Below are 72,089 nucleotides of genomic sequence, written 5' to 3'. Positions count from 1 at the left end.
TAGGTTTTGTAATGACCCAACCACTCCCAGTCTTTATTCAGGCCTAATCTGATGGTGTCCAGTTTGCAAATTAATTCCAGTTCTGCAGCTTCACGTTGGAGTCTGTTTTTGAAGTTTTTTTTGTTGAAGAATTGCCACTTTTAGGTCTGTTATTGAGTGACTAGAGAGATTGAAGTGTTCTACTGGTTTTTGAATGTTATGAATTCCTGATGTCAGAGTTGTGTCCATTTATTCTTTTGCATAGAGACTGTCCAGTTTGGCCAATGTACATGGCAGAGGGGCATTGCTGGCACATGATGGTATAGATCACATTGGTAGATGTGCAGGTGAACGAGCCCCGGATGGTGTGGCTGATGTGGTTAGGTCCCTATGATGGTGTCCCGTGAGTAGATATGTGGACAGAGTTGGCAGCGGGGTTTGCAGCAGGGTTTGGTTCCTGGGTTAGTGTTTTTGTTGTGTGGTGTGTGGTTGCTGGTGAGTATTTGGTTCAGGTTGGGGGGCTGTCTGTAGGCGAGGACTGGTAGATTTTGCAGTCTCTTGTCAATTTTGTAATCTAGATTAGTTGCATACTGAGCCACAAGCTAGACTCCTGCTGTGAAGGGACCGTACACAATACAGACAAGGACCAGACGGGGAGATAAGTGTCTGTAACCCCTTCCCGAAAGGAACCTGTCTGAGATATGTCCCCTCCTGATTACCTGCCACAGCTCCCGAGGCTTTAAGAACATAATTTTAAGTATAGAGACATAATTCCTTAAATATTATCCATGCATACATTTCAAAATTATTGTGATGACCAGCGGGCTACTGGCTGTTGCTGGAGACTGTCTTCTGGAGTACTAACGTGCATAGAACTGACCCAGGAGAGCCCTGTAAAACCCCCTGCACCTGCTGTGCCAGTTGGCAGCAAGAGGTCACTGGGTCACAGCAGCCCCACAGCACTTACTAATGTGCTCCCACATTTCCCCACATCAGCTCTGTGCCTCCCCATCAGTCTTGTGCTCCTCTAGCTGCCCAATCTTCCCCAGCTCCCCCCTCACTGCTGAGCCCATCCCCCAGCCCCACATTTGCCCCTCTGCTCCTTATGCAGAGGTTCTTCATCCCCCCTCCTCAAGCTTCCCCTGCCCCAAGCGCCGCCCCCGCAGCTCCCATTGGCCGGGAACCACAGCCAATGGGAGCTGCGGGGGCGGTGCCTGCAGACAGGGCAGCATGCAGAGCCACTTGGTTGTGCCTCCGCATAGGAGTCGGAGGGGGGCATGCCACAGCTTCTGGGAGCTGCTTAAGGTAAGTGCCGCCTGGAGCCTGCACCCCTGACCCACTCCCCGGCCCCAACCCCCTGCTCCAGCCCTGATCCTCCTCCTGCCCTCAAAACCCCTCAGTGCCAGCACGGAGCATCCTCCTAACCCCCAAACCCCTCATTCCCAGCCCCACCCCAGAGCCCTCACCCCCCCCTGCACCCCAACCCCCTTCCCCAGCCCAGAGCCCCCTTCCACACCCTGAACCTCTCATTTCTGGCCCCATCCTGGAACTTGCACCCCCAGCTGGAGCCCTCACCCCCTCCCACACCCCAGCCTCCTGCCCCAGCCTGGTGAAAATGAGTGAGTGAGTGAGGGTGGGGAGAGCAAGCAACAGAGGGAGGGGGGATGGAGTGAGCAGGGGCGAAGCCTTGGAGGGGGTGGGGCAGGAGGTGGGGCAAGGTTGTTTGGTTTTGTGCGAGTAGAAAGTTGGCAACCCTAGGGTGGGCGGGAGATGGGGAGAAGCGGAGGCAGGAACCCATCCCCGTTCACAGGAGAGGATAGGGGGAGCCTTCCCCAAGGGGTGGGGCAGTAGGGAAGGCAGCCAATCGGAGGCTGATTTCCCTTTAGACTGATGGGCTGTGCCCCAGATCTGTAAGAGGCTCTGAAACTCTGGGAGTGTTGGCAGGTCTGATGGCAACCGCACCCCATGTTATTGGAGCCCTGGGTGTTCCCCCCAGCTCTGCCAGTGCCCCCAGCCCCCATGGCTAGTCCATCCCTGGGCCTCTCCTGTGTAAATATGGCCGGTGCCGTGGCATTGTACCAGCTGACGAAGTGGTTACCGTTAATTGGTGCGTATGCAGGGACTGCACCTCAGCTCTGTGCTTCTCCTTAATGCCCACCCACAGACCCTTTGAGATCATTATCCTGATGACCATCTTTGCCAACTGCGTGGCGTTGGCCGTCTACCTGCCCATGCCGAACGATGATACCAATGCTTCCAACTCCAGCCTGGTAAGAGACAGCCTCGTCCTCGTGTTGTACAAACCCACCCGGCGCCGCCTCGCTCACGGCAAAGCCCCCGAGGCAAACCTTTTTCTTTCACTTGTGCTCCAAACTAACCTTTTAAAAATAGCCGGGGCATCAAGTCGAGGCAGCATGAAGGGGCTGAGCTCCTCGCCCACGAATGTTAGCGCCTGCCTGGCACTGAAATTTCACCCTCCAAGCCACCAGCACGTGAGCTGCATGATCTCCAGTTATGTAGTCGTGAAATTTGCACCTGAGCCTCTGAGTCCATAAGCAGGAAGGGAAGCTGGGACCCACAACACCAAGATACAGGCCTCTGCTCCCTGTTGCGTTGGGATGGGAGTGGCTGGCCCCACAAGTAAGAAGCTGTTTAGGGGGCTGAAATAATTAGGGGGCTGGGGCACATGACTTACGAGGAGAGGCTGAGGGAACTGGGCTTATTTAGTCTGCAGAAGAGAAGAGTGAGGGGGGATTTGATAGCAGCCTTCAACTACCTGAAGGGGGGTTCCAAAGAGGTGGGAGCTCGGCTGTTCTTGGTGGTGGCAGATGACAAAACAAGGTACAATGGTCTCACGTTGCAGTGGGGGAGGTCTAGGTTGGATATTAGGAAACACTGTTTCACTAGGAGGGTGGTGAAGCACTGGAATGGGTTACTTAGGGAGGTGGTGGAATCTCCATCCTTGGAGATTTTTAAGGCCAGGCTTGACAAAGCCCTGGCGGGGATGATTTAGTTGGGATTGGTCCTGCTTTGAGCAGGGGGTTGGACTAGATGACCTCCTGAGGTCTCTTCCAACCCAAATCTTCTATGATTCTATGTTAATAAAACATCTCTGTTGACTGTTAACAGCACTAAACCACTCCCTTATCCCCTTTGATCCGAGCAGCTACTCAAATTCTGGGGCCCTGCGGGTTGTCCAGTTGAGAGCATAAATTGACGATGGAATCTGAGATTATCTTCAATCTATGCAGTCTTGTGTGTTTGTCCCTTCCTTGTAAAGTCCTGCGTCCCTGAACACAGGAGGCACCAAAGTGGCCTCACTCATAGCACCCATTCAGCCAGCGCCCCACAAGCCCTCTCTAGGCTTTTTCCAGGGGGTTGGGGTGCAGGGGGTGGTGAGGGCTCTGGGGTGGGGCTGGGAATGAGGGGTTTGGGGTTTGCCGGCTCTTTGCTCAGCATCCCTCTCTTTCTTGTCTCTCATTCTGCTCCTCTCTGTCTCTCCCCCCCCCCCCCCGCGACAAACAGCCCCCAGTACAACCCTCTGCCCCTGTGGTGCTAATTTATGGGAGGGGGGGCCTACCCCTTAGGTGGGGGCTTGTGAGTAATTCATTTTAAATGAAGGCTGGTGGTGAAGCTTGTAACCAGTCTGTGTGGGCCAGAGGCTCATGTCAAGTTCCTGGTCACGACTCCTATTCTAGCAACCATCCTGTAAGGCTTTCATTTGAACCATTTCCCATATTCGCTTTAGCTCTAGAGCCTTTTATAGGGGAAAACCCTGCTTGACGGTCTTTTAGATCAGTGGTTCCACAACTTTTTCCATCCTGCCCCCCCTTACCCATAGTGGAACCTGTCCACATCCCGCCCCTGAGAACTGGAGCTGAGGCCGGGGCTGGAGCTGGGGCTGCAGCCGGGAGCAGAGCCATGGCTGGGGTCAGGAGCGGGGCCATGGCTAGGGCCCGACCTTCAGCTAGGGCTGGGATTGGAGCCAAAGTGGAGCTGGGGGCAGAGCAGGGTGGGGTGGCATTCCCCCCCCCCCGTGCTCTGTGCTGTGCCCCCCCAAATGTTCCTCTGTGCCCCCCTCAGTTTGGCCACTTAAGAATTGCATAGTTGTCCCTCTGTTTCACACCGTGAGCGCTTAGAATTTCATAGTGACGGTGGGCTCCTAATTCAGATCATCTTGCTCCAGAAAGCCCAGGCCCCTACTTTCAGAGCAAAACGAAAATCTCCATTAGCTGTAAGCAGAGTAGGGGCTTGGGCACACAGTTGAGCAGTTGTGATTGCATCTAGTAGAGGGCAGTGGTCTCTCTCTCTCACACGCACACGCACGCACACACGTGCACACGCTACACCTGTTGTGTGGATACAGAAGAGCGAAATCCCCGGAGATCTCAATCCAGCTGCTAGAGTCCCATGAACCTTGAAACAAGAAAAGGAATCCACACGCTCCTCTGCCTGCTCAGACCTCCCCGGAGATGATAGAGTGTCAGAGCCAGGGGCATGTGCAGGGGCTGCTATTGTTGCTTTTAAAGTGAATAAATAACTGGTAGCTGACAGTCCTGCAGCCTACCTCGGGGATCTGAGCGGGCAGCTAAGTTATGGCTGGGGGTCCCGTGTAGGTCCCAGAGTTAAGGCCCCGCTGACAGGGTTACAGAGGCCAGCCCTGACGGAGAAAAGCGGCAAGGTTTATGACTGGGAGCTAAGGAGTCCATAAAGGGAAAGGCTCCTTATCGGAAGTGGCACCTCCACTCGCTCAGCTCCCAGGGAGAGTTATTGCTGCTTTGCAGCCTGTCTCAGGAGCCCTGGGATTCATCAAGCAAGGCCCCGTCACTTGTTTATGGGAGGAGAGGAGCAGTGGATGAGGGGGCCGGAGCTCTGGGGAAAGCTGAGTGTACAAGCCAGGAACTGGTCCTCAGCTCTTTCCTATGTGTTCCCCTGTACGCATTCCTCGCCGAGATCCCCCGTGATCTGCGTAGGGAGCCGTTCGAACAGGCAGCTTTCCAGCCGGGGTCTCCTAGCATCGAGAGGCTGTCTGGGTTGGAAATACTCCCCCTGGGTTCCTGCCTCCTGGGCACCGTTGGAAAAACGTCCGCCACGTGCTCTGGACCTAATGCCTGGTGCGTCCGTTCCTGCACTGGGAGCAGGGGATCAAAACCCGCTGTGTTCTCAGGCGCCACCCCGGCCCACAGTGGAACTTAGAGCAATCTCAGGGCTCTGTGGACTTGCATTCTGCTCCTAATGCCTCCCTATGGGCCCAGGGAAGCAGAGAATAGCTGTAGTGCAGTGCTTTTGGGTCATTCCCCGACATGCTCCACATCCCCCCCATGCCGGGCCCTGGGGAGCTGGGAGCAGAGCCTGTATAGTGAGCCAGCTCTGCCCTGGCTGGCGAGGGAGTCCCCGTTCCCATCACCCACGGCCCCTTGGCAATGCCAGACCAGGAGCTGCAGTCCGTGCCCCGGAGAGCTGACAGTTTAAGCTGTTAGGTTTGTTCGCAGGCATCCTGGCAAAAGAGAGTGTTGCGGAGGGACATGAAGGAGAAGAGGGAGCTTTGCGGGTGTTTACAGGGAGCTCCGCCCCAGCGGGAGAGGAAAGCACAAAGGGGCTTGTTAGAAAACGTAACAGGAGGGCGATGGAGGCTGCCGTCATGTAGGGTGACCAGATGTCCTGATTTTATAGGGACAGTCCTGATTTTTGGGGTCTTTTTCTTATATATGTAAGCGGGGGAATGGTCCCGCTATTGTGGGGAACTTTCCTGGCTTCTGCACTACCCCGGTGAAGTGGGCTAGCGAAAGGATCTGAGTCCTCGTTCCCACTTCCTTTACCCAGAGGCCTCCCTGCCCTTGAGGACTCCCCTTCCACTCTCCTGTCTGGCAGAGTCCTCGTAAACCCTGACAAGGCTGGGCCCAGGATTCCTGGGGGGCTCGATCCCCAACCCTGCTGTGGTCACCCAGGCCAGGGTGTCCCCACTCCGGGGTACTCTCTCTGCACTGGGCACCTCCCTGACCCACTGATCATTTCATACAATTTAAAGCAAATACAAGTTGTTTAATTAACAATTAATTTTAAAAAAGAATAAGGAAAAATGGAAAAGGTTAAAGGAAAACACATCACCCTGCTCTGTGGCAGGGAACATCACAAACAGTGTCTCTCGAACATCAGGGCAGGTCACAGTCTGTTCCTTGTAGGTCCCAGGTCTCCTTCTCAGGCCCGGGCTGTGCTGCAGGGTCGGACACTTGCTCTGGCGGTGGCCACACGCTCTCAGGCTCTAGGTGGCAGGACCCTTTTTCCCAGCGTTGCCCCCGCCCTGTCAGGGTTACGATCCCCCTTCAAGTCTGGCCTGCAGAGCCTCTTGGCTGAGGTGTCTCCCTGCGCTGGGCCTGCTGCCCAGGGTCCCCCTCACTCTCCCCAGCTGCTCACCGCACCCAGCTCCGGACTGCTCCAGCCCCAGCTCCAGCTCCACACTGCCTCAGCACGGCTGCTGCTGCTTCTCTGCCTCCAGCTCCCTGGGCTGCTTCTCTGGCCTCTCTGGCTCTGGTTGCTACAGCTCTGCCCCCAGGACAGGTCTGTTCTGCAGGCTGCTTCTGTGACTCTGCTCCCAGCTCTGACCTGCTTCCTGGCTGCTTGTCTGGCCCTTCTGGCTTTTGGGCTGCAGCTCTGCTTCCAGCAGCTTAGCTTGGGCCCTTGCTCTCTCCTTAGCTTGGCCCCACTCTGTCTGACCCAGGCAATTCCAGCTCACACGGAGGACGGGACCCCCCTTGGCCTCCTGACTCTCTGATTAGCCTGCCCGCCCTGTCAATCAGGCTGATCTGGAGCATTGGCCTCTCCCCATTGTTCCTGGGGACTGTCAGTCTCAGGCTCCTGATTTGCCATCGACCCTTCCCCTTTTAGTGCTGGGAGCTAGCCAACCAAAACACCCCCACTGAATGTTAGTAAGGGGGCAACAGTCCCCTTATATATAGGCTCCTATTACCCCCCACCCCGTCCCGATTTTTCACATTTGCTGTCTGCTCACCCTACCGTCATGGTCCAGTCGGAGGCAGGAGTCGCCGTCTGGAATCTCGGGAGTGGGTGAGAGGGAGGGTGGGGAGAGGCCCTGGGGCCGTTGCCAATGAAGACAGCTTACCTACGATGCAGTAGAGACGAGGGAGGCAAAGAGAGGGGCAAGATGGCCCAAATGACGAGCTAGGACAGGGGTGGGCAAACTTTTTGGCCCGAGGTCCACATCGGGGTTGCGAAACTTTATGGAGGGCCGGGTAGGGAAGGCTGTGCCTCCCCAAACAGCCTGGCCCCTGCCCCCTCCCACTTCCTGCCCCCTGACTGCCATCCTCAGAACCCCTGACCCATCCAAACCCCCCCTGCTCCTTGTCCCCTGACTGCCCCCTCCCAGGACCCCCCATCCTGACTGCCATCCTCAGAACCCCCGACCCATCCAAACCCCCCCTGCTCCTTGTCCCCTGACTGCCCCCTCCCAGGACCCCCCGTCCTAACCACGCCCCCGGTACCCCACCCCCTATCCAATCCCCCTGCTCCCTGTCCCCTGACTGCCCCGACTGCTATCCAACTTCCCCCTCCCCCCAGCCCCCTTACCACGCCGCTCAGAGCGGCAGGAGCTTGCAGCTATGCCACCGTGCTGCCCGGCTGGAGCGGCGGGCCAGAGCGCTGGCAGCGCAGCACGCTGAGGCTGCGGGAGAGGGGGGACAGCGGGGGAGGGGCCGGAGGCTAGCCTCCCGGGCCAGGAGCTTGGGGCCGGGCAGGACGGTCCCGCAGGCCGATGTGGCCTATGGGCTGTAGTTTGCCCACCTCTGGGCTAGGAGGTGATCTCTGCAGCAGCACTCTGCGTGGACGTGAGCAGGGCTGGAGGGCATAGCTGGGAAACGCAGTGGCCCATCTTCTCAACCACTCTGTCCGCTGTGGGCCACTGGCCCCCTACAGCTGGGCTGAGGGGCCCTCTCTTTATCCTGATTCTGTAAAGTCCCTGCAGGTCTCCCTCCAGGGCCTGCCTTAGCTTTGCATGTGAGACCCCTCCCAGCTCTGGGTGCTGAGGCTCCAGGAAAAGATGCCAGGGCCTGGTTCTCCTCTCGCTCCCCATTCACACCGGCATAATCCGATTGGTGTCACACCTGATTGACAGTGGGCTGAGTAAGGAGCACAGGACCATGCTGTCCACAGACGCTCCTATCCTATCCCAGCTCTGCCACTGCGCTGCTGGATGCCCTTGGGCAACCTGGGGGTTGCAATGCCATTCACTGACATGGCCTGCCGCCCCCCTGTACTGACAGATGGCCTTGTGACCTGGCACACAGGGCGTCTGTTGCTGTGCCATGGAACACAGGGGAGTCCACCAACAACTTGACCCCTTGCAGCACTGGCTCATACACTGTGTGGGTCAGAAAGTGGGGAGACTTCCCGGCTGAGGGAGACCCAGGGTCCCTGCAGGAGGAGGGGGTGGGATGAGCGGGGACCGGAATTTACACCCCTCCCCAATATCTGAACTGCCGTCACTGCTAGAGGGGCATTTTGAGCTGAGGTGCCTGGCACAGACTGGCAGGTTGGTGTGACTCTCACACCCAGGGGGTGTGTTGGCCTGGCAGGAGGGATGCTTACATGTGTACTTGACACGTAGGACGAATGAGGGTCTATCCTATCCATAAAAACAACAAGGAGTCTGGTGGCACCTTCAAGACTAACAGATTTATTTGGGCATAAGCTTTCGTGGGTAAAAACCTCACTTCTTCGGATGCATAGAGTGAAAGTTACAGATGCAGGCATTATATACTGACACATGGAGAGCAGGGAGTTACTTCGCAAGTGGAGAACCAGTGTTGACAGGGCCAATTCAATCAGGGTGGATGTAGTCCACTCCCAATAATAGATGAGGAGGTGTCAATTCCAGGAGAGGAAAAACTGCTTCTGTAATGAGCCAGCCACTCCCAGTCCCTATTCAAACCCAGATTAATGGTGTTAAATTTGCAAATGAATTTTAGTTCTGCTGTTTCTCTTTGAAGTCTGTTTCTGAAGTTTTTTTTGTTCAATGATAGTGACTTAAATCTGTAATAGAATGACCAGGGAGATTGATGTATGTTACCATTCCTGATGTCCGACTTACCTGGCAGATTCACAGAGGCAACATGCTCCTTCAAGCATGTTTTTCTTTTTCATCCTTCCATAATGTGTTTAAAGTTCACAGTGTCTGGGAACAACGTTAGGAAGAAGAAACACCACAGTAAGCACAGTTTGTGTGAAATTCTGGTGCATTTATTGGTTGGCACTAGATTACAACCTACACTCCCATCAAAACTTGCGTTCACCAGTTTTTAAAAGACAGTGGTGCCCTCCCACTCACACACCACTCAAATTGAGAGACATCTTTTAAAAAGAGAAAGGAACGGCACTCTCAGATGCAAGGGGCCAGATCATCAACTGATGTAAGAATCTACTTCCGTGGACTTCAGTGAAGCGGTGCTGCTTTACATCAGTTCAGGATCTGGCTCAACCCGTACATGGATTTCTTTCAAAAGTGAATTTAGTAATGGTACCACAGATGAACCTAGAGCAAACTCCTCCGTGCCTTGTCTCTGGAAACAGTGAAGGATGAAAGTTCAAAATTATCCAGCTATCTACTAAACCTGCCCAGCCTGGAGCGAACAAGAACAAAAAGGTGCGTCTCTGAATTATTCACTGGCTTAAACTAAGATCTGGCCCTCGAAGAAAAACATGTTTTCCATTCAACAAACTATACCTTGAACAAAACAAGAAAAGTCACAAATGAGAGAATCCAAACCAAGGGATGAATAAAACAGGGACCTCTGCTGAAATACTAGATTTCGGAAGTGTCCTCACAATCCTCTTATTTTTAAGAACCATTTTGATTTCAGAGAAGATTACAGAAAGAAGTGTCAAGTTTACCCAAAGATCAAAGAAACACACAAAGTAATGGGTTAGGAGCACATCGTGTGGGGGGGGAAAAGCTTAAGGGAGTTAGATGCCCAAATCCCATTGAAATTCACTGAACTGGGTACTTAACTCCCTTCAGCTCCTTTGAAAATACCAGCCTTAGTTTCAGTTCTGACAATCTGGCTTGCTTGGAGGAGGGAAAACTGATTAAACTAATCTGACAATTCCATTTGAAAACTGAATTACTCGTCAGCAGTAACAACAGCCAACATCGATTTTTCCAGTCAAGAACATCCATTTCTAGCATTAGCAGGAAAACTTGGGGGCTTACAGCGTGGGTATTGGGCATTACCAATCACACAAACCATTACTGTTCTTGTATGCTGTCCTCCCAGTACATTCCAAGTGACTTAATGTGTCTACTACGTGCAGCTCCCAGAAAGAAAGCTTCTCTTGGCAGTTTCAGATTGTTTTGCCAATTGCAGAAGTACCCAGCAGAAGAGGTAAAGTGTCAGTCAGAACCTGGACTGACCTCACAAAGTCCTGTCCTTGGTCATAAGGATAAGTTCAAATGTCCCATCTCAGGTAGGGCGCCACAGAAACACAAGTGAATAAATGTAACTAATGTTTGTAGAGTTATAGTGACCCAGTTTGGTCTTGAGGTATCGGGATTAGGTAAGGAATGATAGCAAGTTGTGCTCATCAGACTTACTGAAGTCAAATTTTGCTGTTTTACTATAAAGGATCCCTCGTTGCTGTTTTTTTATATCTATTCAGAGAGAATTTTGATCAGATCTGGGATTCTGTACTCCATGCTGGGGTACAGATTTTAAGATTTTGCTGACGTGTTTTCATGACAAGACCAGGCAGAGAATGCAAGGTGGAGCGCCTGTAGATTTTTGGCTTTTTACAAAAGCTAATACAGTATATATTATGACACACAGGAAGCTTAGTAAATGCACATGGAATCTGGATAGCAGAGGAAATACCATCATGTCCAAAGTACAGCTCCAAAGCTCTCGTTTCTGCTAAAGTCACAAAAAGGTCTTTTCACACAAGTGAAAAAACATGCTAACAAATGCACTTCATCTAGTTAAAGTGTTCCCTCCCAGCCCATCTACTCCTCTTCCTTGATCAGGTAAAGGTATAATGACACTATAGCTACAACATCAGCGTACCTTTATATACCACCTTCCATCAGAGGATCTGAAAGCTCTCTACAAAGGTGGATGAGTTTTTAAACCCATTTTACAGGGGGCAAATGGGGGCACAGGGAGGTGAAATGAGTTGTGTCAAGTCAAAGGGAGTCCTTGGCAAACAGAGTAGAAGCTAGGTCTCCTGAATCCCAAATCCTCTGTTGTAACCACTAGATGATGCTGTCTAGTTAGCAGGAGGGGCCAGCTGAGTTGTGAGGGGAAAATAACTCATGATCTGCAAGAGCATTGCAGAAAGTTGTTAATGTAAATAGCTTTATGCAGAAGTGTTTTTTAAACACAGCCTGCCCCAAAGTTTACTGCAGTGTGAAAGTCCTTCTAAAGGCGTCTCTGCACTGCAACAACAGCCCCGTGGCACCAAGTCTCAGAGCCCGGGTCGATTGACTCGGGCTGCGGGGCTAAAAACCGCAAAATTCCAGCTCGGGCTCTGACGCGCAGTGAGCGGGAAGGATCTCACAGCCCAGGCTCGACCCCAACCTAGCACATGGACATTGCTATTTTTAGCCCCACAGCCCAAGCCAACGGACACGTGCTCAGACTCTGTGCTGTGGGGTTTTCTTTGTAGAGCAGACATCAGATGACAGAAGACAGTACACATGAACTAAAGGACTAGATTGTCCTTTCTTTGTCATGCTGTTGCCACTCATCTGTTCCAACTTCCTCTCTTTAATTGACACAAGTTGTGTGCAAGGGGCTGCAACTTGCTCAGCACTTTAGTTCTAAAATAGCTCTCCAGCTCCTGAAATGCAACATTTACTTCCTCTTCTAATCCAAACAAAGGAGCTCTGCAGAAAAGAGCATTTCCATCTCTTTCGAAGTACGTGCTGGATATGAACATTTGCTTTAGGATTTTAAAGTTACTGATGACAGCAATCACAGGCTCACATCCCCCGTATGGAGAGTAAACCTAAAGAGATCCATCTCATGAAAATAACGACTTCCTTAAGCCCTATTTGTATTAGGATTTGGGGATCTCACTAAATCTGTGCTGGAAATATTTACCTGCTATTGTGCTTTTCAGCACAGTTACAGACAGTCTGACTGAGATTAGGGGAAAGAGAGGCCAATCAGGCTTTCTGTAATGACAATGGAAACAGTTTAACCTTGTATACGGTAGCCTACCTATGCTGTTTTCAGCACCAGTTCAGGACCACCAGCTGCTATCAGTTTTCAGCAATAGGTCAGTTTCATGGTGTAGATGGGGCCAGAGAGACCAAAAGATCCCAAGCAATCATCTCTCCTCTGTCACCTGCCACAGTATTGTTTTTTAAACACCAGTCATGACTTCCACTCAAGGAAAAGTGAAACAAACATAGCACTTGCAAAACAACAGATCATCCACTTCCTTCTCAGCAAGAGATGGTCGTTGCAGACATAACAATGCATTTAGAATTGCTGCTTTAAAAGAAGGAACTAATGAGACGTGTATGTTAGTGCAAGAGATGAGATACGATCATGTTCTTTAATAATTAAGGACACTAAAAGCTCTTCTGTTAAGCTCTGTCCAGCATGTATCAAAACATACCTGACTTCGCACTTCTATAGCAATCTCAAAGCACTTCACAAAAGGTGAGCAAATATCCTTGTATTTTTTGCAAAAGGGGAAACTTAGGCAGAGAGCGGTTGAGTGACTTGCCCAAAGTTATCTTAGGGTATGTCTACACTACGAGAGTAGTTCGATTTTACTTAAATCGAATATGTGGAATCGATATTGCAAAGTCGAACGTGTGTGTCCACACTAAGGACAGTAATTCGACTTTGTGAGTCCACACTAACGGGGAAAGCGTTGACATTGGAAGCGGTGCACGGTGGGCAGCTATCCCACAGTTCCCGCAGTCCCCGCTGCCCATTGGAATTCTGGGTCGAGCCGCCAATGCCTTCTGGGTAAAAAAATGTGTCGAGGGTGCTTTTGGGTAACTGTCGTCATCCGTCCGTCACTACCGCCCTCCCTCCCTGAAAGCGCCGGTGGGAAATCAGTTCGCGCACTTTTCTGGGCAGTGACAGCGCGGACGCCACAGCACTGCGAGCATGGAGCCTGCTGCGACCATCGCTGCAGTTGTGGCCGTTGTCAACACCTCGCAGCTTATCATCCACCTTTCTCAGAGGCAGATGCAGAGAAATCAGGCGAGGAAGCTACGGCACCGCGGTGAGGACCTGAAATCTGAGAGTAACACAGACCTGTCAGAAAGCACGGGACCCAGCACCGAGGACATCACGGTGGCAATGGGTCATGTTGATGTTGTGGAACGGCGATTCTGGGCCTGGGAAACGAGCACGGACTGGTGGGACCGCATAGTGCTGCAGGTCTGGGATGAATCACAGTGGCTGCGAAACTTTCGCATGCGGAAAGGGACTTTCATGGAACTTTGTGAGTTGCTGTCCCCTGCCCTGAAGCGCAACGACACCCGGATGCGAGCAGCCCTGACTGTCCAGAAGCGAGTAGCCATAGCCCTCTGGAAGCTTGCAACGCCAGACAGCTACCGGTCAGTCGCGAACCACTTTGGCGTGGGCAAATCTACCGTGGGGGTTGTTGTGATGCAAGTAGCCAACGCAATCGTTGAGGTACTGCTGTCAAAGGTAGTGACCCTGGGAAACGCGCAGGTCATCATAGATGGCTTCGCCGAGATGGGATTCCCAAACTGCGGTGGGGCTATAGATGGAACTCACATCCCTATCCGGGGACCGGACCACCAGGCCAGCCAGTACATCAACCGAAAGGGCTACTTTTCAATGGTGCTGCAAGCACTGGTGGACCATAGGGGACGTTTTACAAACATCAACGTCGGATGGCCGGGCAAGGTTCATGACGCTCGTGTTTTCAGGAACTCAGGTCTGTTTAGACGGCTGCAGGAAGGTATTTACTTCCCGGACCACAAAATAACTCTTGGGGATGTGGAGATGCCTATAGTCATCCTCGGGGACCCAGCCTACCCGCTAATGCCCTGGCTCATGAAGCCCTATACTGGCGCCCTGGACACTGAAAAAGAACTCTTCAACTACCGGCTGAGCAAGTGCAGAATGGTGGTGGAGTGTGCTTTTGGCCATCTCAAGGGGAGATGGAGAAGCTTACTGACTCGCTGTGATCTCAGCGAAACCAATATCCCCATTGTTATTGCAGCTTGCTGTGTGCTCCACAATCTCTGTGAGAGCAAGGGGGAGACCTTTATGGCGGGGTGGGAGGTTGAGGCAAATAGCCTGGCTGCTGATTACGCCCAGCCAGACAGCCGGGCGATTAGAAGAGCACAGCGGGACGCGCTGTGCATCCGGGAGGCTTTGAAAGCTAGGTTCCTGAGTGAGCAGGGTAACCTGTGACTTTTAAGTTTGTGTACAGAGAAGCTGAACCTGCCCCCGTTTCTTTACCCACTAAATGTTCAGTATCCTCTCCAGTTACATACCCCGTTCCCCCCCTTCCAACACACGTTTAAAAATAAAATCACTTGAATTTTGTTAATGAACACCATTTTCTTTATTACTGTTTTCGTGGGAAAGTGTTGAAACTGGGACGCAGACTGTGGTGGGGAGCGGGTGTAGTGTAGTGATGCAAATGACGCTTCTAAACTCCAGGAATGACAGGCTCCGCGGTGGTGGACTGGTGGTTTCAACGGAGCCTGCCACCCCTCCTGTTCGGGACTCTGTGTGTGGGGGGGGGGGGGGGGGGCTATGTGACTTTGTGGCAGGGGGAGGACGGTTACAGATCCCCTGCTGCGTGGCTCTGTGATCCAGGATAAGGACCGCTGCATAAGATCAGTAACTGCCCTCCCCCGCCACAAAGTCACAGAGCACCCCCCACCCACCACAGAACACTAAAACCACCTCCCAGACTGACCAGGGTAACTAGTGACTGCAATGTGTGTGTGCCCTGCTGCTGAACCTGCCGCCGCCTCTGTACCCTGGTAAAGGTGACTGTTCTGTCCAATTACCAACCCCCTTGCCCCCCTTCAGACAGACTCTCCTCAAAAAGAACATGATGGAAACAGTAATTAACAGAAACGTATTTTTTATTAGCAACTACACATGAAACTGGGGGGTGAAACTTGGACGGGGGCTTGGGTGAGGCGGGAAGGAAAGGACTTGTCAAATTTTGGGGAATGAGAGCCTTCTAGTAGTAGAGCAGTCTGCAGGGGTGGAGTGAGAGTTTTCACGGACTCTGCCGCCCCTCCTTCTTTGGACTTTGGGTGAGGGGGGTATGGGACTTGGTGGCGGGGGAGGGCGGTTACAGATAGACTGCAGCGGGGCTCTGTCCTCCTGCCTCCGGTCCTGCAGAACATCCACAAGGCGCCGGAGCGTGTCCGTTTGCTCCCTCATTAGTCCAAGCAGCGTTTGAGTCACCTGCTGGTCTTCCTGCCACCACCTCTCCTCCCGTTCCATGTGTGATCGGTGCATTTGGGACAAGTTCTCCCTCCACTGGATCTGCTGGGCTGCCTGGGCTCGGGAGCAGCCCATAAGTTCCGAGAACATGTCCTCCCGTGTCCTCTTCTTCCTACGCCTAATCTGCGCTAGCCTCTGGGAGTGTGATGCCAGGCTAGGTTGGGAGACAGTCGCAGCTGTGGGAATGGGAAAAAGGGAGTGAATTCCTCCAAAAGATAAATTTCGTTGTGAACAAAGAACATAGTCTTTCTCTGTGAACAAGACCATGCACAGCACCTATCACATGCGCACTCAGGACAAGGTCGAATTTTCGGCCTTCGCATTCAGTGCCTGGGGTCTTGCAGTGCAGATCAGAGAAGTGGGGCAGGACACCGGAATTTGTGTAGCAGGCCGACATGGTAAGCCGTAGACTTGTGGCTGCTTAAAATTTTAATAGTAGCACTGGCCTCCTTTCACATTGAAAGCAATGCCAGTCCCTGCTGCCAGCAATCCGGCAAGCATAAACTCTGCCCCTGTCCCACCCCCTCGCGGCTGTCCCAGGGAAAGATCCCTGTATGCTGCCCCTCTCTCGCCTCCACCGCGTGGCTGTAAACCGCCGGTTACAGTTCTGTAAAGGAACAGGCAAGCAGTCCCAATACTAACATTCCCCTACCTAATTCAAAGCAGGTCACCATGAGCGACATCACTCTGATGAGGATTTCAGAGACGGAAAAAGAAAGGATGCTTCGGGAAAGCCTGCAAAGACCAGGGCCGTATGCCGCCACGCTCTGAAGGGCAATGATCCCGGAGTACTTGCTTGTCTCCTGGCGCGGAAATGTTTGCTACTACGGAGGACCCAATAAGGCCGATCTCCCCAGGAACCTGATGCAAAGGCTTTCCAATTACCTCCAGGAGAGCTTCGTGGAGATGTCCATGGAGGATTTCTGCTCTATCCCCGGACATATAGACAGGATTTTACTGTAGCTGCACTGGCAGGGACTAAACAGTAGAGCGGCTTGGGCAGAACAATCATGCTAAACCGGACATTGTTAGATTTTTTTTTAGTAGTTGCACTGCCAGGGACTGAACCGTTAAGCGCCTAGGGCAAAGTAATCATGCAAAACCCATTGTTAATATTGTTAATATTCCTGTTCTGTTAAAAATAAATGTTTAGATGTTTTAAACACTTACTGACTGATCCTTCCCCTGATTCCGTGTCCCGGGTTAACGGCTGGGGACGGTTGGTAGGGGATCTCTGTAAGGGTGATGAAGAGATCTTGGCTGTCGGGGAAATCAGCGTTGTAAGCGCTGTCGACTGCCTCGTCCTCCTCATCTTCTTCCTCATCTTCCCCGTCCGCTAACATGTCCGAGGAAGCGGCCATCGACAATATCCCATCCTCAGAGTCCACGGTCAGTGGTGGCGGCCGCACCTAGGATGGAATGCAGTGCCTCGTAGAAACGGGATGTCTGGGGCTGGGATCCGGAGCGTCCGTTTGCCTCTTTGGTCTTCTGGTAGCCTTGTCTCAGCTCCTTGATTTTCACGCGGCACTGCGTTGCATCCCGGCTGTATCCTCTCTCTGCCATGGCTTTAGAGATCTTCTCATAGATCTTTGCGTTCCGTCTTTTGGAGCGCAGCTCGGAAAGCACGGACTCATCGCCCCACACAGCGATCAGATCCAACACTTCCCAATCAGTCCATGCTGGGGCCCTCTTTCTATTCTGAGATTGCACGGCCATCTCTGCTGGAGAGCTCTGCATTGTTGCCAGTGCTGCTGAGCTCGCCACGATGTCCAAATAGGAAATGAGATTCAAACTGCCCAGACAGGAAAAGAAATTCAAATTTTCCCGGGGCTTTTCCTGTATGGCTGGTCAGAGCATCCGAGCTCGGACTGCTGTCCAGAGCATCAACAGAGTGGTGCACTGTGGGATAGCTCCCGGAGCTATTAGCGTCGATTTCCATCCACACCTAGCCTAATTCGACATGGCCATGTCGAATTTAGCGCTACTCCCCTCGTTGGGGAGGAGTACAGAAGTTGAATTTAAGAGACCTCTATGTCAAACTAAATAGCTTCGTGGTGTGGACGGGTGCAGAGTTAATTCGATGTAACGGCGCTAAATTCGACATAAACTCCTAGTGTAGACCAGGCCTTAGAGAGTCAGTGGCGCAGTTGGGAATAGAACCCAGACTGCTTGGCAATCCGGAACCAAGCTTTAATGACTAAACACCACCCCATACCTTGTATGATTTAAAAGATGACATTGTGATAAACGGGAATTCCAAGAGCTTTGGCGCGATCTCTCTCAGGTGAAGTTTGGTTTACAGTTTGTTCAAGTGTTTGCCTGATCAGGAGAGAAACTAGTAAGGTAATGTAACATTCCTCCATACAGCAACTGATGCTGACAAGCTCTCACTATATTTTAGTTGAGTTCTCGCTCTTCCCCTAGTCCAAGGATACCATCTCTTACCTCCCGTGGCAACAGTCCTCCTCACTGAGGACTGGTCACAATCCTCTCTAGGCAGGACATTTTGGAGCAGATTCCCACACTAGTCTCTGCTGATCTAGAAGGGAAAGATCTTGAACTTCAATCCCCACCATAGCAGCACATTGTGCTTCTCCAGCATTGGCCTCAGCATAGCTGTTTCATCTTGCAGCACAGCTGTTGCAGAGGGTATACCCAAACTCAGTATCTGCCTTTCCAGCACCCGTGTTACAATTAGTCATAACCCACTTAAGACAGAGGAACCAATTCCTCCTCCTAAAAAGGAAAGCAAATCCCAAAGTGCCCATTTTGACAGAAGCAAAAGAGAGCAGTGGGTGTAAACAAAAGCTTCCATCTGGCTATAAAATATACCACCTTCAAGCTGCAAAGAGAATTACATGGACCTCATTCAGGACTTTCCTCAAATAAAAACCACAGATCCATATATCCAATAGTTTCACATAATGTAAGTGCATACACAGACCAACCTCTCTAGGCAAGAAGTGGCATATTAGCAATGTTTTCAATCAAGAACTTATGCATGGTCTCCCAATGTTTTATTTCTCAGACCTGCATCTAATATAGTTAGAGATGCAAAAAAACAGCATCAACTCCCATGATTGAGGTTTTACTTTTTCATCCGCTCCAAACAGTAGTGTTAAAAGAGCTTATTTAGTAACCAATATTCCTTCGCTAGATTCAACATTTTTATCCCCGCTCATTAGGTTTAAACTAATTGGTCAACACAATTCATCACTAATATTAACCCATTACTTCAACACTGTCTAGCAGGATAGATCTTCAACAGCTCCAGATATACCTTCCTTTCACAGGAGATGATCACAGATTTATGCTAACCATGTCATCTAATTTCAAGAGAAACATCTTCTATAGCTTCACCTTTGGATTTTACAGTTGTGAAGTTGTGCTGAGGTGGAGTATTTTAGCTAAATTAAGACTCCAATCTTAATTATGAGAGCGTAGGTCCCATCATTGCAACTCATGAATAAAGACTTTGCGGGGGGGGGGGGGGGGGGAAGAGATCAGGCCCTCAGCATTCACATCTTTCAGGATCCCAATCCCTATCCACACATGAATTGTCACACTATCAGCCCCATTCACTCTTATTAATTGAATCCAATTAAGGTGTTTTGAATTCTTTAAAGTTTTACACTCCAGTTTTTACTTTACAAAGTAGATTTTAATCAAGTCAAGGTTTTGTCACACAATACACTTAGAGATACACACACCAAACACCCATATTTCCTAAGATCTTCCAACACGGAAGAAAGCAGCAAGGGTACTGTGGTCTCAGAGGCAGTATTTTGGGCTTCAGTTGCTAGATGGTATGTAATGTGACAAGAATAGGAATAAAAGTTTTTCCAGTGATGATAGGAAGTAGTTCCTCTATACAAAGCTACCATAAAGCAAGATGAAAAAAGCATGAACTCCCCCCTCATCCCCCTGCTGTGTAAAATACTGGATTTTGCACATCTCCAGTAAGCCATGGGTCTCAAACAAAAAACAAACAAACAAAAAAATCCATCTTTGTGGGGAGATCAGAAGATACTTAGCTTTATTCTTGGCAACACCACCTGCCAGTTTGCAGGATCATCAGCCCCCCAAAAAATCCATTAATTCTCCTCTTCCTGTTTCCAAGGAAAACGTACCACTTGCTGGGGCTTGAGAATGCAAAGATCTTCAGTTTCATCATAACATGTGTCTTCCAAAGGTACTTATAAGTATGTACAATAATTTACGTAGGACACTTCTAATCCAAATGCAGATAATGTGAACAAGGGAACAAAAGGGAAGAGAAAACCATTAAATCTACACCAGAGGCTCCAATGAGAACACTTTTTAATCTGGCAGGTAGATTCCCCTTCCCCTCCATGTTTTAATCTTTAGAAGAACTAATGTGTTGGGTAACTGATTTTCCAGCAGCTCAACCATTTTTATTCTATTATCCTGATGCACAAATACCTGCTGGTTTCAAGTAAACCATCACTGCAGCCAAATCAAACTAAAGCTTGCACCTGGGAAAATACTGCCTGAAGGAAAGCATCGGTATTCTGGCATTGCTAGGGGTAAACTGTTCTAATGTCGGAGTTCCAAGTCTAATTATTCACAAGAATATCATCCCTCAAAGACACTTTCCCCGCCCCACACTGTCACAAAGGAGACCCAAATGTGAACATGCTTGCTCCTCAAGCTAGCAACAGCCCAGTGCCCCAAACTATGAAGCTCGCACAGTCGAACTGAAACCTCTCACGGGCATGGGCAAGACATCCTAATAAAGTCTGCCATGAGGAGAGAAGGGAAACCACACAGAAGATACTTTATTACAGAAAGGCCTGAGCACAGAGTATTACCCCTCCAGTGGAAAGCTGGTATATAGCTCACCACGTTTTCCCTCATGACTGAAGAACAGTGTGGCTTGGGGACATTTATGTTTGACAGATGGCCAAAACCAAGCGAGGAGGGAGAGCATGGCTGCATTTTTCTTTTTAAAATCAGTTACCTCCCAGTAAAACATTTAGTGTTTTTACCATCAGCAGTAACTCCATAGTCATTGCAACCCATGATTTCCTTGAATTTTGACTAGTGTAGGTGCGCTAACTTCCCGTGTGCTTCAGTGGTTGATTTTCAGAAGGCTTTTAAAACAGGCTCAGTGGCAGATGTAGGAAAACCATTTACACTTTTACCCTGATTACAAAATACCAAAAAAAATCCTAAACACATAGGTAACTGTTTTCTCTAGGGATCACATTCTAAATCTGCCCTGTGTCAGATTTGAAATAACCAGAACGCTACTGAGATGACATATTGCTGTGGCACTCACCATTGTGGTTGGCAAATTTATTTCAGAAGTAAAAATGGCCAAGGACAATACCTTTTTGGGAATGGAGATGGGGGGAGGGGGGGGAGGGGAAGAGATAAGATGAGAAATTGCTAGCCATACTGGCATATAGATTAATAGGGAAAAAATAAAATTATGGCTAAGTGTGCAAGAAACTTAGATATATAGAAATAATGAGAGGCTGCCCTGTATTTAAAACAAAAAACATGGGGGGGGGGAACTCAAGCTAATCACTTTATACAAGGATGATGCAATTTTGTTTACTGCGAAGATGGACTTTTTTCTTTTTAAAAAGCCCTAATATGAGTTAATTAACTAAAGGTTAAAGCCAAAAAAGATTTACAATAACTAATTCCAAAGACTCCAAGATACCGTATTTATTTTACTCACACAGACTTTCTAAATGGTGATACTAAAGCACAAAAATAATGCCACAGCAGTCATTGTTCCACTGTAACAAAACAGGGTTTGAGAAATAATTCCAAGAGCCTGAAGCACACTTCCTCCTTCTAAGAGAAGGGCTATTCTCTGTTCAAGCCTCTTCTACACTGGTGCTAACACTACTTCAGCTCCGCCAGGGTTAGTTACGTTTGGCACCATAATGCAGAGGACCCTCTGGCTGCCACTAGCATTTTAAGCCCGGTGTCAGTTAAAACTGCTCTGAGCAAGGTTAAGCAACATGGAGCCAGTTTTTCAATAGATTCTGAGGTGCCTGAAGATGGAGATAGGCTCCCAGGGGGATTTTTGACAATCTGGTCCACGTGCTTAAAATGCAGGTGGGCAGCTTGCAGCCCATCTAGACTAGGGCTCCCAACTTTGCTAACTTTGGTGGAGCTGAATCAGCCTGCGTGACAGTGGGAAATGTTTGCCAAATTTCTCTAATGTAGACAAGCCCTATGTCTCCATGCCCATGCATCACGGTCACCCTCCAACCCTGAGCCCTACTGTAGGATGCAAAAGGAAAACCATTATTTCAAGATCTCAATATCCAGCAACTTCTCCTCCCTCCTCCCCTGTAAGCAGTCTTGCCTCCCAGTACCTCCTCTTTATATATGTACGGAATAAAGGTGCAGCTGGCAAAACATTGGGAAAAATGATCAGGTGAGTGAATTTACTATACTGCACTGAATTCCAGGCCTCCAATTCTCATTAGAATCCTGGGTTCAGGGGTGCTGAAGAAAACCTAATACTTACACACAATAATGAACCCCTGGCGTCTGTGAGAGGTGGAAAATTCTGACCCAAAGCAAACACATCGAAACCTTCCTAGTGGTGGCTGGAGCTTTGTAGCTCCAGACTTCCCAGACTAAGTGAAGATCTGAGACACATCCTAGCTCTAGATTTAGGGTCAATACACAACACTGTTTTGGGAGGTAACAATTTCCACCCTTGCTAGCACATTCAGAAGCACCGGTCTTAGCAATGCTGGAAGTCCTAGTCTAGTTCGGAAGCCATTTTGTGCACTGGGTCAGTCAGACTTGCTCTGGAGAGGTTTAACTGACATGATGCTGCCAACAGCTGCTAGAGCCCCCATCTTAAAATCCTGATGTGTTTGCAAATGAAAGGTAGCTCAGTTAGGAGTCCCAAATCAATTTAGTGTCATTTTGGACAAGATTACTTACACTAATATACCACATGGCTATACGAATTGTTACAGAAGAACCTCAGACATTGGGAAGATGCGAACTCTAGTTGGTGGTAAGGGGGAAAGATTTATGTAAGTCAGGAACAAGGCTTGTTTTAAGTACACAGCTTTTGAATAAAGACTACTTCCACCCCAGGAGCTCAATCTTCTATTTCCAGTTAATAAGGCATAACACCAGCCATTCAATGTAATTGCATTAACAGCATCAATTCATGCCACATTAAAATACTTTCTTGGCACAATTTATTTTTCTGACCCAAACAAAGAAGCCACTAGCAAGTTATTAACAATATTCTACCCTAAAGTGTCAGTTTAACAGCCCTATAAAAACATTTTTAGATTTAAGGAAACAAAAATGTGCATGCTATTGATATTAAAACTGCAGTTACTCTTTCAGGAGTACCAGCTGCTTTTTTGCAAAGCATTTGTAATGCATTAATCTATACAGTGAAGGACAAAAACTCAACTGAAGGCAGTAGATGGCTGTGTTGTTAGGCGCTGCTAACGGCTCAGAAAGAGAGGATTCTTTTACTTTCTTGTCCATTTCTGGATATATTATTCAAGCCCTTTTTTGAGTTATGTTCAGGCTGATCAACAAAGACTAAAAAGGGACTGTACATTTGTTTCTAAGTTGAAGTGAACAGAACTGGTGTAATTTAGGCTGAATTCCAGATGCTCAGTTTCAAACTACTTCTTGAATAATGCCCCTCAGCCTTTTCTTGTGTGCCTTTTCATGTTGGTGATCACTGGCACTGCTTTTGGCCTTGCTATCCCATACCGATGAAAGTAGGGAGAACAAGTAAAGGAACAGAATGGGATCTCAAATTGAACAGCCTCTTGCCAAAGTAGTGAAAATACCAATTCCCATTACCCCAGCTCCATTGATAGGTCTATCAGAATTTTATATTGTAAGTGCTTAATGGGAAGAAAGAATGAGTATTTATTAGAATAATTTCTGTTAAATATAAGGAAGAGTACTGCAGATTTAATTTCACATCTTGGCTATGCTCTGACAAAGGAGAAGTTACCAAATGCAGCAACTAGCTCCTGTCCCAAGCCAGGGATTAACTAATGCCCCTCCCAAACCTTTCCCTACCCTCCCACCCCAACCCTTTCCATTTTATTTCCCAACTAGACAACACTGTTGGCAAATCAAGACAGCATGAAACTTACATCAGTAAAAAACAAACAAACAAAAAAAACATGAACTGTGCCAATGCATCAGGGCAACTATCCTATTAAATGATGTACTTCTCCACACTAGCATTTCTGCTTGGGAGCCAGCTGTACCTTTGTCACAGAGGATGATAGTTTTAACATTCTGAGTATGCTCTGTGGTGCAATTGTAAGTGCTGCAATGCCACATACAAGAGAGATTCAACACCTGATTTTTTCCCCCCAAGACTTCTTTTCAGGGACACGACAGGGACATCCCCCACGGGTTTGTGCAATGACACTCAATAAGTACAATCCGATGCTTTAGCACAAATTACAATACCCAGTTGAGCACAGTGTAAGGCATGTGGACAAGAAGAGACATCAGCGATATCCAGCAAGTGGGAAAGAATTCCAAAACAGCAGGGCAGCATTGGTGCTTGAAGCTCCAGTTGGTTAGATTTTAACCCCACTTTGAATCCCTGATTCCTACCATTGAGGCCAAAATTCAGTTTCTATCATAGTGTTTCTGAAGCTGTTTGCTTTTGGCTGGGCGGTAAAGACCAATTCTTTGCGTTTCATTCTAATATAAAAGCAGAAATGTTGGCTGAATCTGTAGGAGAAGGAACTGAGCACCAGGGATGTCTGAAGGTGATCAAAACTTTGCTCTGACCTTAAAATGTCACTGCACTAAGTTTCAGGGGCTTATGGGGGAGTAAACTGGCCCAGCCACTAGCATGGTCACAAAAAGTTTTGTATTTAAAAAAACAAGGCAAGTGGATTAATTATGAAACCCTCTTTTCACAAGTAGCCCAGGTTTTAAAAATTCCCGCAAAATTAAAAAGTTAGATTCCTCCATCTAAAAAAATAGTTTATACATATGCGCTGAAAGTGACCACCACAGGTCTGAACAGCACCTTACAGTACAGACTAAGACTTAAAGAATTGATCTCACATTTGCAGTCTTTAATTAAAAAAAAAAGAAAAATGTCTGGCTATGGCTGGGATGACACATATGGGAACACTTCAGAACACAAGGCAGAGGCGAAACGAGCAGCGTCGCTCTCCAGGCCAGGGTAGCGGTGTAAAGGGGCACTTCATGCACAAAATGTATTTTACAAAATACATATCCAAAAAAGCAAAAAACCCCACCTTGCACTAAACTGCAACACTCTTAACACTTGCTTTGCCACAGGCTGCTGCCCATGCCTTGTTCGACAGAGGAGGCATGTGAAAGGGGGTGGGAGAGGGAGGAGGGGGGAAATCCATGTTTCAGTCTATTTTCCAAAACTCTCTTTTATAGGGACATCTTCAGTCATCTGATGTCAGAGACAGAGCTCTCATTAGAGTCAGTGTATGAAGCGGTCATGACAGGAGTGCCGTTGTTTGCCAAACGGCCTTGTCTCAAGGTTTCAAAGTATGAGGCCTGCACTGGTTTGTGGGACTTCAGAACTTCTTTAGCATCTTCTATCTTAAACCATTCCCTTTTCCTTCCTGTGGGTAGAGAAATAAATTAGTAAACGCAGTAAGAGGACTAAAGATAGACATTTATCCCTCTGTGAAGTTTTTGCTGTTGACTAGCATTCTGTCCATGTCAACTGTGATTAAAGTGGAACAATGAAGTGGGCTTGCAGCCCAATGCCAATTCAAAAATCCCAAGAGACTTCTCTCATTAGTCTTTTGATCTCATAGCGACTGAAGGGTCCCCCCTAGCCAAGTGTAACACAGATGCCTCCAACCTTCCACAAAAGATGTTAATTAGGGTAGTAAGTCCACCATCCAATTGACGGTGGTTTTGGATCCTGAGATTTATTTTTTTAAATGTTATTTCCATGATTTCTGAGTGGGATATAAAAATATAAAAACACCACCAATTTTAAGGGAATTCATAACAAATTTTGAACTTCATCTATCATTTAACAATTTTCTCTTTTTAAATTACATGCTCCTGAAAAGGAGGAAAAGATGGCACTCTCTGAAACCTGGCTTGGCATGAGGAAGTGCTTTTTCCCCAAGGCATCTCAATCCTCTTGTACAGCATTTGTCTCTTTGTATTGAGACCTCTCCTGAGGAGAGCCCGCAAGCTGAGCCCAATTATACGTGGGTTTTTAAGAGTGTTAGCAAGCATCCTGCAGGAATTATACTGACAAACTCATTTTCGTTTGGGGATCTGATAAGGATTTAAACGCACCGCTTTCAGGAGTGAGTGGTCAAACAGAAGTGCAAGAATTAGACAAAACACGAGTCTCTATATAAACCCACTGAGACGACTCTTAAAGGACCAGGGAAGGAAGAAGGAATCAACAACATGATCATATTTTTGCTTTCAAAAGGACAAGTCAATAGAATTCAACTATTCTAACAATCACAGTAAAGGGCGGGAAGTTGGCATGCTTCTGTATGAGAGGGAAGACGTACACCAGTAATGCTAACAAGCATGAAGGTCTTACCAATATTGACAGAGTCCTCCCAGTCTTCCAACACGTCTGTGACAATAAGTACATAAACATATGTTCTGTGTTTCCTGTCCCGATTCTGAAAGGCAAAATGGACAAGATTATGGCAGAGCAGCCAAGAAGACAACACCTAAATAAAATCCTAAACCCTTTTTTTTTGGGGGGGGGGGGAGACGACGGGGGACGGACAACTTAAAGCAGCCTCGAGAAGGTGGGATAGTGCAAGCCTTCCTTTAAGTAGTGACCTTATTTAGTCTACAAAACTACAATCAATGGTCTCCCATTTCAAGATCAAGAAAGTTGTTCAGAAAGGGTTAGTGTGTATAAAATCAAGGGACTACAATAAGTGGCATTAGGATGAAGTAGCATACAATAGTCCACACACAATAAATAGGCCCAACACTATTACATGAAGTCTTGCTCTGTATTGCCGGTGAATGGCGTTATTTAATAAGAGATCTGATTTTGATTGCTGCTGATCACCAGCTATCCCAACTGAAGTGGAAACTGAGCACTCAGCACATCTGGAAAAAAAAAAATCAAGACAGACAGACAGACACACACACACAAAAAAGGTGCCTTCCCTCCAAACCTGGTTGTCTAGTTTGGCCAACATGCATACTGCTGCAAGCTTAGAAAGAAGTTTCACTAAAATGACATTTTTGCAGCAAGACTTTACAACCTGAACAGATATTTCAATAAACTTACCTCAAAAATTCCTACTAATCTTCCTAACGTCCCTTTCACTCCAGCCTATAGAAAGTACAAACAGAAGGAGGTTTAATGTTTTTAACTACAGCTCAGCTCATTTCCTTATTTCCAGTGTGACAGCAAGGTTTGTAAAAACAGGAAACAAATGTTGAAAGCAGTCAATTCACATGAAAACAGTGTAATCACCAGAGGGATGATGTAACTGTAGCACGAGCCCCAAAAGCCTGGGATCCATCTTAGAGAGAAAAATCAGTTTGACACCTGCATATCGAGATACCCTCGATGATCCAACAGCTCTTATATGGCAAATTGAACAGAACAACATGCTCAGCACAGTTTGAGCCCAGATAAAACTTGCTTAAAATAAAGGGGAAAAGGCTGAAGATCTCTAAGATCTGCAGGCTTGGGTTTCAAAGCTGAAAATAAGTTTGTGTCAGATGCAAAAAGCAGTCTGCAGCAACACCACCTGTTCTACAGAAAGCTTTTATTTCCTTGCAACCGAGCTGAAGAAAATGTGGGTTGGAATTTCAGTTGTTTTACTTTGGTCTACTTGGGTTCAAAGGCTGAGTCCACACTAGAAAACTTTAGAGTGAGAAACCTCAGGTAAAATCAACTGAATCCTATCTACAATACAGCTTCCATCAGAAATACTGGTGGTGAATTACAAGATATGAAATTTGCTATTTTAGATAACGGCCAAATATATCCTTAAGGGCTTGTTGGGCAAAATGTTTGTTTTACCCTTTCCTTTACCCACATTGTTGGGTATGCAAGTCTGTGGACTTAATTCTCTGCTATCTTATAACTACCATAGCAGTGTGAATGATCAAATTTATAGATTAAAAAGAAAATCGGACATGTATTTAAATTGGATTGGTTATTTAAATTAAGTAAAATTTTAAATACATATATTTAAATTAAATTTAAAATATCAACGTATTATATGGCCTAACCTTACAATATCTATTACAATAATTTTAATTAAATTAGAACAATTAAAAATAATCACGAGATTAAAATAATAGTTGCGATTAATCAGTTTTATTCATACTGTTAAACAATAATAGAATGCCCATTCAAATTATGTAAAAAGCAACAAAGAGTCCTGTGGCACCTTATAGACTAACAAATGTATTGGAGCATAAGCTTTCGTGGGTGAATACCCACTTTGTCATGCGTCTGACGAAGTGGGTATTCACCCACGAAAGCTTATGCTCCAATATGTCTGTTAGTCTATAAGGTGCCACAGGACTCTTTGTCGCTTTTTACAGATCCAGACTAACACGGCTACCTCTCTGATACTTGACATTCAAATTATAAATATTTTGGATGTTTTTCTACATTTTCAAATATATAAAATGTACTGTAGTGCCATCCCTAGCATGAAAGTGCAACTTACAAATGTAGAATTATTATTTTTGTTTTGTTTGAGTGCAGTTATGTTAAAAAAAAGGGGGTAAAACTTTAGAGCCCACAAATCAAAGCATGAAGGGGCATATGAATGTTGATATGCCAGATGTGCTAAATACCTTGTAACCCCAGCTTTAAAGTACACAGGATTAGTTAGGGTAGTTTAAAATTTAGGGTTCCCCATTACTGTTTCTAACCTTCCTACCCTACCCTTCATTAGCAATTAATTTTGCTAGCAATGAAGGCTACAGCAGATGAAAAGTACATTTTAAGTTACCATTGATGTTTGCCACCTGCAGGTTCAAATCAGTTCTTATAAACACATGGGATCCTTACAGCTTCGGTTCAACAGCCTGGGAAATCTTTGTAGTCACATCCAATATTTAAAGTCTGAGTACTTGTATTTTTGTATATCCAGCGAATAAGGCATTTACATACCACGATGACTGTGATAAGCTAATTATAATTCAAGGTTAATTGTACTACAATGGAACTGGAGACATGTGAAATTCAAATGCATCTGTGCAGACAGCAGATTATTTTCTAATTCTTCATATGCTCTATTCTTACATGTAAAACCAGTGTTGGAATTCACATCAAATATTTAATTAGCTGATGCAAGATAAAACAACCTCTCAAACTGATGAATTCAAATAGTGAGAGAAAAAAGTGAAAATGGCTGCACAAGACTATTATATTTAAATGTAGAACTGTGTAGAAACCAGAGTTGCTTTCCTGTAGGAAATTTCACATTTCATTCTGGATCTGAACAAAAAGTCAGAAATGCATTTTCCTATGGAATGGAAACAATTGAAAAAGTTCATTTCAGGAGACCTGAAATGGAATTTTTTCAACATTTCCAGCCAGTTCCCTTGCACCCTAGGGTGCCCGCCATCAGGTTGGCAGCCCAGAGAGCTGGGTAGCCAGCCACCTGGGAAGACTCACTACCAGGTGGGAAGCCCAGGGAACTAGGTGGGGAGATAGCCAGCCGAGGTCCTGAAATCCTGGGGAACCTGTCAGGTGGGCTGCCAAAGTTCCTGCAGGCCCAGGGAGCCAGGAATCCACAGCAGCCCATGAGGCGGGCTGCAAAGGAGCCAGCTGGATCTACCTGCTCAGCCAATCTACCACCTCCCTATATGTAGGAGGTGGATGCAGTTGTCCCAAGAATGTCTGGGGATCAATTCTCATCAGAAAGGAGCTCCTACTAGTGCCCCCATAACACAACAATCCAATTACTGCCCTTCAAAAACTTCTGAAATCAAGCAATGGGATGAATTATTTTAAGGCTTACATAATAGTCCTGAGTTCCAGGCAAAACTGATACTCTGATAAGCCATCGCTTTGGACCACTGCCTCTGCCAAATTAGCGTTCCAAACTGGGCACCTCAGCTTCCCAAATCCAGTAACAGATTATGCCCATCATATGACAGGCCCCCAGGCTAGCATTTTAGCACGTACAAAGTAGTTCTGTGATCATAAGACTGAGATTTCATATTTTCTGTAATTCTGTGCAAGTATTATACATTGCACAATTATAACTGGCATATTGGAAGATAGCTAAGTAGCATTTAATGATTGCATTCACTGGATTAAGAAGTTATAATCAGCTGCTGCAGTGATCATATAGTCCTCTACCAGGTAACTACATGCAATAGATCACTCTTCTGAAGTTCATTCGAGAGGAGTCTTCATCATGTCAGCATTTGACAGATTGAGGGCAGAGGTGGAATCTGAAATCACTAGAAATACGATTGGGTGCTGCAGTGGTCAGCTCTTCCTGTAACCCTGCTCCTTTTGGCACTTTTGATGTTTATTGTTTGTTGAGCAGCATTCAAGCAGGCAGGTACTTCACTCAAAGCAACTCAACCCTGCTAGGCTGCCACAGTTTGAATTACAGTCTCATTCGGCAGCAATACATGTGAGCAAGCAAACACCAGCTGAGAAAGAGGGGATTATCTCAGCCAGCCCAAACCAGTTTCTTCACTGCAAATGGAGTCCATGCCAAGGCTTCCTTTCAACCACTGAGCTGTCATGGAAAGAGCAGCTTCTCCAAGGCTCTCAGCTGCCAGAGAAAGGGAGGGTCAATGCAGATTTATTTTAGGATTTGAAAGGTGAAGCCATGGATCTGCTCAATGAACCTTTGACTTCAATATCAAATAGCTTAATTATTAATAGCGATTTGGTCATAAAGCAGGGCTGTGTCCCCAAGTAGAACATGTTTCACTAGCCTGGTTAAACTCTATCATTTGTCTTTTGCCAGCATCATATTTTGCTATAGTCTTGATTATTAGTAGCTCAAGTTCAGTGTGCCATGTTACAGCTTGGCAACAAGAAAACTGAGTAGTTTCTCCTCTATTTCAAAGATATGAGCAGATGGAAAATGCTATCTTCATAGAAAAACACAAACAAAAAACCACCCCAACAAAAATAGACCTCAGAAGAACTAGTGGGCTTTGGGAAGAGAGGTTCTTTTTAAAACATAACAATTTTATTCTTTCCATGGTATGCAAGCAAATAATTGCTATGAGAGACAGCTGGGTGCTGCCAAGGATTTTCACAAGCACAATTAACCCCACCTGCATTTGAAACCAAATGCCATGGGCCTAGTTATACAATGGAGGTGAACAAAGTACAAAGTTCAATACCCTGCCCCACAATCCTCCTCACTACACAACTGGGGGAGGAAGACAATCTCAGCTCTAACCTTATCTGACTTTCAGCACAAAGCATAATATGAGGGGAAGCAGGAGTGGAAATTTTTGAAAAAACCCTCAAGCGTTCTTCAAATACTTGCAATATTTTAGTTGAGTTTTAAATACTTCAGAGGTACATGAACCCGCTTCTTTTACAGGAATAAAGTAGGGTGCCAATGTGCGGTTAGTTAATTTAAAAAATGGCAGTTATTTCCTAATACAGATTTTTATGGAAGAGTTAAAAAGGAAAGACATTTTGATATTAAGAGGCTTAGAGTGTATACAGCGGGTGGTATACATAAGGATTTTTAATTCTGATATGTAGATTTTGAGGACCTCTGAATAGATACACAGAAACTGCTGTATTAGACCAGACCAGGGGACCACTTAGTCCAGCATCTTGTCTGACAGCAGACATTTCCAGATGCTTCAGAGGACAATGCAAGAAATTCCATAGTTGACAAATATGAAATAATTTGCCTATGGGGGAAGTTTCCTCCAAACTCTCATCAGTTAGCTGTTGACTTATGCCCTGTAGCATGATGGTTTATAACCCTTATAAAAACATTTTATGTGTTATTTTATGCAATTGTGGACCTCCTTGTTATCTATACGAACATCTAATCCTTCCCAAATCCCTGAACAGCTCATGGCTTCAGTTAATCTGTGGAACTCACTGTTAGATATCATGCATGTTATGTAAAATAATATTCTTTTATCAGTTTTCAATGTGTTGCCTTTTAATTTAATTGAATGTACCTCATTCTTCTAACTGAAGAAGCGTCTACAGGAGTGCTCAATTTACTTTCTCTATAGAATTCTGTATACCTGTCACCTCTCCTTCCAGAACAATCTCATATGAGGGGAGCGCTAAATGATAAGAAATCTTTCCATGCCTCTAATTATTTTCATGGCCAGTCTCTGGATATCCACACAGGATTTAAAAACAAACAAAAAAAAACCTGTTTATTGGGCCAAAACACTATTTTAATTTCAGAGTAGCAGCCGTGTTAGTCTGTATCCGCAAAAATAACAGGAGTACTTGTGGCACCTTAGAGACTAACAAATTTATTAGAGCATAAGCTTTCGTGGGCTACAACCCAAGTGGGTTGTAGCCCACGAAAGCTTATGCTCTAATAAATTTGTTAGTCTCTAAGGTGCCACAAGTACTCCTGTTATTTTAATTTGTTCCCCAATAAATGGGCCTCAATGATTTGAATACCAACTCATGGACAATTCTGTAAGGACATGTCTTTTCTGAAGCTCTGTTTTTTTAAGAAACTGCATTTTATTAACTATACAACGTAAAATTCAACTTAAAACAATACAGCTTCATTTTAACTTCTTTCAATTAAAGGTCTCGGACAAAAGGCAGTGCTTCTCTTGAACAAGAGAGCCTTTTTTAAACAACTGTACTACCTTTCTTCTCATTTCCTATTTTCTTCCACTGTCTGTAACTTTGGCATCATGCATGACCCTTCCCCTTTCTTCTCCTCCCACAACTATCTTGTCTTCAAACCTATTGTTTCGTTGTCTTCACATCACACCTTCATTTCCTCCCACCTAACACTAACAAAACATTATTTTCTTATTTTAAAAAAACAGGATACCTGCATTATATTTGGGGTGTGTGTACAAGAGAAGTACCAGCAACCATTTGAAAAGACATTTTAAATTCTAGTAACAGTAGCCAGGAACTGTATCACTTTATTAGATACAAAACAAACAGGACACAAAAGACTACTGAAAGTGAAGGCTGTACGGGGAATGGAAGATTGTCTCTTCACAGCAAGAAATGAGATGGGACAGTCAAACTTAAACCATTGTTTAGCTTTTTTGGGACCTATGAGACATACCATGTCCATATTACTAAAGAGAATTTATGTATTTTTCACAGTTAGATGAAGGAAAAAGATTATCATTAGACATATATTTGTAAGTTTCTTAAATAGATACCAAGACCTCCATTCAATCTTAATTCCATTTGTGATGAGAATATTCTGTTCTGCGCCCAACATATATCCTGTAGTGTTCAATTTAGAAGTTATACACTTATAGAACTGTAGTCAGTTCTCTATTATACATGAGCTTTGCACTTTGCTTTAAATGATTTTTACCCTTAAGGATATGAAGATAGAAAAGTACAGTAACAGACAATGTCACTAAAAATGCAAGCACTATTAGTACCTCTAATAAATTGCAGGTATACTGAAAATTGAACCAAGAGACTGAAAATATTTTTCACAACATGCAGATTATTTTGGCAGCAGGGGAAGGAAAGGAAAAACAAGAATGGAAAAGAATAAGAAAACAGAGCCAACTACCGACCATAGAGTGATTCCAGGTGTTCTGTTCTTGTTGGGTACATACCTCTTCACAGACTTCCCGCACAGCAGCCACGTTGGGCTCCTCCTCGGGCTCCATGCCACCTCCTGGGACAATCCATCTGTCTGGATGGCGACTACTGCTCACCAAGAGCACCTGCCAACGAAAAGGGTTATATTTCAAAGCAAAACAGAGTGCAACTGATATGTGTACTCTCATGGTAGTATGCTTTTGTGGGACTTGGCTTAAAAAATTATAAGTTCTCATATATGACCCCTAAGACTGGTCAAATTGGGGTTCTGAAAAATATTCTGCTTCTTCCTTCTGAGGCCGAGCCTTCCCTAACCCCGTCCTATTTAGACAGTTGCACATACTCTATTTAGTAAGCTACTCCAAGTTCTCCAAACTACTCCAACCACTACTACTCTGGAACAAGGATACTCAAATCTTGAAAAGACAAAATAAACGGAGGCTGAGCACCACAAAATTAAGGTTAGCAATTTCACATGGCATCACAAAGCGCATCATTGCAAGTCAAAAGAACAGGAGTACTTGTGGCACCTTAGAGACTAACAAATTTATTTGACCATAAGCATTCGTGGGCTACAGCCCACTTCATCGGATGCATGTAGTGGAAAATACAGTAGGAAGATATATATACACACACACACACATACACACACAGAGAACATGAAACAATGGGTGTTACCATACACACTATAAGGAGAGTGATCAGTTAAGGTGAGCTATTATCAGCAGGAGAGAAAAAGAACTGTTTGTAGTGGTAATGAAAATGGCCCAAATTGCAAATTGGACACCATTAAATTAGGCTTGAATAAAGACTGGGAGTGGATGGGCCGTTACACAAAGTAAAACTATTTCCCCATGCTTATTTTCCCCCCACTACGGTTCCTCACATCTCCTTGTCAATTGCTGGAAATTGGCCATTTTCATTACCACTATAAACAGTTCTTTCTCTCTCCTGCTGATAATAGCTCACCTTAACTGATCACTCTCCTTATAGTGTGTATGGTAACACCCATTGTTTCATGTTCTCTGTGTATGTATGTATGTATGTGTGTGTATATATATATATCTTCCTACTGTATTTTCCACTACATGCATCTGATGAAGTGGGCTGTAGCCCACGAAAGCTTATGCTCAAATAAATTGGTTAGTTTCTAAGGTGCCACAAGTACTCCTGTTCTTTTTGTGGATACAGACTAACACGGCTGCTACCCTGAAACATTGCAAGTCAATGTCATCGCATACTGTTTAAACTTCAAGACACATCACAATACAGTATCCGATAGTCAAGACACTTCACCACTACTTTGCACCTGTCCACACCTACATTACATGAAACGGGACTTTTTTTTATTTTTTATTTTTATTTTATTAAAGTTGGTTGGGCACAGAATTAAGGTAACTTGCCCTTGTAAACTGGTAATTTTGATAGTTTAATGGAAAGATTTTCAAATTGGATGCCCAACTTCCCTTTTGCCTTTGAAAAGTTTCCCCCTGAATGTACTCTATGCAGTACTGCACTAAGAGAATAAACACGTTAGGCAAGTAATTGCACACCTTTTATTTAAAATTACACGTGTATCCCAACTCTTATATCCCTTTCTGGCTTCTTCTGACCCTTGGGACTGACAGGAAGGGATCCTAGCTAATCCTGTCCATTCTCTCCCTGCTGCCTTGTGTATCAGGCACCATAAGAAGCAGTCCTGTGATCAGCACTCAGTTTCCTCTGCCTCAGATAAGACAGAATATAAAAACAAAACAAAAAACAAACCACCACACCACCGATTAGATCTGTGAAAAGCAATATCTGAAATGTCTGAGTTTCATCAGCCTAGAAAGAGTAATATTTTATTTTTATATATATATATATATATACACACATGTACACACACACACACACACACATTCCCATTTCAACAGAGTTGAGTTTGTGAACCAGCAAAATAGGTTTGAACATATCTGAGTAGGAGCAATTCAAGTTTTCTCCTAAATATGTATTTTTGAGGTGGTTCTTTGGAGCACCTTTTACTCTAATGTTCTGCTATGAAATATAATGTGGTTTTATTTGTTTGCTTATCCTCTCCCATAAACAAATGCTAACTGTTAATCCCAGCTGGCTGAAAGTTCCCCCAAGGAATACCTGGACATTGTGTTTACTGAATCTGTCTGCGATTCATCCACAAGAAGAAAGACAAGCAAAAACAAAACCTGTAGATGTACCCGTGATGTTTATTCACTCATTCCACTCAGAGCCGTCATGTTACATATCTCTATTTTACTGGCACAATTACCAAAGTAGCTCTGAACCAATGCAACCGTTCCGCAAACTTTCCGACACAACAGTCCAATTAGGTTATAGGCCAACTGTAATAGTTTCACTCAAACATTTCAGAGCTAAGCTGCAGAAAAGACTAAGCCTATGCCTTACTGTGTAAATGCTGATTTATATATATTTAGTAAGAATTGAAAGATTAGAGCAAATTAGCATGAGAAATGCTACATGCATATGACTGTACATATGGCATTCAAAAATCACATTTGTGTGGAAAGCAAACTTAAGACTTACAGAGTTCCCTCCACTTTTGACAGTTTATACAGTCTTGTCTAACTGATCAGTTTGCAAAATAATGTTCCTTTTCTGTTAGCTAAAAAGCTTACTCACAAGTTACACTAATATTACACAAAAACTATGTTAAAAGAACATTAAGATTGCAAAATCAAGCACTCAAAAGTTCAGGAATGCCAGAATTAAGGTTGCCTGTGAGATCTTAATTCAGCCCTCTTGTGTGTTTGCACTGTTATACAATCTTTAAATGTGTGATCATATACCATTTTTTCCACAGGACTCTTGCCTCATTTCAGTGCACACTTATCGAGCAGTTAGTCAATATTTTCAAAAGCTCCCTGATCTCAGTTCCAGTAACCTGACCCAGACCCAGCACCGCCCACAGCAACCCAGAGCGGCAATTACAGGTAAAGTCCTGCTCAGCCCCAAACTGGAATGTGCCCAGTGCAGACAGAATCTTTCTGGAATTTAGCTGCTAAAATCTAAAGTCTATCCTGAGCATAAGCAAACTCCAGTTTGTAAAAAGCTTATAACCTAGACAAATTCAGGCAGACTTTCACAGGGGTGGCAAAAGGAACACCCCGACACACAAACCACCAGCCCCCACCCGTGAAATTTCTAGTCCCTACGGCAAAGCATGGGGCAACAGAGTGTCTAAGGCTACATCTACACTACAGGGGTGGGTCGATTTAAGATACGCAAATTCAGCTACGCGAATAGCGTAGCTGAATTCGACGTATCGCAGCCGACTTACCCCGCTGTGAGGACGGCGGCAAAATCGACCTCCGCGGCTTCCCGTCGACGGCTCTTACTCCCACCTTCGCTGGTGGAGTAAGAGCGTCGATTCGGGGATCGATTGTCGCGTCCTGACGGGACGCGATAAATCTTTCCCCAAGAGGTCGATTTCTACCCGCCGATTCAGGCGGGTAGTGTAGACCAGGCCTACGAAATGGTCACCACAATTTAACAAGGGCAAAACATTTTCCCCTAGCCTTGTTCCCAGAAACAGCAAAACTATTCTGGCTGAATTTTCTAAAACACTTCAGCATGAGGCAGACACCCAGAATGGAAAATTTCAGCCCAAACAGTTAAGACAAAGTTATAAGCAACTGAAAACAGGGTCATGATGGGAAGCATCAGGAAACCTTAACAACAGTTGGTGAAAGCAGACCCACCTATAATAGATATAGTGAGCCCATTTTTTGAATTTGTTCAAATAGTGAATACAAAGATATTCTGTATTCTCTTAATATTGACACCTCCTCGTCAATTATTGGGAATGGACAACATCCACCCTGACTGAATTGTTAACACTGGTTCTCCACTTGTAAGGTAACTCCCTTCTCTTCATGTGTCAGTATATTTATGTCTCTTCCTCCATTTCAAAGAGAAAGTTGAAAGTTGTCATGATTTATCCAAAATTAAAGAGGAGCAATGGGAAGAAAGAAGGGAATATCTATTTTCTAGTCAGGGTAAAATATACCTGTCCCCAGTAGCTACTAATTTCAATTTGTAATGCCATCTCCAAAACAAAACCTGAGGTAGACCCCTGGAATATCAACAGAGCATACTCACTTGTGGTCAATTTGCAGTTGTGAGGAAATTCAAATAAAAAGCTACTTTAACACAGTACTAAAGGTTTGTAAAAAACAGTTTGACAGTGCAGAACAAGGCAGTGCCCTAATTAACACCCGACTCCTAATGCTGACCTTTTAGATGTGAACAACAATTTTACAGCACTTAAGTTAGCTTCACTCTTTAATGCAACTCAGAATACCCTTAGTAATGGAACAACTGGACAACCCTCAGTGAGAAGCAAAGTCCTGTCATTCTCACACTCTAGCATAGTTTGAACGCATACTTGAAAGAAAGAGGAAATACCCTCACAGGAGGAGGAAACATGCTCTACAGGGGCATCATTTTTGACTACTTTAAACAGGATATTGCCACTAATCAGCTCTTACCAGACAAAAACCTAGATCAAAGTGAAGTTGTGACATTGTTGTGTTCTTCGAAAGCAAACAGGATGTACACAGGGAAATTCATACATCTAAAAAGCTGTACTCCCCAGTATAAGCATGGAGCTCAAAGGTCTCAAGTAAACTGGATAGTATGATCCAAGACTGCATGTAAACAGAGAAATAAAGACAACTTTAACGTTTTACAGTCTGCTTGGTAACCAGTAAAAATAAATAAATAAATAAATAAAATCACACCTACTGTAAAGTAACATTTTTCTGTAAATCATTAAGAAATACTTGGGAGGAAGGATAGGAATGCCACATACAAGATTGAAACTTGAAAAATCCACCTCTGAGTGGAAAGCTTTGCCAGGCAAGTGTAGAAAACTAAGCCATCAATTTCTACAGAATTCAGTTTTTAAACAATTACGTTTCTAGTCATTATAGTATGAGGATAAGCTTCAAACCATGTACTGCATTAATTTAATTATTTGGTAGTGTAAATAGGACCCAAATGTGCAGGTGAAAAGTGGTTTTTTTGTGAAAGATGCAGGTGCCTCAATGGAGATTCTGTCCATTCTCTTGCCCCACCTTCACATGGTTTTAAAATGTACAAACTTGTGCAAAGCTCTAAAGGGAATATTTATACTTTAAAACTGGTGTCCCCGAACAAAGGATTCACAAATGAATTAGTACATGTCTCTTCCCCATCCTAAACAGCAGCACTGAAAAGCCTCTGACATCTTCCCAGAACCGAGTATTTTTGTGTTAACTCTCCTGGTCTGTAGAGAAAGCAATGGTAAACAATTTCTCAACATTATTTCTGTGCTATATTAGTTACTGGCCCACTCAGCTGAAGTGCAATCTTTCATCTATAGTCCTATATTCATTTTTGGCTTGCTGTGGCCTTCATTCTGTACTTCTAAGACCAAGGCTAAGAAAATTTAACTCCTGGCCCTTCTGCCACTGGTCAAAATGTCAACTGAAGTCCAATATATATTTCAAGTAACATGATGTAGTTTTTACAGCATTTCTTCTTTCCTCAAAAATAAAAAATTAAATGTTCCCGATAGTGCAATGCAGGGCTGCCCAGAGGGGGAGGGCAAGGAGAGCAATTTGCTCCAGGCCCTGGGCCCCACAGGGGCCCCCACAAGAATATAGTATTCTATAGTACTGCAACTTTTTTTTAATGGAAGGGGCCCCCGAAATTGCTTTGCCCCAGGCCCCCTGAATCCTCTGGGCAGCCCTGATGCAATGCACTGCCAAGAGGCCAACAGTTATTATCCACCTTATCTTTCAAAACACACTGCTTTTATGTTTGAGATAGTAAAATCTATAGCCTCAGTTTTACAGTGAAGTTAACAAGGGAGTAGGGAGGCTTGTAGATTAGACCCCCAGAGCAGCCAACTAGCACTTCTCTTTTTCTATTGCCCAGACAACCCTGCAGGGAAGGGGGCCTCACGTGGCTTTAGGAGAAAGCCTGGCTCTCTTTCCATTCACTGTCAAAAAGCAGCTGTAATTAAAACAAAATCCCTCCTCTGATCCCCCCTCCCCATTCTCTAACACCGTCCTTTAAAAAGCATAAGCATTTCAAGCAGAGTTACTAAAATATGGAGGTTTGCCATCAAACATCTGTATTACAAGAAATAAATATAGAATTCTATAAAGAACTAAAGCTTCTAACAGCTTGATTTATCAAAACCAATAGGGATTACAAAGAAAATGCCTGGCACTGATATTCCTATAACTCTTCCTCCCCCCACCCGCACCCTCACTTCCTGGCAGTATTCCTTTTCTGCAGTGAGATCATGGGGGTGGGGAACAGTACTTCTTGCAAGCAATCTGGCTAAACAGTAGGGTTGCTGTAGAAAGGTCTCTCCACTATGCAGCAGACCCAAACGTAGCACATGATTGATACACCAAAATGAAGATCTTTGCCCTTTATAGAACCATAGAAAATAAAACCATAGCAGAAGAATTAACCTGATAGCAAAGGCAGCCTGGTATTTAAGATGTAGCTTTGCTGGTAAGAAAGGAGTGAAAGAAGAAGTCATCAAGCTTAACCGATCTCATGACAAATCAAAGGGCTCCATTAGCAGCTATGAATGTACTTGCACTACTTAAATACTGCTTAAAATTCTGAAGTTTGTATTTCTTAAGAAAATAGCACAAGTCTTTTTAAATGTTTCCCCTCCTCTAAGAAATTTGAAAGTAAGAGCTCTATCCCTACAATTTTTGTTATTTTCTATTTTTACCACAGTTTCTAATGCAATTAAAATTAACAATTTTGAAACAAACTCTGACATTAGCACAGTTCTGGGAATAAGACTGGTTAATGAACTGCTGTTGCAAAGGCAGGAGAGAGAAAGCAGGAACACAAACATATTACAGTATCACTTCGCTCTCCCTCTCAAAAAACCCCACCACCCCAATGGCTACAGTTTTTTCCTCTAATTTGTTATTAATCAAAACAGGCAGATATGGGGATTATTACAAGAATCAAAAGGTGAGTAAGGAAGAGTTAATACGGGAGGCTACAATAGGTCATACTGAAAGGTCAACTGTCAGGCTGAAAGGAAGTTACTACTGGAGTTCCTCAAGGATCAGTCTAGGGACCAATCTTATTCAACATTTTCATTAATTACCTTGGCACAAAAAGTGGGAGTGTGCTAACAAAATCTGCAGATGACACAAAGTTAAGAGGTATTGCCAATATGGAGGAGGACTGGAATATCATACAAGAGGATTTGGATGACCTTGAAAACTAGAGTAATAGAAATGGGATGAAATTTAATAGTTCCAAATGCAAGATCATGCACTTAGGGACAGACAACAAGAATTCTTGCTATAAACCGGGGACGTATCAGTTGGAAGCAACCGAGAAGGAGAAAGTTCAGGACATATCGGCCGATCACAGGATGACTATGAGCTGCTAATGTGATATGGCCGTGAAAAAAGCCTATGCAATCCTAGGATGCATCAAGCAAGATATTTCCAGTAGAGATAGGGAGATGGTATTACCATTAGTCAAGGCACTGATGAGATCTTGATGAGATATGATTGCTCTCTATAAATATATCAGAGGGATAAACACCAGAGAGGGAGAAGAGTTATTTCAGTTAAGGGTCAAGGTTGGCATAAGAACAAATGGATACAAATTGGCCATCTACAAGTCTCTAGCCATCAGAGTGAAGTTCTGGATCAGCCTTCCAAGAGGAGTAATGGGGGTAAAAATCCTAATTGGCTGCAAGACTGAGCTTGATACATTTATGGAGGGGATGGTATGATGAGATTACCTACAATGGCATATGGCCCATCTGTGACTGCTATAAGCAAATATCTCAAAGGGCCAGAGATGGGACACTAGAGGGGGAGGGATCTGAGTTACTACAGATAGTGTTTTCCCAGGTGGCTGGCAGGTGGGTCTTGCCACATGCTCAGGGTCTAAATGATTGCCATATTTGGGGTTGAGAAGGAATTTTCCCCCAGGTCACACTGGCAGAGCCCTAGATGGTTTTCACCTTCCTCAGCAGCATGGGGCACAAGTCACTTTCTGGTCTGAAATAGAGTAAACGGTGAACTCTCTGTAACTTGAAGACTTTAAATCAAGATTTGAGGACATCAGTATCTTAACCAGAGATTATGGGCCTAGTACAGGAGTGGGTAGGTGAGGTTCCATGGCCTGCAATATGCAGGAGATTAGACTACATGATCATGATGGTCCCGTCTGGCCTTAAAGTCTATGAGATATTTTCTAAACAAAACAAACCCTCTCCCCCATCGGCCAGGAAAGGCAGGTCAAATGTTTGATCTAAACTACTTGACAACATCCTAATAGACTTAATTATTACCTTCCTCAGAAATACATTAATGAATGGCTAAAACATCCTGGTACCACCATGCCATGGTGTCCTAAATAATTCCACTTATGCACTGAGATTCCCACATTAAGAGGGAAATTCTAGCCTTCTATCTAGTCTAGATTAATCTAATCTATATCAACAACAGAAATGCTATCCATCCATACAAGTATTTATATGGCCCAGTATCCAAGCTGTGTTACTAATTTTATGAATATTCTAAACCTAAATGGAAAAAAAAAAAAAAAAAAAAAGACAAAACTTTGTTGGGCTTAAGTTGTCATGTGTCTTATTTCATTGTCTTTACATGTCTTTGTAATATCAAAAGGAATAACCAATAAACTGTCACATTCAGAAGCAGTTTTATTATATAATACAGCAAACTGACTTAGATACTGCATTCCTTTTTAAATGCGCACCATTGGCATCATTTTAGAAGATGGGCCAGTTCTAGAACAGATAACATATTACATATGCACACAGAGAAACAGTACTTGATCAGTCTGTTTTCTGCACCATCTAGCACAGTGGTCCCCAAACAGTGGAGCGGACCCCCTTAGGGGGGCATGGAGGAACATTCGGGGTTGGGGGGAGCGCAGCAGGGCCTGGGCCAGTCCCCATGAGGTAGGGAGTGCCACCCAGCCCCGCTCTCAGCTTTGTTCCAGCCCAGCTCCCAGCCGCAGCTCCGCTCCCAGCCCCACCCCCAGCTGCAGCCCTGGCTCCCTGCTCCCAGCAGTGGTGTGGGGGGTGGAGGTGCACAAGGTAAAAAGTTTGAGGACCACTGATCTAGCAAGTGGATTTTGTAGCATTATTTTCCAGCTATCATTTTCCACTATCAACTCTTAATCTGGCCTTAATGTTGAATTTGTTTAAAAATACATCATTCCAAGTCCTTTTTGTTATAAATATTTTCAGTCTCTCAAAAAAAATATCAGACCTTCACAAGAACTGTTCTATTCTGCTCATGAGAATTATCTTATGTCTATAACTATTACGCATCCAGAATGTTCCTGAAGTGCTTTACAAATTTTACTAAGTGGACATAAGGAACATATAATACACACACACACGACCTGTCATTTTGCCCATCATACAAGCATGGCCATCTCTGGTCAAATGGTTAACCCAGTGCACAATAATTTAGTGCAAGAAGTCAACACAACATCCATTTGCAACTATAATATAATACACTGAAATAGGAAAAACATAATTATCAAAGTTTACATTTGGTCAGGCTGGTGCAGCTAATGCCTTCACCTGCCAAGCTTGTAATCCAGTAATATACTATCACTATGGCCTTGGCTACACTGGCGCTTTACAGCGCTGCAACTTCCTCGCTCAGGGGTGTGAAAAAACACCCCCCTGAGCGCAGCAAGTTACAGTGCTGTAAAGCGCCAGTGTAAACAGTGCCCCAGCGCTGGAAGCCACGCTCCCAGCGCTGTAAGCTAATCCCCTCGGGGAGGTGGAGTACCTGCAGCACTGGGAGAGCTCTCTCCCAGCGCTGGCGCCGCGACCACACTTGCACTTCAAAGCACTGGCGCGGAGCTCTCTGTGTCTCGTTACACTGGTGGTTTCTGTTATTCAGATTTTTTTCAAAATAATCCTATGAGAAAGTATTATACTTACTTTACAAAAAAATAAATAAATCAAACAACAGAGGCAGAGAAGTGAAGTGAGCTCCATACCACACAGAAAGCCAGTGGCAAAGGTGGAAACAGAACCCAGGAGTCCTGACTTCCCAGATTCCTATTCTAACCACAGCATGTTCTAGAAGCAATAGTCGTGAAGTACTAGCATCAGACAAAAGTACCTTTTGGAAACATCCTGAAATGCTTGGTGAATTTTAGTATACATCTCTACCCCGATATAACACAAATTCGGATATAACGCAGTAAAGCAGTGCTCCGGGGGGGCGGGCCTGCGTGCTCCGGCGGATCAAAGCAAGTTCAATACAGCGTGGTTTCACCTATAACAGGGTAAGATTTTTTGGCTCCCGAGGCCAGCGTTATATTAGGGTAGAGGTGTACCTCTAACAGTGTGATGAAAATTATTCCCATTGCTGCATTTAAAAACACTGAAATATATTTGAAATCTACAAAAAGAAGAGAACGTTTATTTCAAAAAAGTATATAATAGCTATGCAGCCATTACACAGGCTAGTTTTACTAGCGTAGTTCATTATTGTTTCTGCAACATAGACGAGGTGAGATTTTCACCAAGTTCAGCTAAAAATAGAATAGAATGTTTAAAAATTTTATATATATATATATATATATATATATATATATATATATACACACACACACACACACACACATATATACACACACACACCGAGCCTCTGAAATCCGCCTGAAAGCAGTGATAAAGACAGGGCACTGTTTCTCAGAAATACAGCAAAAATTGAAGAGAAGATGAATTGTTCAGTTATTTCAATTGCAGTATTGTCTGTGTGTTTGTATAGGGACTCATACAATGTGCCTTCTATCTTGCTTGGAGCCTCTGGGGCTACAGCAAGAACAATCCAAAATAATTTCTTTCCTCCATGTACCCCAGCGTTTCTTCCTGTTCCTCTACCTCCCTTACCTACTGCAATGAACCTTGGCTCCATCACTGGTGAAACATATTTCAATGGTTCCTTACAGGGTACTTTTAAAAGAAAGCAACCATCTTCTCAGCCAAGCATTTTGTATTAGGCTTAAGCACTGTGGATGTTAATCTTTCCTCACTATTCTTGCTAGTAAGACATCTGTAAGGAGATGGTCACTTACTAGAACCTCTTGCCAAGGGCACATCCTGGAGACAGTCCTTATGGTTCCTTTTGGAGAAGACCTTGCAGGCATCACAGCTCATGGCAAAGTGCCCTTCTCTGAAGCATAAAAAGGTACTTATGCAAATCCAAAGAAGGGAAAGTAGCAAGACAAACATCTTAGGCAAGGTCCAAGGCAATTCAAAACCAGCAAAAATTCAACCAAACAAGTGAAATCTACTAAATTAAACTAAAATTAAAGCACGTACAATACTCAAATTACAATTACTTAACGTACTACTTACAACTTCCCTATGCAAAACTAACATGACTGAAAAGGAGAGGCTGGTTTCCATGACTACTTTGGCAGGCAAAAAACAGGGGAATTGAGAGATGTTAGAGAGGTGAAGGATCAATCCTCAGTTTATACATTGTAGCTATTGAGGAAGTTCCAGGGCCCTCTCAACTACAGCTCAAAACAAAAAACCCACTGTTTACTGCTTAGTCACGGCTAAGCATGTGACTTCTACAGTGGGGCTTCATGGAGGCAACTTTATGAAGGATAACTGGGAGTTATCAACATTAAGATTTAGTTAAAGTTATGTGAGTAGATAGTAACCCAAAGATATTTTAGCAATGCACTTTCCAGACATTCAAGAAAAGCCAGTCCTTGCCCTGTGGAGCTCACAGTTTAAGCTCACAGACAGGCAAGTAGAAATACTTGATGAGACATAACAGAGGAAGGGCAGACAAGATATCAAGCAGCAGGATTTATCAGTACCAAACTCATGAACTGCACTCAAAAGCTAATCCAGTTCCACTCCACATTGGCTACCTCCACTATTTCTATTAGAACTTGCCACGAAATGTAAAGTCTTGAGATCAGTTCGGTGTTTCTCAATGGACCAGCACCAGTCCCCAAGGGCTTGTCTATACTACCCGCCAGATCAGATTAGACGCAATAACTCGACCGCCGAGTGCTCTCCCGTCAACTCCGGAGCAAGAGGCACAGGCGGAGACGACGGGGAAGCATCAGCAGTCGACTCACTGCAGTGACGACATCGCGGTGAGTAGATCTAAGTACGTCAACTTCAGCTACGTTATTCACGTAGCTGAAGTTGCGTAACTTAGATCAATCGCCCCCGCAGTGTGACCAGGCCTAAATTTGGTGTTTATTTTTGGTAACAAGGAGGTTACACCATATCTACACACATTTAAGCAATTAAATAATTTAATTTACATTTATTCACTCTTAATTTTTACATATGGTATTATGCTAGAAATGGTGAATGATGCATTTCTTGTTTACTAGATAATGATAAATTTTTTACTTGTGATTTGTATCAAGCTCTAGTTGATGGAAATTCAAATTCAATTAAAAATACCACATTTCAAAGTGTTTTAAAATTAGTTAAATAAAGCTATCTTACATGTGTTGGATAAATAAGAAGAAAGTTTATCAAAACATGTTCTCCGTTTAAAACTAACTGTTGTATGAAGAAAAGAAAGTATTATCTGTAGTCAGTGAATTGAACTCTTTCTGGTCATGATGTCCTTCAAGATTTTAGAACTGGTAGATCTCATCCTCTCAAACCTAGTTTTTATTTATAGATTGGAAGAGGAAACAAGCTCTTCTGTTTTGTAAAGTCTACAATGGACAGAGATATGCGCCTATATGTGCAAGAAGAAACATGAGCCAACTTGTTAGGAATTAGAAAATTTGTTTTTTAACTATGCCCACATAGGAGTCTCTTATCCCACTGAATTCTGCAACTTCACATAATATTCTCAAAACAGGTTCATAGTGCTTATTCTCTGTAACTCAAAGACAGTTAAAAAGGGCCAAACTATATTATAAATACATACAGAATTTTAAAAAAGTTTACCAGACACCTACTAGCCTGAGGATTAAACCTACCAACCAGGGTGAGAAAGACCTGCAATTTAAAGAAAAACAGTAGTTTTGTCCATTTACTATATACTGTATTTAGTTGCAACATTACAATTTTCTATTCAATAAAGTTTAAAATGTTGCTGTTTTTCTTGGGGTTTTCATACCCTTCTTTCCCTTCCTGGCTTCATTTCCACTTTCTTCCCTGTATTCAATTATGATTCATCCTTCCCTACATTACTTTCAGTGTCTATTTCATCTGTACTTCCTCTCCATGCATTCTCTTCCACAAGTTCTCTGCCAACCTCTTACTTTACACATATCCCACCAATCTTACCCTTCCTCTTTTTATCCCACACAACCATAATCACACCCCACTAGCATTTCCAGTTTCAAGAACTGAATGTTGCATCAGTTCACACGCAGTTCAATTTAAGAAGGTAACCTTACAATCATACAATCTAGAAACCACTTTTTTTTTTTTTTTTTTTTAGATGAAAGCTTATATTTTCTTGGAAACTTACTACACGCCATGGGGAAGTGGATTTTAAGCATTATATTAGTGCAGATGCAATACGGTATTAGCAAAATATGGTGGGTATTTTTATTTTGCTTTCACAGAAACCTTTTATGTAGTTGAAGGAAATATAAACAATAGTCAAGTTAAGCCTTTAGAGCAATGATTCTCAGACTGCAGTCTGTGGAAAGCTGGCTGATCACATGATGCTGGCTTTCCTTATTTCCAGCTATTGAATCACATTAAAGATAGCTGAACATACATTAAATACTTTCTAATATTACCTTTCCATGTAAGCAATTGCTGTAAGGATACTACAGGGATGTCATGTCACCATCAGTAAGCAGGGAGATGTTCATATGTATCTCTTAAAACATAGCTCACCTTGTTAAGTTTGAGTGTTAGAGTGCTTTAGGAATGCGCTCTATAGACTGGGTATACTTTCATAGTTTTCCTCATCCAGTTTTATTCCTCATTCAATAGAAAACTGGAGAGCAGTAATGCCCTGCTCTTTGCAAAACAAGTATTTCCTCCAAAATTCCCTCAAACCGTTAAGTTGTTAATGAGCAACCTGTCAGCTGTTAGATATGTCAAGCTATAGCCACTCTAAGCCAAGGCTTTAAAAAACCCACTAGAACTGAACATTTATAATTGGCATTTTTATTAAAATATAGCACATAAAGTTCCAGTAAGTGGTTTTCCAATCTACCTAAGTGAATTTGTGAAATTTTCTGGACCTCTGCCTCAAATCCTGATTGAAAAAACAGTCTATAAAAAATGTTTCGTTTTTTTTTTTTTAAAATACAACCAGCAGCAACATTTTAAAAACCCTTAAGAGATCACAGGTGCTAAAATGCAGTGCTTCAAAGTTCTAAGATTGTGTTATAAACTAAATTCAGGATTATATTGCTTCCTTTAAACAGTTACTTAAATTTCTAAACTAGTCCCTTCTTCTCTCACACACAGGCAGCAATTATCACACGAATTTACTCCCCCTAGTTTTTTCATCCTTTTCAGAGTACTTTTATGCTAACTATTGCTAGAAGGCTCTCTGAAAGCTGTTCAAAATCTCTTTGAAATAGCCATGTGGCCTTTTTTTTTTTTTTTTGGCATGCCAGACTTTCCTTTAAGGGGGATCTATTGTTTCACAAAGAATAGGAATACAATAAGGTTTTCTGTGCACTGAGCCAATTTAGAAGTTTATTCTTTTGCGTGTGTTCTTCAGGTTTTCTTTTTAAATTAATTATTCCTTTACTAATTCTAGAGTAATTTTTGTAGCAGAAATGTGTTTTTATCTAAAATTTGGGTATGGAAAACATAATACATGGAGAAAGAATGTATTCAATTCCTAGCACAACCTCATTTAAGTATTCTGTCCTAACACTGACTTTTCAATAATAGACCCTTTAAAAAAAACAAGATACCCAGTCTGTAGACAATTTATTGAAAAATGGTTTGTTTCAAGATAGGCCACCTAAAGTAATATACGAGGGATGTGAGATTCTGTTTCATCTATCCATTAGACCAGAGGTTCTCAACTTTATGAAAACACCTTAGAGGGGTGTTTTTCCACCCTCACGCCCTCCCCACAACATACACACTTAGAGCCCCTCATCACCCCTTACAATAGTGAGAAGGATAGTGCCTGGTATGCCACTCAAATTTGGCCCATCTGTACCTCCATCATGACAGACAGGCACAGGTGTGCATAGAGATACCCTCAAAGCAGAGGTATGGTGAGGTTGCAAGGTAGGACAGAACAGGTGTGTGGGGAGCAGGACCTAAACTCTTATTTTGTAACTGACTAGATGTCAAGTAGGAATCAAACGGGTGGCAGCTCATTCAATAATGGCTGGATACCCAATTCCACTCCTCCAATCCTCAGGGTGGGGTGGGAAGGGCCAGTCTCCTGGGCCCTAGAACTGGTCCCAGCTCAGAGACTCCTGTAAGCCCTATGGAGGGCTGGCACTGTCAGGGTTCCTCTGGCCCATCCGCCAGCCCCCGATCATGCAGAAAGGCAGCCAAGGAAAGCAAAGTCCTCAAGATTGTGCAGGAGCTACTGCTGCGCGGCAGGCCTGGCCTGCACCACCTGCCAGAGGTGCAACTGCACCTGTGTAAAGTGTGAGGCCAGCAGGACCAAGTGCAAGCAGCAGCAATTGGCATGGAGCCGGTGCAGTGAGTGAGGTGAGACCACCAAGGAGCCCTGCCGTGACCCACATGGGTTCTCAGCCCTGTTGTCCTCCTCAGCCATTTCCACAACTCTCTCACACACCCCCTAGGCCTGGCAGGGGGCCAACCAGGTCAAATTTGAGTGGTGTTACGACTCCACGTGCCAGGTTGCAATGCCATTCGCTCAAATTTGCCCTGGCTACCCCACTGTTGGTGATGGGGTGGGAGGGCCAGGCCAAATGTCAGTGAATGGCATTACTGAAACCTTGTTGTGCCCCCCTCACCCCCAGTTGAGAACTTCCATGCTAACTGATTTTACTGTTGTGATCACACACACTTCCTGTATATTAATAGTGGTTGGAATGAAATCCATAAAAGGAAGGACATTGAGAATACAGGTTCTCATTTCTCCAGAGCCCCACACACTGCCTTCTGTAACACAACTATGACAAGAGACAATCAGGCATGGTTCAGTAGCCAGTCCTGAACTCTTAATTTGTTTTGTTTTTGAAAGCTGGAGTCAGAACTTTGCTAGACCTTATCTACAGGGAGAAGTTGCATCAGTTTAACTTAAATGGGGTTTTCAACCTCTTATTTTGGTGTAAGAGTAGCTTATTTCAGTTTAGCCTAAGTTGATTCCTCATCAACTTAAACTACACTGAAAGAAGCCTGGTTTTAAACCCAAACAGTTAATGTCCACACAATCATTAGCATCAGTTTACTAAACCAGTTTTTAAAATACATAATCAAACCTTAAATCAAGTCAGTTCAACTTTCTCAGGCTGACAAACCCTTACTTTGAAGTATAGTAGTTTTGTGTAACCAAGACCAAAACAGCCTTGAACAGATCAGTAACAGGAAAGAAGTTCCCTCTATGGTGATATTGCAAATTCAACTGTCCTAATGTACAAACTGACAACCTGTCAAAAGCTGATAGATCATATGATTGCCATGGACAAATATGTTTGCATATTTAGTCATATTACAATCCAGACACTACAATGAAAATGTACCTAAACACACCTGTCTAGGAATGCTTATGAAAAAGTTACCACATATGCCTAATCAATTGTGTAAAACTGCTCCAGGAAGTGTTATTTTCTTAATTAGGCCCAGCATCATTGCACCACAAAGCAACCTCTGAACCCACAAGGCTACATTTTCCCTTATACTTATTTTAAAATTGCAAAATAGTTTCATAGAAATTGGTAAGAAAGACCATTTTTTTTGTCTAGACAAGTTTTTACAAGGAAGTTTTAAATCAGTGGTTCTCAAACTTTTGTACTGGTGACCCCTTTCATATAGCAAGCCTCTGAGTGCGACCTCCCTTATAAATATATAAAAAAGTGTTTTTAATTTAACACTATTATATATGCTGGAGGCAAAGCGGGGTTTGGGGTGGAGGCTGACAGCTTGCGACCCCCCCCATGTAATAACCTCGCGACCCCCTGAGGGGTCCCAACCCCAGTTTGAGAACCCGTTTTAAATCCTTCAGACCATTTATAACTGAAATGCTGACAACTCTTCACAATGACAGCACAGCTATAAAAGGCTCCTTCGCTACATTAAATAATAACCAAATGGTATGCTAATTAACTTTCCAGTGAACTGTCTGCATTCCCTTCAGATTTCCTCTGGCTACAACTATGATAATCAGGAGAACAAAGACTTTGGTACAGCCACCAAGTAACCAGTAAATCAGATCTAGTCAATATGATTCCATTACACTCACATAGGGGTATCTCTTGGTTTGTTTTAAATATTGTACCCCAAATAGGAAGGTTTTTTTAAAGTGTTGAAAATCACATTTCTGTGCAAATTCGCTCCCTTTAGTCTTACAGACACAAATATCCTCTACAATATAATTGTTCTCAGGCAAACCAGTTTACCTTTAATTCCCACTTCCTCCCAAGCCTCTCTGGACAGTGGTTTCTGGCAATGCATCAGTCCCTTTTATCCCAGTTTCTTTTTATAAATCCAGGGTCATGTTTCCTTTCCCATCTCATGTGATGTGCTGGACTGAAGCTCTGCCACTGTGGTTAGTGCAGCCCACTGCCAAATCCTATCCCATATCATGCCACGCCAAGCCAGAAGAGATCATTTCACCCTTCAGTGTTTTAAACCTTTCATTCTGCACCCTTCTTTGATTTGCAGAGAAATCATGTTCACACCGTCACTCAAAATTGTATCTTGCATTTTCTTAAATATGCTTTGCAAAATTTTTCTGCTACATTCAATTAATCAAATGCAATATAAACACTTTCAGAAGGCTAAATTTTGCACAAGGAGAAAAAGAAAATGATTTGTGATGGCTTTATCTTTTCAGTTGTCCTTACTCTCAGAATCCTACATCTCTCTGTTCTCAGCCAAAATCTATTGTACCTTCCCACACCTCCAGTTTGCAAGACTGCAGAATAGAGAGCTACTATTTGACTGGCAAAATTAAAACCCCATACACTTCTCAAGCTATAGAAATAAAAAAGTGTTTACTCTTTTCAGATAACCATGTCAAGGACCTTAAATATCTTGGCTCCTTTAAGCCCCTCACTCTCTGTGAACCCCCAATTCTTACCTTCCAAAACTGCAAGCACTACTCCCCCCAAACGTCTCACTCACAACTCCTTGTATCTTACCCTCTTGAGCTTCTGACTCTTCTTAAGGGCTCTCAGCCTCTGCTCTTGGGGAATCCACTATGTTTCCACCGGCTTAACATTCAGCCTCCCCCGATCACGCTGGTAACAGCACCCCACCGCCTTTTCTTCCCATAATGAGCCACCCAGACACCTCCCCTTTGGCTCCCTAATTCTCTTACCAGGCCTCCTACCCACTCTGCTCCCAAGCACACACCTCGCCCCAATGCCTCCTTCTCCCAGTCCCCCCACTCCCGCCCCCAACCCACACTCACTCTTAACCCAGGCCAGCCATTCTACTTTCTGCCCATCCCCCCGCCTACTTCCGACCGCCCCCATCTAGCCCCTCTCACTCGCCCCCCCACTTTTAGTGCCCCCCCAACACCGCTCACCTCCTCCTCGCTCTCGTTGCGGAAGCACAGGCAGGCCGCCCGCTTCTTGTACCCGTCCCCGTCGTAGGTGCGAGTCTGGTTGGACTTGAGCTTCATCATCCTCCGTTCTGGGGAAGGGGGAGACCAGCGAGGGGGCTGAGTGGGGGGTTCGGCTCCGGGGCGCTGAGAGGAGACGGAAGGGGCTCGGCTCTAGGCCCAGGCGGAGCGGAGGACACCGAGGATGGGGCGCTGCGGGGGGAGCAAGGCCTGGGCTCCAAGAGGCCCAGTGGGGAATAAGGCGGCGGCCCTGAGGGGAGTGGGACCCGCCGGTCTCCGGCAGCGGGGACCCGCCTCCCAGGAGAGTCTCTCACACGCCGGGAGCCTCCGCTACACGCTGCTGCCGCTGCCGCCTTTCGCCGGCCTCATCCCCCCCGTCAGCTCCACCAGCCCTGCCGCCGCCGCCAGCTCTCCGGCCGCCGCCAACGACGACCGCGACGCCATCTTGGGGCACGCTACGCAAATGGCGTAAAGGCAGCGGGCGGGGGCGGCTGATGCGGTTACAACGGCCGCTGCGTAACCTGCGTGAAGAATCGGCCCCCTTCTGTACGCAGCACGAGCTCTACTATAAGCACGCGGGGTAGACCAAGGCCAGGAATAGGGACGGCCTTACGCAGTTTGCGGCCGCGGTGGGGGGCGGAAGCTGACACTTACGCAAGTTGTGCAGGTAGGAAGGGCAGACAAACGCTAGCTGCTTGGCGTAACTTTTTGCCCATGGCTGTCGGCTTGACGCAAAACACCTGGCTTACCCAGAAAGAATACCTGTCTGGTAGAGATAGCGCTACGCTAGTAGCGTAGCAGTGGAGCGCTGCGATAGTTCCATTGTAGCAGCCCTGAGCACTTGGGGTGGTAGGGACAAAGGTGGCTTCAGCCAGCTGGGCTGGGGGAGGGGAAAAGGACCTGGGGGTGACTCCTCCGAGGGGAGGGGAGGGGGAGAAAAATTCCTCCTGCCGTGCTAGTCCACCGGGGGCCTTAACCAGAAATATTTTGCCCCCTTAAAAAAGCAAATAGGGGACACCCCCCCTTGAGCTATTCAGGACCCCCTGCCCACTTGCTTAGTCTGCTTATGCCAAGCACTGGCTCTGCTACTCAATATCTCCTGTTTGCCTGGGAAATTAGAGGAGGGAGTCAGCTGCTAGCCAGCCCCCTGTGCCTCGTTTGGGTGGGTGTAGGAATAAGAGGGGGAAACAACCTGCTTTCAAGGGGAGAGGAAGAACAACTGGCCTGGGGTTGTATGCAAAGAAAGGTGCCCAAAGCCAGTAACTCAAGAGCCAGCTGAATTCCTGGCCCGTACATTGTTGCTTTCCACCCTAGGAGCTCAAAGTACTACACCCAGACCTTAATGAATTACACGTGGAGCAGAAGGCAAGCCACCATACAATGGGGCTGATTGCATATGTAGTTAGATATTTATAGCACACCAATCACCACTGGAACACGTGCCTCCTACCTGCAGCTCCCACAGAGGCTGCCCTGGCAACATCGGCATTAGGTGCCCTGTGCAACTGCAACTTAAAGGGGGTGGTTTTGACCTATTACAGGTTAAGTCCTAGGTACTAGGCCTAATTTATGGTAGAAAAATGCCCACGCCCCCCCAGACCAAATTCCAATTTTGGAACTACCACCCCAGCTGCTGCCCTTCTCTAGGACAAAAGAGACCACAAAGCCCAGCATGAAGCACATGACAGCTGGGCGGGGGCAAAGTATTCTTAATGAAAGGGATCCAGCAACACAACAAACTTCCTGATCTTAAGGAGAATCCAGAGTCCAACCACTTTGGAAAGCTGAAAAACTTCCCTCTGGAGAAAGCCTTTCCAGCATGAGAATGACAGAAGACTAGGTGGGTGAGATAATATCTTCGGACCCACAGCCTACAGCTACACTGCATAACTCAGAGCACTGACACACCCATCTAGCAAATAAACCCCCTATTTACAAAACAAATATGGGAGGGGCAGAGAAAAGAAGGAATTAAAGAAATCTGAAAAGTTCCCAAGACTCCACAAAGTCCACTAAGGATTTTGATATTGATTTTACATGAAAAACAGCTACCTAGTGTGGGGATGGGTGGCAACATAAATCCCTAAAATAGATCATGGACAGTAGGTGCAGCTAAATGTTTGCTGAACATGGTTTGAGTACAAGGACAAAACATTTCAGTAACATTGGTTAAAACTCCATCAAGGCAATTTTCCTTCTGTAGAGAGCATTTCTCTCACTGCTTCAGTAATAATCGAACTACACTTAACTGGAAGTAAAGGGGCTTAAGCTAGCAGGGCCCCTGCTTTAAACAAGTGGGTCCTGCTAGCAAGACACTTTCAGCAAAAAGTCCTTCTCTCTGGTCTGGCTGATGCTTTTGCTCAACTCCCATAGCAGAGCAGGAGTTTGACCACTTTCAGAGCAGACTACAAGGCTCATCTGTTTATGGAAAGTGCTGGAGGAGGGGTGGGGAAAAAAGCTAGTTATACTATTGCTGTTTAAAGAATTATTAGTGTTACTAAAATATTTTGGAATGTATTTTTGTAAATGATTGTCCATGGGCAAAAAGCACAGGCTAGGTTTAACACAAGAGTGCTTTATTTTTGAATAGTTTGTGGTCTATCGTCTAATTCATTTGTATGTCCTTTGACAATAAAGCTAAATTGGTGCAGTTCACTGTTTGCATGGTGTTCTGTTTCTCACAATTCTGTAAATTGTTTTACAAACAAAACACTCAGTGAAAGGTACAACGGTGTTAATTTTCATGACAAGTTAACACACCTTATTGTATTTTTACTGGAATAGGGCCTAGGGCTGCTACAACAGTTCTTAAAGATTTATATAAATCAGGACCCCATAGTACCTACCACAAACTATAAAGACAGTTTTTGTCTCACACTATTTACAAGCTTAGAAAAAGAAGAAACATTTACACTTTTCTGAGGGTGGGATCCCCTCATTTGAAAGCTTCCCTGGCTAATTTTATCAGCGTGACTTGATAGTGTATAGGAAGCTAGCACAGACAGCAGAAGTCAGGGTTGATGTGTTCTCATGAGCTGTTTTACTGAGAACAGAATGCTGGAGCACAAGTTAGAATTTCCTATTGTCTACATCCTCGTGTATTGCATTTCTGTAGTCTAGACAGAAAGTGACAAAGGTGTGTATGAGTGGGGGCAGGTCATGGTCTGCTAGGATAGGATGGAGTCTCCCAGCCAACTGGAGATGATAGAAAGTGTTACTTGTGCCACTTGAGTTTGGGGTCCCTGAGAAATCTAGAAGCCTTCTTCTAACCTCCAATTGACCGACTGTAGGTATTTGCCTGTAACTGCAACAGCAGGTTTGTCATAGTACAGAAAGTAGATAATGTTTTCACCCCTCAGCAGTACAGGAAAGCTCCAGGTGGATTGGTGGCTCAGGGCAGAAGAAAGGTCCCCCAAGGATAGATTTGGATGGGGGGGGGGGGCAAGGGTTTGAACAAACCACCTGCACAGCAATAGCTCTTGTACCCCGACTCCCTCAAGTTTAACTATGCCCCTCCTCCATCATGACAACTTGTACTAAGTTTTGTGACAGCGCTGTGAGTTGTTTTAAAATGTCATGACAAATCAATGCCCCCACTAGAGCCGAAGGAGGCTGAAGTATTACAGCCCCCTTGCAAAGAGCTTTCCTATGTCCACCCCACCCTACCCTTACTCAGATGTAGCTCTCCAATAAACCTCTCTCATCCGAACACTAGATGGAAATCTCAATTACAAGTCTGCTGAGCCCCTCCAATGTCCCAAGGTGGACTTTTTAAGACTATCACTATCAGGAGGAAGACTGATAGGAAGGTTCTTGGCTAGAAGAGGTGACAGCACAGCACCAGGAAGTTCATTTTTAATTGTCAGAATGTTGAATCACTTCTTTCTAGTACCGTACTTCAAGGTCAGCCATCACTAGTGCATTCTGCTTTTTAATCAGTATTGGTTTCGTATTGAGACATTCACAAGCATTGGGATTTTGAAGTGACACTGCTGAGGGTTTAGATTTGAACAGTGGTTCTCAAACCATGGGTCACAACCCTGTTATAACAAGGTTGCCAGGACCGGTGTTAGACTTGCTGGGAGTCTGGGGCTGAAGCCCTCAGGCTAGGGCTTCAACTTTACTTAAGGTCATGTAGCAATTTTTGTTGTCAGCAGGGGGTCCCGGTGCAATGAAGTTTGAGAACCACTGGATTAGGAGAATCCCTTGAAATGGATTCAAGTGCAATTAAGTCTGTCGCGTGCAGCTAATGAAACAAGACCAAAGCTAGCTCTGGAAAAGACAAAAGGTGCATTTCTGATTAAGTGCAGCCCAGACTAATGCTCAAGTTACCATTTGTGAAGTTACATTCCAGACATCAGCATCTCACAAGTTAGTGGCACGTTTAGATGAAGCAGAGAACACATGATGTGAACAGGCAAAAAAAAAAAAGCGTCAGTTAAATAAGCATATGCATCTATCTAGTCAGTCTGCAATTACAGAGAATGAGGTATCACAAACTAAGATGGGCATAGCTTAGAGAGTTGATAAGATTTTACATCTGTTGCCATGTACCACCCAGAGGGCTAAAGTGTGGCACGATTTTAATATACACTAAAAAAAGGCAGACAATAACTATGCCCGTTACTGACTCAGAAGAGAAAACAAGCAGGACAATCATGTTAAACTACAGTAGTTACATAGCATCAGTAATCAATCCAGAAATATTAACCCACACAGTTATTCATTATGCAACACCACGACTGGCTAAAAACAAAGAAAGATCAAATGCAACTATAATGACTGGAAATGTTTGTTTGCTAGGCAGGTATCTAGGCTATAAAGTGTATCATTAGACCCAGGGGTTAGGGAATCCATATTTTAGCTGTAATTTAGTAGCTGTAACTTGGCTACATTGTGATCTACAGACTTCAGTTAATGCAGCTGGAACTCTTGATTTAAAAAAAGATCGATGAAAATTAGAGATGGCTGCATTTGAATTAACCTTTCACAAGTGAAAATGACCACCTGCTATGACACCAATATACTCTAGTTTTAGAAAACACACACTGCTCCATCTCATTTCACCCCCATCTCTAAAAATACCTTCTTCACTGGGGTGTTTGTGGGATTAATTTCTTAGTGTCTAACTTTTGCAGTGTTAAGACCACTTTATAATACACACACACTATCAAAAGCCATTCAGGTAAGCATTCTATTACAGTATGTGACTATCATATAAATTTGCATTATGACGACATCTACTGGTGTGACGGTGTATTGCATACAGGCCTATTTCCAACTATCAATTGATCCAAACCATCAGAATCAATCTAGAAAGTAATAGATGCAAGTCTTTCAAGGAAACTCTTGAAGTGTTCTTGGGCTAAAACAGGTAAACTCTGATAAAATACAGGAACTTGGGTTTCCTCCCCACTCCCCACTGTTCAACTGTGTATGTGCATAACATAGCTACACTTCTTTACAATTGTTTGATTTACCTGGAAGTAGCAGCTCATGAATTTGTTGATGGCTCCAGTCGGTTAATCAGGCCCTCGATTTGCTCAGCACCTGAAAAACTTGTCCTTCATAACTGTGGTGTTTGCAACACAAAATTATGCAGCACATTAGAATATTGGGGAAGTAAATTAACTTCCAAACACAAGAAATACCATAGAGATTGTGGGGACATTCCTATCTGTTTTAATAAAAGCCTCTACCTGAGAAAGATTTTTCAGTTTGCAGCACAAGACTGTCACAGAATCCAGGCCTCTTGCTACAGAATCTAGTTTATACTTGCCAGAGTAGACATCTATAGCCAGGCAGCCAATTCAGATCACAAACTAAAAACAGACATGAAATAATTAAGGGAACAGATCCTGGGTGCATAAGCAAAATTGCCTTGGAGAAATGGCTGCTTGTCCCCTATATCTGGCACAAAACTAGGACAACTCAATTTTTCTATTTTTTGCTAAGCAACATCAGAGGCCAGAGACCATCCTGTTTTACTGTAAATGATTACCTACACACTAGGATCTGAAACAGTAAAGAGTACATTGACCTTATGAGAACTTTGTACTTTAGGGAGCAGCTATGGATATCCCATATTTTATTGTTCTGTTGGAGAATTCCCCGCGAGTATTGCAAACCGTGCCAAGCTGGTGCAGAGTGCTTGCCACTGGGGCAAAAAAAGAGCATCAATCATGAAGGGCTGGGTCCTCCAACCTTTTTAATGTAGTTACTTCAATCTCACACCACATGAATCTTCCTAGACTCTGTGCATTTTAGCTGCTTCAACTTCACATTACCCATAATGCAAGATCAAGTTCTATAGGTGAGTCAAACCAAGTTGCCTTATTAAAAGGGAGGCCCCATATTACCAGAAACCTACTATGGGTGCTCCCTTACTGAAAGCATAAAAGGGTACCAGTGGTACTTCCAAGCTGCCATGGAACCCAAAAGGCCATGTTCTCCTCTGGAAAGAACCATCAATCTCACTACCAAATCCTGCAGCAGCAATCACCTCTCCCATCACTGCTGCAAAGTCAGACTGATTTCCTAGGACCTAGTCTACTCCCCATAACCCACTTTCTAATCAGGATTATCTTCAACTCTGTCGTAGCAGGAGCCAGAAGGCTTAGTGGTATAAGTTGTTGCTTTGCTTTTCTCTGATATTCGCTTCCACACATTCAAATGATACAAGGAAGCAAACAGTGAGATTTTCACCTATTTTATTATACACAAAAACATGACCAGAGAATTCTACTGAGGAGGCTGACCACGTCCACGACCGAATCCACCTCTCTGCAAAAACAAAAACAAAAAACCAAACACACAGCATTAGAAGTTTGGCCACATCAGCAATTGAAAGTAGCACATAGCTACCAAACCAAATATTAAGTACATTCCAAGTGCACTGAATCATTGTTTCCCCTGATGTGGAATTCTGTACTTGAATCATAAGGAGAACCATTCATTTTGTCTGCCTTACCTATCAAGTTCAGCGAATGAAGACTTAAGGACTTGTTTTTGAAGTTCGTTACCATGTGTACTGAGAGCAAGGTGGAACTCTTGCTTGTCAAAACACAGCTCCTGGCTTTATAATCTATGGTGTGGCCCAAGCCCTGCTGACCCAACGTTTGACAGACTAGGAATTCAACCCACCTCTCTATTGAGAGTTTAGTGCAGTGGTTCTTAACCTGCGGCCCATCTAATACCCTCAGGGCCGTACAGCTAGTCTATATATTGTGTGGATGTGGCCCACAACATAGAGAACTGTGCATGCAGCCCACCATGGTAAATAGGTTGAGAAACACTGATGTATTACCTCCAAGCTAGTCTGCTCAAACTAATGCTCTATCAAAGTGTGAAGCAACCCCTTTCATCAGGAGCTCTCACAGTGCTTCACAAATATTAAGCCTCCATCTCACTTCTGAGATGAGGTAAGGGATATAGAGGTTGACGTGCTAATAAAATGTAGCAGCACCTCAAATGAGAGGCATTAAGTGTATTACCGTACACCTTCAAATTTAAGATACATGGGGGGGATAACACATTGAGTTGAAAACCGAAGGAAAATTTAGCATGACAAATTCCAATTGCAACTTGAGTATTGTGGCCAGATCGACAAAGCTACCACTTTCCCAAAAAGAAGAATCAATCAATCACAGATGATCATGGCCTCTGTAGTTTTCTTTCACCTGAAAAATTAGACAGATACACTGGGGGCTCTCTACCCAGTACTGATCAAATGATCAGTATCACCTCAGAAGACCTTAAAGGAATGCTCATGTGCTGCCTAGCCAAGTAATTATCTCAACCAATGCTGTTTAGCATGTGAAGTCTGATATGATAGTTGTCTAAGTGGTGTAACTGCAGGCTCAAAAGGAGCTCCATCTATAGGTAGTGCCGTATACCGTTCCAACGGCAACTGCCAGCTGTTTAAGGTGGTGAATAAATGATGGTATATTTTCACAATGCATTCATCTCTTCCAGGGATAGCTTTAGTTAAAGCATTTCTAAAGCATTAACATAGGGGAAAGGAAAAAAAAACAAAACACCTCTCTCTCAAATGCAGATACTTACAAATTGGAATTCAGTAGCTGCTCCTGCACCAGCCTCAGCCTTTTTGTCAGCACCAACTGGGAAGAGAGAAAGAGCTATTCTAGAAAACTACAAAACAGAGAGAATCTACTGCCTGGGCTTTGACGACAAACTCTTATTTAGGATATACTGTCTTTAGCACTATCAAATGTTTAAAACCTTGGGACGTACACACCATAGGCTACAGATAATTTCCACAATGCCATTTTTTTTCACTGCAATTGCAAGTTATGGCAATAGGAAACATTATGCCACATGGAAAAAAAAAAATCCACCAACCCAGCTTGCCATGTAAGCATAACTGCAGTGCAGTGGGAGCATATTGATAAACAGACCCTAGAATCACCAGGGAAATGGAGGCTTGAGACCTCCGACATTCACCACAGAAATTAGCATGTTGTACATCTAAACACTGAAGACATTTCTATAGAAGAAATGTAAACTGCACAAATGACAAGCTCGGTCTGATTAACTCATACTTGCGCTAGATCGGATACTTACGTGGAGCAGTACTGCGTCTGTACGTATCTCTGTCAGCCTCTCCCCGAGTAAGACGAGCAGGGCGTTCACCTTCCAGACCTGCGAGTCACAACAGCATTGTCAATCCAAGGAATCCAATCTAAAGAGGCCTCTATTATGCTACAAGTGTGATGTTGTGGGGAGGCTTTGATACAGGATCAAAGGGACATATTATATGCTCAGGCCTTATCAGGCCACAAATGCAGGCAACTAAATTTTAAATGCAGTTCTCTATCATGGCCACACTACTAGACAGTCTTATAGATCAGTGTCTCTCAACCTTTCTAGACTACTGTACTCCTTTCAGGAGTCTGATTTGTCATGCATCACCTACCTTAAAAATGACTTGCTTACAAAAAAAAAAAAATTCTAATTTTTACCATATAATTATAAAATAAAACAACTGAAATATAAATATTGTACTTACATTTCAGTGTATAGTATATAGAGCAGTATAAACAAGTCATTGTATGAAATTTTAGTTTATACTGACTTCGCTAGTGCTTTTTATGTAGCCTGTTGTAAAACTAGGCAAATATCTAAATGAGCTGATGTAACCCCTGGAAGACCTTTACGTACCCCTAGGGGTATGCATACTTCTGGTTGAGAACCACTGTTAAAAACACATCAACAGTGTTTGAACAATACAAATCTAAACATGTCGCCGCTTGCGGGGAGCCACCCAAGGTGAGCCCTGCCCAGATCCAGCATCCCCCCCACACCCCAATCCCTCCCACACCCCAACTCCCTCCCAGAGCCCATGCCCTGCTTTCCAAACCCCTAGTGGCTGTTCCTCCGCCTAAGAGCGGCAGGGGGATGTTGCCACTTCCAGGGAGTCACTCGGAGCCAGGTAGGGAGCCTGCCGGACCCACGCCAACCGGACTATAGACCGGACTTTCAATGAAGATCAGAAATGCTGGTTTATAGAGCTTTCCAACTGGTAAAGTGCCAGATAACACAGCTTTTACTGTATTTGCTTGCCAAGTTTCTGATCAATGCAAATACAACTAAGTTTTTACCAATCCTGAATTTACAACACACTTTCAACTACATTGTGCTTCTAGCCAGGCCAAATGCAAAACTAGCTTCAAATAAGGGCTATAATTGAAGGTTATAATATAAAGAACACATCATGGTTGTGTTTATTACGCCTGACAAACGCACACTTTTACCCCAAATCCCAACTGTACAGAATTCTCTCTCCAGCCCCAAATATTTGATTAAGCGTGGGCAACAAAAGTATCTTCGGTCTTAAAAATGGGATAAATTAGTAAGCCTAAGAAAAGGTGATCTAAAGTAACAAAAATAAACTAAAAAGATGGGCAGATGCTTCCAGGGAAGGAAGCAAGAGGCAGAGCTCAAATAGAAGCCTGGTGGACTTACCAGCCTTTGAAACTTTGGGTGAACCCTACTGTAAGTCCTTAAAGATGAAGGTCTCCTACACCAGTGGCTCTCAACCTTTCCAGGTTACTGTACCCCTTTCAGGAGTCTGATTTGTCTTGCATACACCCATGTTTCACCTCACTTAAAAACTACTTGCTTACAAAATCAGACATAAAAATACAAAAGTGCCACAGCACACTATCACTGAAAAATTGCTTACTTGCTCATTTTTAACCATATAATTATAAAATAAGTCAACTGGGATATAAATATTGTACTTACATTTCAGTGTATGGTATATAGAACAGTATAAACAAATCATTGTCTGTATGAAATTTGAGTTTGTACTGACTTCACTAGTGCTTTTTATGTAGCCTGTTGTAAAACTAGGCAAATATCTAGAGGAGTTAATTAATGTACCTCCTAGAAGACCCCGGGGGGTATGTGTACCCCTGGTTGAGAACTACTGCCCTACACCATCAGGCACCAATGCTTTACTGTTCTGCCAGTAAAACCCTGAGTAAAGGCTGGTGGGTGGATGGCTCACCACAAACTGACATGCAGTTTCAATCATATTGAGAAATGCACAGCTCCCTTATTGCTCCTTTCTAGAGGAAGAAAATTGCCAGCCTATTAGAATTCATGAAAAACTAATTCTCATGTTTAGGTGAAGGGAAAACAAAATGCTTCTACCATAGAGAGGTATCCTAGTGATACATCTACAGGGCACAACCTCTGAACCAGCCTTCTGCTACATCCACTTCTTCTTACTCCTCTGAGCAAAGAGGGCTACACTTTGGGTAGTTATGTTCTCTAGGAAGCCATGTGCACTATGGCACTGAATCCTGGCCTCTCTCTACCCTGAAACTTGCAAACAAACACTATTACACACATAACATGGTTACAAACACTTAAGAGACTGTGGTATCAAATACACAACAGTACTCTAGAGCACAATTAGCACACTTTAAAATACCATTTGCCTTGAACAGAGAAAGCATGTTATAACCACACTAGCTATTACACCTGGACAATGGGTATAGCTCTATCAGTGTTGCAGTTAACACCATTTAAGTTGTAGAGTGTATAGGGATTAAGACTTCTGCACTATACACACTGAGGTAAATAGGGCAATAGCCAATTTACCTTCACTAGAGGAACTCAAAAGCAAATTTTAACCTGCAAGTTTCACATACACTTCTGTAAATCACAGCATCTCACAGGAAGGACGAAAGACAAACTTGGGATCTTAGTCTATGCCTACACTACACAGCTTTTAATGCCATAGCCATGCCGCTAAAAGTCACACAGTGTAGCTGCTGGTTGTCAGCTCTCCTGCCAACAATGCGCTGTTCACACTGGCACTCGTCGCGGCAAAACTTGTGTCTTTCAGGGGGGCAGGGGGAAGATGGTGTTAAACACCTCTGAAAGACAAATGTTTTGTTGTTCAATTGCGAGTGTAGACATAGCCTTAGAGACCCAGCAACAAGTGGGTCTCATTTAAACCCTGTCAACATTAGTCAAGGCATCTTCCTAGGAAGAATTTACACTGTTTGCTCAAAAGGCACTACAGTTTCTCTGGCTAACATAGAAAGGTCTTAAAGAGTTACATAGCTCAGCAGTTTGAGCATTGGCCTGCTAAACCCAGGGTTGTGAGTTCAATCCTTGAGGGGGCCACTTAGGGATCTGGGGCAAAATCAGTACTTGGTCCTGCTAGTGAAGGCAGGGGGCTGGACTCAATGACCTTTTGGGGTCCCTTCCAGTTCTATGAGATAGGTATACCTCACACACATTTTGGGCTGAGCATGTGACTCAACAGTAGTTAAATGAGCTACAATGCAACTTAAAATCAGCGAGGCACTTCCCAGCTGAAGAATAAAACTGTAGTGCAGGCACCTCTAAGTGGTAGGGACGAGGGTATTCCTGCTTGAGGGCAGATTATTCTTACTGTGCACAAGTGGCAGCCCCCCCCACGCAAAAGTCCCACTTTCTCCCACCTCAAGGGAGAGCCAAAATTGAGAGTCACTGCAGGCCTTGCCATATCAATTTTTGCAGTAGTTTCTCTCCTCCATCCAGGAGCTATTCTCAAGTTTATGGCCACACCCAGATACCAAGTTGGGCCTTCAGAAGTTCAGCTGAGTTTGCAGCAACAAGTCAAGGTACATCAAACTGAAATATAGTCAACTTAAAATAAAAAGGTATTTCAGGAAATACACCTGCCCCCTGTTCCCTGGGTAACTTGTGATTGTAAAAGCACATTTTTCTATATTTTAATGTTTCTTCCCCTGTTGCTGTGTTACATAAACAAACAGGGGAAACTGACTAGACAGAGAAAATAGCAAGGAAGTCAGAGTGCTTCCAAATGCACAAAGCAAACAAGTCAAAGGCCTGGTCTGCACTGGGGGAGGATGGGAGGGGGGGAGAGAATGGGAAGAGGAGGGAAAATCGACCTAAGGGTAGGTCTACACTTACTTCCTGGTCCGGCCGTAAGCAATCGATCTTCTGGGATCGATTTATCGCGTCTTGTCTAGACGCGATAAATCGATCCTGGAAGTGCTCGCCATCGACGCTGGTACTCCAGCTCGGCGAGAGGAGTACACGGAGTCGATGGGGGAGCCTGCCTGCCGCGTCTGGACCCGCGGTAAGTTCGAACTAAGGTACTTCGAATTCAGCTACGTTAATAACGTAGCTGAATTTGCGTACCTTAGTTCGAAGTGGGGGGTTAGTGTGGACCAGGCCTAAGATACGCAACTTCAGCTACGAGAATAGCGTAGCTGAAGTCGACGTATCTTACTTCGACTTACCTCGCGTCCTCACAGCGCGGGGTCGATTGCCGCGGCTCCCCCGTCAACTTTGCTTCTGCCTCTCGCCGAGCTGGAGTTCAGTAGTCGACGGGAGAGCGACCGGGGATCGATTTATCGTGTCTACACTACACATGATAAATCGATCCCCGATAGATAGAGCGCTACCCGCCGGATCGGCGGGTAGCGTAGACGTACCCAAAGATAGATAATTGTTCACTTTCAGTTTTTGTAATCTTCAGTGTTAAATACCTAAAGCATATTCAGCAGTATAAACCGAGGGGGGTGTCAGAGTTTAAGGCCAGTAAAGGCTACTAGATCATCCAGTCAAACCTCCTGTTGATGGCCTGTGATATACACTACCCAGCACCCACAAACTAACCCAACAACCAAAATCAGACTCAAGTGTCCTTTAATCTTGTGCACAGTTGCAGAAAAAAGAGTGGCGGTGATGTGTGTGGTTTGGTCATAGCTGTCTAAGACTAACTTATGCTTTATCTTTACTATAGCACCTTTTCACCAGAGAGAATCCCAAAAAGTTTTGTAAGCCATTCATACAGCTCCAATGAAACACTGCTACCTAAGGTGGTGAAGTGGCAGGCGACCAGCTAGTGTGCAGCACATTGCATAACAGGGGTGAAATTTTAATCAACCCCAATTTTGTTCGGTGTGTGTTATATTAGCCATCCTAAAATAAGCCTCTTGGAAGTACATGAATTGACTAGATTTCAGGGGTCTGTAGGAACCATTAATATATTTTGTATTTATGTACTGCCTTTGAAAATACACATTTACTCTATACACATTGATTGCTCCTGTCTATCTGAAATATCCATTTTGCAAGTTTATCCCTAGCTAAAAGTATCCTTCTAGATTCGAAAAAAGAACCAAAATGGTTTGCAATGAATTAATAGACAAGGCCAGAAGGGACTTTGGTGATCATCTAGTCTAACTTTCTATGTAACACAGGCCACAAGACTTCCTTGAGTTAACTCCTGGTTGAATTACAGCATTCCCCCCCCCCCGATTTAAAAGTTACTACTGATGGAGAATCCACCACAACTCTTGGTAAGTTGTTCGAATGTAAGTTACTCTCACTGTTAAAAAGTTGCAACTTACTTTAGTATGACTTAGTCTAGTTTCAACTTCCAACCATTGGATCTTGTTTCACCTTAAGGCATGTTTTCTAATCTTTTTCATCATTCTTCTGGCTCCTCTCTGAACCCTCTCAAAACTTCCTTTTTGATCTGTGGACACCAGAACTGGACACAATATCAAGTACCAGTCACAACAGTATCAAACACAGAGGTAATAGAACCGCCCTACTCGATATTTTCCTTTATATAGCCAAAGATCGCATTTGCCCTTTTGGCCACTGCACGGTACTGGGAGCTCACATTCAGCTGATTATCCACTATGCCCATACAGTCCAGCAACCTCAACTTTAATTTACACCATTCTTCTCCCCTGCCCTGTATCACCCATCCAAGAATCCCATGGTAGCTGCTGCTATTAACTAGTGCTTACCTTTGGGCCGCGGTCTGCCAGTCTCAGGGCGGCTACGGCGCAGGGTGGCAGGCACAATTTCAGGGGGAAGATGAAGATAATCACGCAAATACTGGATACCCTCATTGGTCAGATACCAGTAAAAGTGCCTCCAAGCAAACTGCTCCTTCACGTAGCCACGTGATTTCAGTGACTAAGGAGAGAAATTCTGGTTAACCTTTTTGCAGTTGCAGGTGGATTATTACATGAGCATTTGATTGTGACCACCTAACATCTTTAAATACTACCAGCCAGACGACTGCAGTAGTTTATTGGGGGTGGGTGGAGAACAGACAACTAGACATTCAATAGCTCAGAAATACATGTGAATGCACAGAAAGACGCAGTATCTTCAACATATTAACTATTTACATTCCATGAGACTAATAATTCAAGGGTCATTATGCAAACCTGAACTAAAAATGATGCTAAAATCATAGGTTCAGAGAGAGGATTATGAATCTTATGCTACACAATACAAAAGCTTTCTACGCAGTTTGTGTATGATTGATGAAGTTAGTATGAAAAAACTAGTAATCTGGAAAAAAGGCAAATTCCATTGGCGCTTCTGTTTCTCTCTCTCTTTAAACAAAATTAAGTAATGTCAGGATTACTCAGGTGGTGCTCAATGCACCAGCTTCATGAGGTCCCAAAACATAAATTAAAGTTGTTTTTACAGCCCAGTGCAGACCCATAAATTAATTCTTCATACCTGCATGGCTTTCATGACATGGAGGTTGGGCACATTCTTGTCTGCCAGCTCTGGGTGTTTAGGCATGTGAACATCTTTCTTGGCCACCATCACTCCCTCCTTAAAGAGGAGTTCGTAGATGGCAATCCGGTTCTTCTTGGGCATCAACATCTGGACAGAGAAATCAATAGTTAGTAGACTAGCAGTAATACATTAGTGTGTTGTTAGATCTAATAACTGGATTTGTGTTTTATTTTAAGCCATCTGATTCCATGCTGGACCTGCAGTAACTCACTGAACAAAACACCACCACCTTTAACCATGTTAGAAATTATGGGAATCCTTACTGCACCTTAACTGGCAAGATACATACAAGTTTGCTACAAGATCACATATTTCAGCTGCTCAGAAGCCCATATTATGATCGACAAGGAAGAGCAAGCAGAGTAAACTTTTTGATAACAGTTGTCTTTGTAGTGTAGATGGACCCTAAAACAGTATCTCTGCAAGTATGCATTTAGCTGTCTCCACAGACTATTTCTATTGCATTTAATTCAATTTTCCCAACAATAAAAGCTACAGACATTTCCTTCACACACTGAAGCCAGACAAGGGAAGCAGGGAGGAGAATAGTCTTTATTTTAATTCTGAACAGTAGCAATTTTGAACTGTGCTCTGCAACCATACTTGGGCAAACATCTGCTACAGTCCTTGTCAACTAGTGCAGAAGGCAACAGCAAGACCAAGAGACAGTAACACGTGTGGGGTGGAATTACTTTTAGTAATGTTTGTACAATATGCATCCTACATGTTGGACACCTAACAGAACTCCCAATTGCAATGCCTATAATTCACACTATCTAGTTATGTGGAATAACTTTCAAAGATTAGGAACCCCTTGATGCTTCACTTCCAAACTGATAGATGGGGGAAGAAAATCCAATAAAGTGTGTGTGTTATCAGGATAGCACCTAATATGTATTTTCCTATAGTAGTCCCACAGTTAAGGTGGCCCAGAAAACAGTAACTGCCCACAGTGATCAAAAAAACAAAAACCATTTTGGCTTGGGCTACTTCTTTCTGATTAAGATTTGCACAGCTACAAAACCAAAGCTTGTAAGTGTTAACTCTTTTTAGGATAGGAAGCACTCAACAGCAAAAATCATCATACATTCACAGAACATCTATGTAAAGAGGAAACAGGTCCCACACACATGGGGGCCATGAAGAACCCATCACTAAGCAGCAGGAAAATAGCTCTTCAGCACTTTGGTACAGAGCAGCGTGGTGGTGCTCAACCTGCTACCCAGTCTCAATCAAAGACTAGAGTCAAACTAGACCTTTCCATCCCCTCCCTGCAGTACAAAGAAAGCAGGACCTGCTTCCATACCAGCAGGATTAGAGGTGCCACCACTGCCTCAGTTTACAAGGGGGTAGAAAATGGAATTCGGATTTGCCACTTTAGCCCTTACTAACCCACCCCCCCAGTTTAGCCCTTACTAACCCACTCCATCCTCTCTGTCCCCCCAGCTGGGCCCTACCAAGGGCACAACATAACTTCTCCCACCCTCCCCAACAGCAGCCCAGGCCCTCCTTCCCCCCACCCATATACAATCAGCCTTCCAGGCCCCAATCTCCCCCCCAAGGCCCAACGTCCGACCCTAGGCCGCAAGCTCCCCCGACCAATTTGCGGCCTAGCTCCCCCCACCGCCCGGGGGCCCTCCCGGGAAATATCCCCATGGGCATGTGGCGCAGGATGCCCGCCCGCCGCCGAGAGCCAAGCCGGGGCCCCCGGCCGCAGGATGGCGGCGATATGAGGGAGATGAAGCGGCTGGAGCCCGGACTTACCGTGGCGGTAACAGTAAGCCCGAGAGCTGGAAAGGAAAGAGCATGCGCGGGGCGGCCTCTTCCGGCTTGCCACGAAGGACCCCACGCAGCTGCGGCACAAGCGACTAATCGAGTGCCGGAGGGAAATAGCGTTAGGACCCCTCTCCCCGAGCAAAGCACGTGGGTGACCGTGCAAGCGCCTGAGTGGAAATGCCACTTATGTACTTGTTGCCAGGTTTTGGGGGCGGGGGGGCGACAAGGGGTTTAAGTGGCTTTTGATGTTGGGTGCTTCACTTTTTTTAAATATACCTAGTTTAAGAGAACAGGGTCCTGATTTCCAGAGCTGCTGCTCCACTGAATTCAAGGAGAATTCAGCCCCTCTGACAGTCTAGCCAAGTCTGTACCTCACGCTGGGCACCCAAATCCAGAGACCCGTTAGACCATATTGAATTAATAACGACATTGGTCCCCCCAGCAAAATGACCTGCCCTGCTATTCTCGGATCCCATCCATGGTAACAAAGCACTGTCATCTGTGGCATGGAGCCAGACAAGTCATCTCCTGCCCCCAATCCTGCAGCTGGACCCCTGCACCCACGAAGCCCTATTGAAATCAGTGGAGCTCCATGCAGACACAGAGTAGTCCATCCTTGCTTATCCATGCAGGATCATGGCCAGTGTTAACACAGATGCCACCTGTCTTCTTTGTAACCAGCCTAAATCAGACCCCTCTCTGATCCTCTGGTCTAGTCAACAGAAATTCCTGAGATTTCTGGTATGTCAAAGACGCTATGGGGACTATAGCAGCATAACTATGTTGCTGTAGCTGGCATAATACCGTAGTGTAGACACAGCCTATGCCAATCATAGAATCATAGAATATCAGGGTTGGAAGGGACCTCAGGAGGTCATCTAGTCCAACCCCCTGCTCAAAGCAGGTCCAATCCCCAACTAAAGGGTTTTTCTATCAGTGTATGAATGCCATCTCGCTGACCAGCAGTAGCTAGGTCAATGGAAGCAGTCTTCTATCGACCTAGCTGCATCTACACTGGGGGTTAGGTTGACACAGCTATGTTGGACAGAGGTGTGGATTGACCGATATAGCTACGTTGACCTAAATTTTAAGTGTAGACCAGACCTTAGGAGGCAAGTCTGAGGCCATGAGAAATCCCAGTGAAGGGTACATCCACTACAGCAGCACAGGTACAGTGCTGCAGTTGTGCTGCTGTAGCACCATAGTGTAGGTGTGTCCTACATCGACAGAAGGGGTTTTTCCACCTCTTCAGGAGACAGTAGCTAGATTGTCGGCAGAGTTCTTCCATTGGGCTAGCTGCATCTACACAAGGGGCTAGTTCAACCTAACTACAGTACTCAGGACGCAAAACTTTTCACAGCCCAGAGCGATGTAGCTATGTTGATCTATTTTTTAAGTATAGACCAGGCCTGAATTTCAAGCCAACAGCCTGAGGTTAGGCAGATATGCTATGTCATTAAGATAATGGGGGGCATTGGATCAGTGTTCACATTGCGTCCCCCATCAGTACCTGGCTAATTCCTGGGAAGCTAATGATCCAACTAGCAGACCAAATTCAATTAAGTCACTGAATCCCAGTCACTTGCCAGCCATCACCCCATCACGGTGCCATCCCTGGCTTTCTAGTCAGTCTGGCTTTTCTTTCTCCAACTAAATGTTGAGGGTTTGTTGGCATCCAAGCACAATGTAATCAGCAAAATTAAGATAACTAATTTCTCCATATAAACCTTGTAAAGGAGCCCAGAGCCAATGGTGACTGGTGCTCTATAAATGCTCATAATAATAAACAAGAATAAGTTTTGCAATTACACAAATTAAAATCATGGTGACCACGTACCATATTTTAAAGGAGATGCCTTAGCTGAGAAGTGCTGAGTGTCTCCTCAGAGGTACTGAGCAGATGACAATCAGAACCTCAACAGATCTAGCTTTTGGCACCCAAAACATATCACATCCTCTAACATACTTTGCCTGGTATTTCACTGAAGCATCGTACCCTGTGCACAAACGTATGACTTTGTACCGTGACTAAAACAGCTGAGATACTGACCCTTAAAAAGAAATGCTGATGCTGTCCAGTATTCTTCATACAGATGTCCTTTTCTTCCTTGAAACATAGATGGATGCCAATTCATGGCATTTGAATTTAAATTCAAATTAGAGGGGGCATTTGCAAAAATCTAAGAGAAATCAACAACCAATCAAACATTAGACAAAATATATGGGTCTTAGATCATGGCCTCAACTGGCTGCTAGACTCTGGATCTTATGAGCTGCTAAGGGAAATGAATTCTCATTAACTTACAAAAAACTACTGAAGCATTCCACAGTAAAAGCACTAAACAACATCACTAATGGAGTGATTACTGGAAACCAAATCACTATTGTACATTGGAGCCTTTGGACCTTTGCTATACAATATTGCAGCTTGTATACCTTTATATATGAGAAAAGCAGGGGACCCACCACTGAGAAAGCAGTGAAAATGATATACCTATGGGACAAGTAGAGACAGAAAGTCTTTATTATATTCTTTTTGGCGTTGTTATTTAATAACACAGATAAATAAAATAAATCATTCTGCTCCCACCAGAGGGCAGAAGGTTCCTCATCCCTGTTTGCATGATCACTCAGAAATCTTAAAAAGCTTGCATCAAAGAACATATTTATTTAGCTATCCACAGGTCTGCATGAAGGGGGTTTTGTCTTTTATTATGGTAACAAACAATATAAGACCCACATACAAATACTCTGGTGATTGAATCTGTGTCTTGGAGTGAAAAACCTGAGGATTAATCCAATAAGCCATTCCCTCCCATTTACAGAGAGTCATTCCTATGCATTATTGTCACTCATGAAAGTCTCTTCACAGAGTACAGTCTCTGGCCTTGATCCTGCAGCGAGCTCTTTGTGGGCTGCCTGCATGGAGCTCCTGGGAAGATCAGGGCCTGTGTGGTGAACAGCTAATAAACCAAAGTCCAAACCAATAATCTGTGGAAAAATAAATAAATACACCGCCCACCACTATTAAATTAATTTTAAGGTTTCACAGGTCCACTGGTTTCAAGATGGAGCCTTGCACAGTGGGGCTTGTAGTCTCCATAGGCTGGGTCACTGCATGGAAGATGAGGACAGATGCAACCAGATTCTCTTTTGGCTACTTATGTCTGTCAGATTGTCTCTCATGTGCTCCTGGCCTGTTACTTCTCTGTGGTCCCTCATTTGGGAAAGATTGGGCGCCAC

General features: G+C 44.4%; 2 protein-coding genes across 3 annotated transcripts; both read right to left on the bottom strand.

The window, feature by feature from the left end:
• Positions 1 to 22,550: 22,550 nt before the first annotated feature.
• NUDT3 (nudix hydrolase 3) lies at positions 22,551 to 52,028 on the bottom strand. 2 transcript variants are annotated; one of them, XM_065404408.1, is made up of 5 exons: positions 51,930 to 52,028; positions 33,213 to 33,323; positions 26,737 to 26,781; positions 26,023 to 26,107; positions 22,551 to 25,066 (listed from the first exon to the last, which is right to left on the bottom strand). In XM_065404408.1, the coding sequence occupies exons 1-5, from the start codon at positions 52,026 to 52,028 to the stop codon at positions 24,888 to 24,890; spliced, it is 519 nt and encodes a 172-aa protein (XP_065260480.1). In that variant the 3' UTR covers positions 22,551 to 24,887. The 2 variants fall into 2 exon arrangements, with proteins under 2 accessions (XP_065260480.1, XP_065260481.1); XM_065404409.1 differs by lacking the exon at positions 51,930 to 52,028 and adding an exon at positions 37,725 to 37,815.
• Positions 52,029 to 58,657: 6,629 nt separating this feature from the next.
• Positions 58,658 to 68,911, bottom strand: RPS10 (ribosomal protein S10). The gene is made up of 6 exons (XM_065404410.1): positions 68,835 to 68,911; positions 67,008 to 67,157; positions 66,278 to 66,449; positions 60,549 to 60,626; positions 60,030 to 60,085; positions 58,658 to 58,748 (listed from the first exon to the last, which is right to left on the bottom strand). Exons 2-6 carry the CDS (start codon positions 67,155 to 67,157, stop codon positions 58,707 to 58,709), a joined length of 498 nt encoding a protein of 165 aa, XP_065260482.1. The 5' UTR covers positions 68,835 to 68,911; the 3' UTR covers positions 58,658 to 58,706.
• Positions 68,912 to 72,089: the final 3,178 nt, after the last annotated feature.

The sequence above is a fragment of the Emys orbicularis genome, chromosome 4 (assembly GCF_028017835.1).
Source record: "Emys orbicularis isolate rEmyOrb1 chromosome 4, rEmyOrb1.hap1, whole genome shotgun sequence".
In the NCBI taxonomy this organism is placed as follows: Eukaryota; Metazoa; Chordata; order Testudines; family Emydidae; genus Emys; species Emys orbicularis.
Note: the sequence above shows the minus strand (reverse complement) of the source record. Positions and strands in the feature narration are given on the sequence as shown.

What these genes read in the sequence shown, in the direction of transcription:
- RPS10 (XM_065404410.1), bottom strand. Translation starts at nt 67,157, where the DNA reads ATGTTGATGCCCAAGAAGAACCGGATTGCCATCTACGAACTCCTCTTT. An exon ending in ATGTCATGAAAGCCATGCAG is followed by an intron (nt 66,450 to 67,007) that starts GTATGAAGAATT and finishes TTCTCTCCTTAG; the next exon opens with TCACTGAAATCACGTGGCTA. An exon ending in TGGCAGACCGCGGCCCAAAG is followed by an intron (nt 60,627 to 66,277) that starts GTAAGCACTAGT and finishes TGTGACTCGCAG; the next exon opens with GTCTGGAAGGTGAACGCCCT.
- NUDT3 (XM_065404408.1), bottom strand. Translation starts at nt 52,028, where the DNA reads ATGATGAAGCTCAAGTCCAACCAGACTCGCACCTACGACGGGGACGGG. An exon ending in GCAACGAGAGCGAGGAGGAG is followed by an intron (nt 33,324 to 51,929) that starts GTGAGCGGTGTT and finishes TTTCGTTGGCAG; the next exon opens with GTGCTCTTGGTGAGCAGTAG. An exon ending in TGCGGGAAGTCTGTGAAGAG is followed by an intron (nt 26,782 to 33,212) that starts GTATGTACCCAA and finishes TACTTTCTATAG; the next exon opens with GCTGGAGTGAAAGGGACGTT.